The 72,089-nt window shown below is 36.5% G+C and overlaps 2 protein-coding genes across 2 annotated transcripts; one reads left to right on the top strand and one right to left on the bottom strand.

The window, feature by feature from the left end:
* The first annotated feature begins 20,915 nt into the window (after window positions 1-20,915).
* Window positions 20,916-42,802, top strand: LOC140808306 (uncharacterized). Its single transcript, XM_073165396.1, has 12 exons — window positions 20,916-21,407; window positions 21,600-21,763; window positions 32,608-32,830; window positions 32,904-33,073; window positions 33,160-33,371; window positions 33,977-34,111; window positions 39,740-39,868; window positions 40,453-40,871; window positions 41,386-41,602; window positions 41,709-41,902; window positions 42,069-42,323; window positions 42,652-42,802. The coding sequence occupies exons 1-11, from the start codon at window positions 20,920-20,922 to the stop codon at window positions 42,289-42,291; spliced, it is 2,574 nt and encodes an 857-aa protein (XP_073021497.1). The 5' UTR covers window positions 20,916-20,919; the 3' UTR covers window positions 42,292-42,323; window positions 42,652-42,802.
* LOC140808305 (cytochrome P450 CYP749A22-like) lies at window positions 42,681-45,250 on the bottom strand. The gene is made up of 5 exons (XM_073165395.1): window positions 44,886-45,250; window positions 44,550-44,773; window positions 44,029-44,261; window positions 43,559-43,937; window positions 42,681-43,206 (listed from the first exon to the last, which is right to left on the bottom strand). Exons 1-5 carry the CDS (start codon window positions 45,229-45,231, stop codon window positions 42,778-42,780), a joined length of 1,611 nt encoding a protein of 536 aa, XP_073021496.1. The 5' UTR covers window positions 45,232-45,250; the 3' UTR covers window positions 42,681-42,777.
* Between the last annotated feature and the right edge of the window lie 26,839 nt (window positions 45,251-72,089).

Raw genomic sequence — 72,089 nt, 5'->3', positions numbered from 1 at the left:
CAAAAGTTTTAAAATTTTTAATTTAACATTCACATAATGTCTTCCAATACACGTATGATTAAAACAAATTAAAGCATTCATATGGTGTTTATGAATATACATTTAGTGAATTAATCACTTGGCACCAACTATTCCGAGATTGACGAAAATAGTTCTTGTAATATTCACCACGAACAATTTTCTTGAAATCTTCTTTCTTCAATTAAGTTCACGACTGAAATATTTGTTCCTCCTCTAAATTGTACTAAAAAATTTAGAAGAATTTTTATCGTTTGAGATCAAAAACCAAAAGGCTGCTCAAGCACTAAAGTTTCTTGAGGTGGCCGAAATTTTGGAGAGAAATTGGAGGAGATAATTTCGAATTTCGCATGAATAGAGGCTAGGTTTTGTTGTCTCATTTCTTAATATTAAATCATTAACCTAATTTCACTAATTATAGGTTTAGGATTCCTTAATTAACATTAATGTGCTTAGTTAACTAATTTGACTAGTCCAACTAGTGTAATTAAGTAATAATTCAAATTCCATGAAGAACTTTAATTAATTAGTATGTTGGATTTGTATTCATACAAGCCCATTATACATACTTTGTATTACATTTAATTTAATCTTTAATAAACTCAATATTTGAGTTTAATATTTTAAACTCTCAATTTTCATAAATTCAACTCCTTAAATTTATTCTCTCTATATTTTAATTATCATAAATTCAACTCATTGAATTTACTATCTCATAATTTTATGTAAATTCAATTGTTTGAATTTATTGTCTCAAGAGAACAAAATATCAAGTGCTTGTTTGATCCTCAATGGTTTAGGAATACAGCTAGAGTTCACAACTCTTTGTGATTCAGGACATTGTTCTTCTATTCAGGCTTACCCTTATTTGCTCAATTCTATGTACCAACATTTTATCATGAGAATGTCAGAAATCATTTTTTGATTAAACCCATCGAATCATGGTAAGAGCGTCTATAGTAGTATCAATCCATGATTCCCTAGGTATCACTGATAGTATCTGCAAGAACCAATCGGTTATGATTAACGTACAATACGGTCCCTTCATCTCATATATCCCGATCGAATTTGCAACCATTGCTTCATCGAGAGTTGCATATTATATCGATAACTGTGTGATATATTCATGAAATATTCATAGTGTCATCGCATGCACAACTAGAGAACCCTCGTCCTTAATGTACATCTTACACTTTGACCAGAGATTTTATGCACTACTATTTTGTTAGATCACATAGGATATTCAAACCCGTAGGTGAGCAGTGAATTCTTGATTACAATGCACTGGCTCCTACATATATAGCAATTGCACCCAACATCGCCACCTTGTGACCCTCACGGAGTCGGTAAATGAGTCAAAATAAAATCCTAGTATGTAGAGTCTCAGTATTGTCTCGGGTCATAAGGACTAATGATGTACAATCATAACCATAGACTTTTCCTCTCGATGAATGATAACCACTTGGAAAGTCCAATTGAGGGTTGTTCGGTACAATTATCATATGATTATTCATTTTCATGATTGGATATCTCTATGTCCTTACCATAAAACACATTACACAACATCACGGATGCTAGTCTCAAGCTCAAGCAGCCTTTATCCTTGTTTTTAGGCGGCTGAATCGACCAGGAACGAATTTAGAATATATAGTGTTTACAAATAAGTTTTAAGATCGAATTACGATTCATTTATATTAAAGTATAATTAAGATCTTTATCTATATTGATTGCATGAGTATACAAATAAAGTTGTAGTGACCCGTTCCAGAATCACCAACTAATCAAAAACTAAGCATGCAATTAACCTAATTAATTATAATCAGAGATAACAGCGGAAATATGGCCAACAACAATAGTTATACAACCCAATCGAAATCGAAGTCTAGACTAACTCAAAATGAAATATACAGTACAACCATATCGAATCAAATGGAAAACACTGAAAACTAAACCAACCAGCTACTCAACGTCCTCCTCCTGCTCCTCCTGAGCCATCCAACCTGAGGCCTGCCCCGTGGGAATGGGGTGTCCAAGAATAAACAAAACCGAGGACGTGAGCGATAAGAACGCCCAGTACTAAAGTATGAGTATACAAACCTATATGAAATGCACATGCTATGATATGATACCAGGGTAGTCAAGAAACAGGAATCACAAAGGATCTCAAAATGCTCAGTCTAGAGGCGCCAAGTGGATAGTGCCGCGCGGTCCAACCTCTGGGTCACTGCATCCACTACAAGACAGACGTGGACCTAAAATGTCCCGGACCACCGAAGCCCTCCCGACCCGTCGGCCACTGTGTACTCTCGGTGTCCATGCGTCCACAAGACAGGGCTGAGCGGCCCCAAGATATAGCTTATCTCGAAAGAGATACAGCTCAACAGTAAAGGCTATCTCGAAGGAGATACGGCTCAACATGATATGCAATATGCATCATAACTCGTGACATAATAGCATGCATCATATGACATATAACAATGCAGCAAATACTCATGCAACACATATATGAATGTATACTCAACCAGGATATCTCGGATAGTACTTTCGTACCTCTATCACAGCAAGCCTAGCCTTACGCAACACCGCTAATCAGGTCTAGCACAAGCCTACGCATCAAAAGCATACTCAATCAATACTACCATGCTCGACTAGCAAAACCAGTACTCCCTAGTACTACCAAAGGTTTAGGGTTTACCTTCGTCCGTCGACAGCCCTTTGATGTCGATTGCCTTGAAACTCAGGCGCCGCTACGCTACTACTCCTGGCAGCTCTTGGCTATCGCTCGACCAACAACTAACCCTAGAAACCTTCCAAATCCTCTCAACTATGAGGCAAAATCATGAATTGGCAAGTCACAAATGAGAAATCCGAGCACTATTTATAGGCCATGTTCGGATCCTCCGAACAACACTTCGGAACGTCCGAACGCTACGTGTCCATTGGCTCTTGACAGCTCATGATCGGATCCTCCGATCATACACTTCGGACCGTCCGAACATGCATGGAAAATGACGTGTCGATCAACACTTGACACCTATGATCGGATTCACCGAACTACACTTCGGATCGTCCGAACTCTTCGGTGCTTCCGAACCCTCTTCGGTCCGTCCGATCATGACCATAGCCAAAATTACACCTTAAACCTTCTTAATCACCATTACTCCGTTAATTACCCAATTTGGAATTCGGGCTACTACAAAAGTAAAACGAAACTATGAAATATAAATTATATTAAAATAAAGGCTGTTTATTATAACTGAATCAATAAATTTCTTAGCCAACCGTTGGCTTACAAGGCATCTATTCTAACATTAACATCTTGTAAATGGCCAAAATATCATTTTGCAGAACTAGGAACTGGAGAGAAATGAATCTTATCTAGCCTTTTGTAAGGCATATTCGGATTCGATTTCGGTTTCGGGCTTGGTAACACTAAAATAGAATTCTCGTCAGTTGATATCAATAGCAGTTAGTAATACACATAATGAAGTTCACTATCACTATCACTATCACTATCACTATTTGAATACAATATATGACTCAAGTATGAAAGAGTTGGGCTATGAAATGAAAGCTAAAAGCAATGTGATTGAAATGTAAGTTGCACAGGTTTGTTTGTGGATGTCCAGATACTTGAACAACTTTGACATCACCCTATTCCTCACGGAAAGATTTCACTAACATACTTAGAAATTACAACATTTTGCAACTGCTCACCTCATCATGACTTATCACTGTCGAACTGAAACTCTTTGTATCTCACACTTAACATGAAATGATCTCTAAGATTTTTTATTGTCAATCACAAGGATTTCTCAATGAAATTTTTAAGCACAAATTGATCCTCAATGATCAAAATAAAGAAATAAGAGTGTGCTTGCTTTTATCGGTTGGGCTCTCGAAAATCTTGACCTCGAAAAATTACCTAGATAGTTTAGAATGTTAAAGAGTCGTTGATATGAGCCTCCTTAGAAACTGCTTGACTGATCTATTTATAGGCATCGTCGGTCGTATTTTTAAATCTGATATCCATTTTCTAATATAGACATCGTTGTGCCAAATCATCATCCTTTCTGTCAAATCGTACATTTTGGGTATTGTGCATGGACTCTTGACATCCAATGGACTGAAAAAACTGTTGCGATCTATCTAGCAATCAGCTAGGCTATGTTCTTCAAAGAATGTTCAACAGTTGTTCATAGAATCTTTGATGATTGACGTGGGTGATTTACTGAGGCAGACTGCACTATTAGTTGTCCATTGATCAGCTTGGCTTATGTCAGTGACTTTTTGAGATCGAATAGACTTCTATCAGTTACGCTTAGATGTAAATTTTGTTCTGATTATATACGCGTAAATGATAAGTTTCCCTCCTGAAATCAATTCGGCTAGGCTTTGTATTAATCTATTAGATCAATGGCCTAGTTAATTCAACAAAATGTAATTGCTCTAACAATGTGTATAATGCGATATTAACACTTCCAATAAAAAAAGACTAAAATTACAAAAAAATAATAATAATTGAAATATAGGGCTAAGACTGGTTTTTTATAACACAAATTATCAAAATCGTAAAAAAAAGCAAATATATAAAACTAAAATTGCAATTTCCCTCATATTATTAACGTTCTAACTTATACTTACGCTTGTCTTTATGTACAAATAATTTCAATCAGTCGGGCATTTGTGGGTTATAAAGCACAAGATTCGAATGCATGCATAATGTTTTATTGGCAATTTAAATACTTATTTAATTTTTTTATATATTTTGTAATACTCAAAACGTGCACTTTTCAATAACTTGAGATCCAGTCTTTGGTGAGAGGGAAGGAGCGACATTCGCATATTAGTTTGAATAAAAAAAATCAACTTTTTAAGCTCTTTTTTTTAACAAAATATTTAAGGGCTTGTTAGCAAAATATTATATTCTTAGAGAAATGATAAAATTTATAGATTGTAGTAGGGAAAAAAAATCAAAAGTTTTGAGTGATTGAAAATAAAAGTGAGAAATTGAAAATATTTTAAGCTAATTAGGTAGAACATTTGGTTAAATAAATTATTATAATACTAGATTTTTAATAAATACAAAAAAAAACCTTATTGGAATGTTTGCAAAAACATAAATATTGTGAATATGAAGGTGAATGGTAATTTTGGACTAGATAAAAATAGTGAAAATACAAGTGTCGAGAATTTTTTTATTTATTTACAAAAATATCACATTCACTTTTGAAGAATCAGAATCAGCATGAAACCACTATTCAAGATAAATTAAATCAATTTAGCTTTTGGGGTGGTCCCAATATCATGTATGGGTGACCAGGAATCACTACATGTTTTGTGAAGGTTCGTTGAAATATAAAAATATAAGGGTTTTGTGTACTTGTTGCGTGTCTCTGGATTTTAAGCTTTGTGTGTGTTTTTTTCTTGCTAACTATTTACTACCTTTTCCCCCTATTTTCTTCTCCAAAGAGTGTTGGCTTCCTTCTCCTTTGCTATAAATTGAAGTTTTAAAGTGACATATAATTTAAGGTTGCTTTAATTTCAGTACAAATCTTGTTATGGATGTGTCTACATTTGTAGCTGCAGTTTGTGTTACTCTCTCATTAATTCTTGCACAATCTGCTTCTGATATAGAACATCAGCAGATATCTGATAATCTTCAACTAAGTAATATAATATATCGACTTTATTTCGTACAATAATACTTCAGTATAACGTATGTACATTGCATATTATCATCATTATGTCGATTAATAATATGACCGAAAAATGTCGCATACACGCGTGCTTACGCACCCACACATGCATACATATATGTTGGTCCCACGTGCGGAATTTGAGATAATAAAACCCGAAAATAAAGAATAAAATGGACACCGAGATTTACGTGGAAAACCCCTAAAAATTATTAGGGTAAAAACCACGGGCAAGATGAAAAGAATTTCCACTATAATATTTTGTGGTGTACAACTCACTCACTGTGTTTCCAAAGAGAACACAACTCTCTTAATACAGGAGAACAAAACACCTCATAAATATTATAATACTCATATGAGAGAAGAAAGAACTCAAGATGCTACTTGAGATTGGGATGCTCCAACTGATGAAGGAATGCATCTATTTATAGATGCAATTCCTCGTCTGAACAAAAAGGTTACGTTTCAAACTTATCAAATTTGGTCACACAACGTGTGCCAATTATTCCCCAACCACTACGTTTGAAATTCAATGAATTCAGCCAATTCCAACATGCAATAAATGCTCTGCCGACATTTCTCCCACTTGGAGATTTGATTGATAATCAAACACATCTCCACACATCCTTTCAATCTTGCCATTCCCTACTGCTTACGTTTCTGTTAGGCCACTTGAGAATCTACACCACTCAAACTTATCAATGTTCACTGGCTTGGTCAGAAAATCAGCTATGTTTTCCTTCGTATGGATCTTCTGCATATCTACGCTTCCTTCTTCTACTACTTCCCGCACAAAATGAAATTGTACTCCAATGTGTTTTGTCCTGGAATGAAAGGCTGGATTCCTTGCGATGTGCAAGGCACTCTGACTGTCACAAAACAAAGGAACATTCTCTTGTTTGTGTCTGATCTCCTCCAATAACCTTTTAATCCATATTGCCTCCTTGCAAGCTTGAGTAGCTGCCATGTATTCTGCCTCTGTTGTAGATAACGCCACAACTGTCTGCAGTTTTGAAACCCAGCTTACTGCTCCCCTCGCAAGTGTAAACACATAACCAGTAGTAGATTTACTCTTATCAGGATCACCTGCATAATCTGAATCGACATAGCCCCTGAGTGTAAAATCCGATCCTCCATAACATAATGCAGCATTCGAGGTACCCTTAATGTATCTAAGGATCCTCTTAACAGTGCTCCAATGCTCTCGTCCAGGATTCGCCATATACCGACTAACTGCTCCCACTGCTTGAGCAATGTCCGGTCTTGTACAGATCATAGCGAACATCAAACTTCCCACTGCTGATGCATACGGTACTCGAGACATCTCCATCCTCTCTGCTTCACTGCTAGGACACATCTCGGAGGATAACTTGAAGTTAACAGGAAGAGGGGTCGAGATTGGCTTACTATCTTGCATGTTGAAGCGTTGCAAGACTTTCTTCAAATAATTTTTCTGTTACTTCTGTCTCGGTGAACTTGCATCCCTAGAATCTTGTTTGCTGGTCCCAAGTCCTTCATATCAAATTCCCTAGCCAACTGTGCCTTCAATCCTTGGACCTGATCTTTGTTGGGGCCTGCTACCAACATGTCGTCCACATACAACAGCAAAATGATATAATCATCACCAGACCTCTTGAAATACGTACAAGGGTCTGCACTCAATCTGTTGTATCCAAGGCTCATGATATAGGAATCAAATCTCTTGTACCAACACCTCGGCGCCTGTTTGAGACCGTACAGAGATTTCTTCAACCTGCAAACCAAGTTCTCTTTGCCTTTTTCCGCAAAACCTTCTAGCTGGAGCATATAGATTTCTTCTTCAAGATCTCCATGAAGAAATGCCGTTTTCACATCTAGCTGTTCTAGATGTAGGTCAAACACCGCACACAATGCCAGCACCACTCTGACTGTTGTAAGCCGAATCACAGGAGAAAATATCTCATTGAAGTCAATGTCTTCTTTCTGAGCATACCCTTTTACCACCAATCTAGCACGATATCGCTCCACTTGGTTATTGCCATCACGCTTGATCTTATAGACCCATCTGTTTCCAATGGCTTTCCTCCCTCGTGGTAATGTAACAAGATCCCAAGTTTTATTCTTGTCTAATGCCTCCAACTCTTCTTGCATTGCTATCATCCAAAAAGATACATCCGAGCTCTGAGTAGCCTCGTGGAAACTCGATGGCTCACCATCTTCTGATAATAGACAATATGCAATGTTGCTTTCAGTGACATAATCTGAAAGCCAACCTGATGGTATTCTGTCTCGAGTTGACTGCCTCACATTGGAAACCTTAGACTCAACATGTTCTTGTTCTTCGTGCTCTGGTAGTGCTTCACAAGAAACTTGACCTTCGTCTGTCTTATTCTCCACCTGAAATATAGTAGTTTCTGAATTCAGTGTGCATTTGTCTCCCTTTACTTTATCTTCCTCGAAGATAACATCCCTGCTGATGACAAGCTTGTGAACAATAGGATCCCACAAGCGAAACCCCTTTACTCCATCAGCATAACCCAAGAAGATACATTTTCTGGATTTCGAATCCAACTTCGATCTTTCTTGCTCATTGTACAGAACGTATACCGGACTTCCAAATGTATGCAAATGAGAATAATCTGTCGGCTTCCCGGTCCACATCTCCATCGGAGTCTTCAGATCAATCGCCACTGAAGGAGAACGATTGATAATATAACAAGCGGTTTTGACTGCTTCTGCCCAAAATGACTTTTCTAGACCTGCAGTCCTCAACATAGCTCTTGTTCTGTCCAACAAGGTCCTGTTCATCCGCTCCGCCACTCCATTCTGTTGAGGTGTGTAAGCCGTCGTGAACTGTCTCTTGATGCCCTCATGTTGACAAAATGCATCAAACTCGTCACTGGTATATTCTCCTCCATTGTCAGTCCTCAGACACTTGATTTTCTTTTCTGAATCAAGTTCAACCCGCGCTTTGAAATCTTTGAAGACCTGGAAAACATCTGATTTCTTCTTGATTGGATACACCCAACATCTCCTAGAGAAATCATCAATGAACGAGACAAAGTATCTCGCTCCTCCTAGGGATACAACCGGTGCTTGCCAAACATCCGAATGAATCAGCTCCAATATGCTTTTGCTCCTGGCAGTAGAAGTGCCAAACTTTAATCTGTGTTGTTTACTGGTAACACAGTGCTCACAAAAGGGTAGTGACACTTTTGTAAGTCCCTGGCAGCAGCTTCCGTTCTGAGAGAATTTTCAACCCCCGTTCTGACATATGCCCGAGCTTTCTATGCCATAACACTGTTAATTCTTCTCCTGAACCAATTGATGCAACAGCTAGTTCTGCCTCTTTGTGTGTTTCTCCCAAAAGTACATACAGATTTGCAGCAACCTTTTCCGCCTTCATAACCACAAGCGCCCCCTTCACAATTTTCATGATCCCGTTCTCGATCCGAGTTTTGCACCCGATGTCATCCAATTGTCCCAAGGACAAAAGATTTTTCGTCAGTCCTTTCACATGTCGTACCTCTTGTATGGTGCGAATGGTGCCATCAAACATTTTAATTTTGATAGTACCGACCCCAGCGATTTCCAAGGCATGATCATTTCCCATGAATACAGATCCTCCTGAGATTGGTTCATAATGATCAAACCATTCTCTCCAAGACGTCATGTGCCACGTCGCTCCTGAATCCATAATCCACGTGTCACAAAATTTGTGTCTGCCTTCTGCAACAGTTGCCGCTTCGCTGAATAATATTTCACCACTTCCTGAAGTACTGGCCACATTTCCTTGAGAACTTTTATCGATACTCGTACACTCTTTCTTGAAGTGCCCTTTACCGCCACATTTAAAGCAGTAAATATTTTTCTTCTTACTTCTCGACTTTGATCTACCTCGCCTTTGGCTCCCACTGGAGTCACGGTCCATAAATCTTCCTCTTATCATCGGCAAAGCCTCTGCCTGCTTTGAGGTTACCAACCTATCTTCCTTATTCTTGCGCCGGCTTTCTTCTCCGAGAACCGCAGTTAAGACATCGTCGAATCTTAGAAAGCCCATAAGAATATTGTTGGTAATGTTGATGATAAGTTGATCGTATGAATCTGGTAGACTTTGAAGTAGAAGCTCCGCACGTTCATTTTCCCCTATTTTATGTCCCATGGAAGTGAGTTGGGCAAATAGAGTATTTAGTGTATTGATATGGTCGGTCATCGATGAAGATTCTGCCATCCGAAGAGTATAAAGCCTTCTCTTTAGGAAAATCATATTGTGTAGCGACTTGACCTCGTACATCTTTGTCAGAGTATCCCAGATAACTTTGGCTGCTTTTATCTCAGAGATACTTGACAAAACTTCGTCAGCTATAGCCAAGTGTAAATTGGCAACAGCGTTATCATTCATCTCATTCCACTTTCCATCATCCGCAATCTCCACCGGTCTATCTCCAATAGCCGCCAAGCAATTCTCCTTTCTTAAATTTGCTTGTATCTTTATTTTCCACAGCATAAAATTGCTTCCGTTGAACTTTGCTATCTCGTACCTTCCCGCCATTATGTCTACAACAATTTTAGTAGACCGGACAAAATAATCACGCCTTAAATAAAAAATCTCGAAAAATCTTTTCTGATGTGGAAGATCAGTCTAAGCTGCAACCACAGAGCATACTCAGAATTTTAGGAAATTTTAAACCAAGGCTCTGATACCACTTGTTGGTCCCACGTGCGGAATTTGAGATAATAAAACCCGAAAATAAAGAATAAAATGGACACCGAGATTTACGTGGAAAACCCCTAAAAATTATTAGGGTAAAAACCACGGGCAAGATGAAAAGAATTTCAACTATAATATTTTGTGGTGTACAACTCACTCACTGTGTTTCCAAAGAGAACACAACTCTCTTAATACAGGAGAACAAAACACCTCATAAATATTATAATACTCATATGAGAGAAGAAAGAACTCAAGATGCTACTTGAGATTGGGATGCTCCAACTGATGAAGGAATGCATCTATTTATAGATGCAATTCCTCGTCTGAACAAAAAGGTTACGTTTCAAACTTATCAAATTTGGTCACACAACGTGTGCCAATTATTCCCCAACCACTACGTTTGAAATTCAATGAATTCAGCCAATTCCAACATGCAATAAATGCTCTGCCGACAATATATACATACATATATATTTGTATTTACGTTGATAGAAATGAAGTTTGTTTATGCAGTTGATCATCACTTCAAGTGTGGGTATTCAGTACCAAGAAAACTCAAATCGGAAGAACCAATGGTTGTATGATTTTTTTAGAAACACAGTTGATTTTATTAGCATTAAATCAAGTATATATTTATGCATAAGTAGTTATATATGCATTGTCATTTAATTTTTTTCCTAATTTTGTTGTACATTTTTTACAGTTCAATATATTAATTTATAATTTTGATTACTCTATGTTAATATATTAATGTTCATATTAATTAATTTCTGATATCAATAGTTATATATATGTATGTAACATGCCTACATATATATTTCATGTGACAGATCAACAAATAAACAAAGTAGATGAAATCATGAAAAGCAACAAGAAAATGTGATGATGCATGCGAGAAAAGGTACATGGAGAGAATGGGTTGAAGACCCCAACAAATCGGTTTTTTATTAAAAATAATTTAAATTTTAATTTGTTTTTTTCAAAAATAATTTTAAAAAAAAATTATTTCAAAACTACTTCAATCCGCACTTGTCAAGCGCAGACGCTCCTACGTGGAGCAGGGTCCGCGCTTGACAAGCGCGGACGCTGCTCCACGTAGGAGCGCGGAAAGCGCGGACCCTGCTCCACGTAGGCAGCGTCCGCGCTTCCCATGAGCGGATTGAAGTAGTTTTGAAATAATTTTGAAGGGAAATATAATTTCCATAGTAAATTGATTTCCCTAATATTATCTTTTTTTTGTAGATTTGATTGAATATAATATTTAATTATGGTTTTGCCTTTCTAGATAGTTAAGATTTTATTGTGCTATAATATCTTCCTTGAATTTAATTTCCTATTGATAAGATTATGTGGAATATTGAGTTTTATCTTTCTAGATATTATCTTTGTGATAAATATCTTCTAGATATAATATTTCTGATAATGATTTACATGATATGGTATTATTGATTTGTTTCTAATAGAATTCTTGTTTGCCATATCTTATAGATTTCTTTATGGAAGGAAAACTCTAGGGGAGATAAAAGCTCTACATAAGAGTCTATCAACGTGAGAGGAAAGTGGGTGAATAGAGAGAAGATTGTAGAGAGAGAGACTAAGAGAAATTCATAGAGTTTTAGTGGAGGAGTTTTTCGTGGAAAGTTTTCGTGAAGAGTTTTCACGTGAGAAGATTTTCGTGGGAGTTCTTCGTGGTGGTCTTTTCTCTCGGTCAAATATTCACTCACATGTGCACGCTCAGAATTTCAGAGAAAACTTTATTCAAGAGACGTTGCTGTGCTGGTTTACGTGTTGCCCTGAATGTTGCCAACATCTACAGACAACATCCGTAACGATGTTGGTTGAAGATCGTGTTTAGCTGCTTGTGTTTTTAGGGATCTCGTTTTTGCTTTCTTATTCATGTTTTAATATTGTTGGTTGTTTTTAGAAAGCTTTATTTTCTTAACTTGTTGAGAAAATTGATTTTTGGTACAATCACTAGTGATAGGTTTTTGTGTAAACATTGTGGTTTTCTAGTGATTAATTTTTGCCATAAGGCACCGCACAAGTATTTATACTTGTGCATATTTAATCTTGTCCATCGATTTATTTTAAAGCGAATTTGTGTTATAAAAGTTAAGTTTCCGCTGCATGTAGATGTTGTCCGAGATGTTGTAACATCTGGCACAACATTCAATTCTGACAAAACATAAATTTACTATTTTTAATCATATTCTGATATTTTGATTAATTCGATAATCTGTCGGACGAAATAATCCTTACAATTTTTTTTTTAAAATTATTTTTGAAAAAAAAATTAAAATTTAAATTATTTTTAATAAAAACCCCAACAAATCTGAATATTTTAGCATAGATTATCATTGGGTGAGAAGGCGACGCCCAATGCATAACAAGCAAATTACATTCGTCCCATAAAACAAGGGTTCTTGTTTTATTTGAATATTTTTTAAAGATAGTTTGTAGTAAGTAATTTTGTTTGATTATTTAATAATTAAGGAGAGCAAAATTTGGAATTTTGTCTGCCTTTTTAGCTAATTGTGACCGACAAGACCCTAATTTGTGTAATGAGGTAAGTTTTCACTCAGTTTCATGGCCATATTTATTTATAAATCTAAAATAGTTTTTATTTCACCTGATTACTTGTGAATCTATATTAATATATTATTGTATCGTTCCAACGATAAGTATGTAAACGTATTGTGGTGTATGTCAATACTCTTAATAAATTTTTTTGAATAAAATATAGTTAATATATTTGCTCAAATTTAAAAATAAGATAAAATTAAGGGATGCAATAAACAATTTACAAATGTAAATATAATCCAAATATTATTAAGGATCTTGTTTCAACTTATTTTGATAATATTATAATTGTCACGCCTCGAACTCATTGTGTGACTGCATAATAGATCTCTATAGCAACTGCTTTGTATCCATCTTCGCTTTACGAAAATGGCTAACTCAAGTTGCTATAAAAGTTTATTGTAGCTCATTATAAACTAATTTTAAATATTTAATTTTTCCATATGGGACAAGATGTGTCACAATCACCTCACTTTCAAAACGTGACGTCTTTGTGGCGGTATGATCCCTCGATTCACTAGCGTCTGAAATCTAGATGTAACTTCTACATGTTCAAGAGGTGGCTCCTGTTATGTAGCACTTTGCCTCGCAGGTTCAAGAGGTAGCTCTCATACACGTAGTACTTTGCACTGCATAACACTTATTTCCCTGTGACCCTTGCTGATGATTGTCTCTGATACCATTTTGCCACGCTCGAACCCGGGCCTGTGCATGCATGACTACACAACTCACTTTACGAAAATGATTAACACAAGTTGCTATAGAAACTAATTGTTCAGCTAAGCAGGCGTGGACATGAGACCAGGGCGTGACAATAATCATATATAAAAATATAACACAAAAAATTAGGGTGTTATCCACCAAATTATATCTATGTCCAATCCAATCCGATATCCATACACTGCCGTTGATTAGATACACTAGAGTTCGGAGTTGGAATGGGAGGAAACGACTAATGCTAATCACTAAAATTTGTACAGAAGAATTTTAGTTCAATAATCAAAATATATTAAACTATTACTTCTTAAATAAAATATTCACGGGCCGGTTTTGTTTTGTTAATTAAATAATTATAATTTAAGTGCCAAAATGTTTTGAGTTGATTTATTGTTTTAGTTAATGATACGAAAATGAGATGGTAATATCCCAATGTAGATCAAATAATCATCATCGACTCAAACACATGAAAGTAATATAATTATCGTCATTTGGGATCCCATCGATTCCACTAATGTTGTAAAATTGCACTGTACAGGGACGGATTTAGTGTAGGGCGAACGGAGGCCACGGCCCCCACAAAAAAATTTAAAAAAATTTTTTAGCGACGGTTGTGACGGAAACCGTCGCAAAATGCGCGACGGTTTTATCAACAACCGTCGCTATATGGCGGCCACGGCCCCCCAAATATTTTAAAAAAAATTTTTAGCGACGGTTATATAGAAACTGTCGCGGTATAGCGACGGTTTTACAAAAACCGTCGCAAATTCCGCGACAGTTTATTGTAACCGTCGCCATATTGCGACGGTTTTAGAGAAAACCGTCGCAAAGGTGGCCCCCCCCAATGCCAAAATCCTAGATCCGCCCCTGGCACTGTAGATGTATATTATCGTACAATAGGCTCATTAATGTAATCCATTAGGGTTCTAACACGGACTCCACCATGCTTGGCCAAGCATGGGGCGTCAGATACTTGGATTTTATGTGAGGGTGATGTCTAGGATCGAAATTTGTCCTTTTTATGATTGTGATGCAATGTGATGCGTTAAGGTGCAAATGTGAGAGATATACTGTATGGGTGACTTTCTCGGAAATTTTTCTCGTGCGTCATGTTGCTGACGTACCGTTGTTTGGCTTGATTGGCTAAGTGGGCTATCAAAGTGAGACACTATATCTTAATGGATAAGACTGTATTTGCTAGGGACAATATTAACAGCATGGTAAGTGTAAGACTGATATCGAAGGACTGAGACAACACCATCAACGAGGCAAGAGCCGAAAGTTCTTATCGAATTCACGGGTCTAACAGCCCAACCCATTGTCAGCCACATCGGTGCAGCCCTTTATGTCCATCTGTCGCTTGGGATGAGGCTTTGTGCTAACACAAATATAAATAAAGTTGTGTCTTGATTAACAGATATAACTTTTAGTCTAGTGGTAAAAATTTGATCCTAATCACCTCAATTGTAGCACCGAACAATTTCTTTTTACCAAAAGTTATAGTTAGTGATAATTGATAATAGTGTAACTCAAATATTTTAAACTGTACAATAATTAAAGTACAAAATTTTGATTATTCTAAGAATAAAGACGATTATTACAATCCTAACACAATGGATTATGAAATGTGACAACCATATAAATTTGTAACTTATATCTTAAGTTAGTTGTGTAACATGCAGGTTTGCATTAATAGGGTTTTATTAAATTTTTATTTAAAATGCTGAAATTTTTATTTCATGTAAATATTTAAATTTGAGTTTTCATTTTGTAAGTAGAATTATGTTTTGAATTTTGGTTTTTTTTTTAAATGTTGATATGACATCAAAAATTGTTGACATTATTTTGAAAAGACTGAGATGACAATGAGAAATACTAACATATTCGACATAAATAAATGAAGTATTGAAAGTTAAAACACTAGTGTACACTACAGTAGACATGCTTATTGGTTTTGGTTCTAGTCCGGTTGACCGGGTCCTGATCGGGTGGTGCGGGAACCGGTCACCACCCGATCCAGAACCGGTTCAAAACCCGTTCAGCACCGGTTCTGGTTCCAAGGTAAACCAATCCGACCCTCGGAGGTTCTCTGATTTATACACTGGTTCCGACCCAGATCGAACCGGTTCTGGGTCTGACTTTTATTATTTTTAATATAAAATTACTTTAATTAATGTTAGCATGCTAAGTGTTTATGGCTTTAAATTAGTTATTTTTCACAAAAGATTTTTCAACATATTGAAAATGCTGATTCGGAAGCAACACTTGAACTTTGAATGAGTATGACACCTCTTGCAATTTCCACTAACACTGGATAAAGTTGAGAATTTACTTTCCACCAATCAAAAACATCGAAATTCTCTGTATTCCCAATATATTATTGTCTTAGATAAATTTGGATCTCATTGTAATTTGTTATTGTCACCGATTTTCCTTTGAACTTTAGTCGTTTCGAAATTTGAAAGAAGTTTCCACTTTTGCTTTCATCTATCGGCCTCTCCTTCGGGCCTTCGGCTGTGCATTTGGTTCACATTGTTCATTAGCATACAAATAAAACAATAATGGAGATAATGCATGATTGACTTCTGTTGATTGTCAACATTCTTCCGATGAAATTTATATAATATTCAGAAAATACGTCTAACTCATATTGACTTTGACTAGGATCAAGTAATGTTATTAAACAATGCACAACTGTGATATTCTTCCAATATTTTAAAATTTTTCTTTCATATTTGAAACAAAATCACGAATAAAAAAAGCATCATGATATTCAATAAATTATAAAACATAATGAAAAGCAAAGGAAGAAACATGGTTGAAGTAGGGTAGTTGATGCTAGAAACTTTCTCGGTTACTTCTTTAAAAATTTCTGACAAAAAAGAAATATTTACTCAAAATATTACAATCGTCGTCACTCAACATTAAAGACTCTACCACAATATTAATGTAATATTGGTAACTAAATCTTGAAAACATAAAAAAAATGTATGAAGCAAGTGATATAAATAATTCTATCTAATTTTAACAGGAAGAGGAAATTTTTAAAAATTAATCCTATTTGATTTGACTATTGTTTTCTAATCACGTCCATGTCTTATATCACGTAATAATTTCCCATATATTTTGAATTTTTCTATTACAATAGTCATATGCTCATTACAAGCACATTTAATACATAATTTAATAATATGACATGCACATCTAACTTGAAATAAATTACCATAAAAAATCAGTTTTAGTGAATCTTTAAAATAGTTAATCACAAGAATATTGGTACTCCCATTATTTAATGTGATCGAAATTATTTTATTTTGTATGACATAAATCTTAATAACATTTAAAACATATCTAGCTATAATGTATGTGTGGGGACTCGAACTTAATTCAATTCTTAATTACTTGCTGGGAATAATTAATCAATTAAAATAAACAGGGTCTAATTTTTTTTTTAAAACACGAGAGTACGCAGCATATGAAATAAGTCTTATCTCATTTACAAGATCACTAATCAGATCTAAGTACAAGTCCTGTACAACAAGAAATCATAATAACTACTGTTTCTTCACTACATCTCATGTGATATAACCGATATATTTCTAAGTCCGGATCTCCACGCTAACTGTCTTCTCTCATCCTCTTCTTGACCCTGATCCAGCCCCACCTGTTGTCATGCACACATACAAAACAAGACAATAGCCGGATAACTCCGGTGAGAATTACATCCCAGTATAAACAATGTAAACATGCAATCATATAAAAGTCTATACAAAAACATATAAGAAATATACATAACATGTATCAAATCAGAAACATAAATCAATATCAAGCAATGAATCACACTCAGACTCGACTCAAACAACACGTCGTCTCAGACTCGACTCGACTCTAACCTAGGGATCCCGATGTCTGGATAATGATAAATATACCGAATTTAAGCCGATAGGAATGAATCAATCCCTAAACGGCATCGATATAATTTCATATATCCAGTGTCTGGGCGAAACAGCCGCAGAATTAACGAATCAGTCAAGAATTAAGCGAATCAGCCAATAACTAGACGAATCAGCCAGTAATTAAGCGAATCAGCCAAAGTTTAGACGAATCAGTCGATAATTAGACGAATCAGTCAATAACCAGACGAATCAGCCGGTAACTAGGCGAATCAGCCAATGACTAAATGAATCAGTAGTCAATACATGCAGTGGCTATAAATCAATAGACTACAAACATCAATCTCATTAATTACAAATATCAATGCAATAAACTAAGTATGTGATTTTGGGAAACTCGAGTCAAACCTCACTCGAGTTGTGCAATCCCAACACAACATTAATTTATACCTTTCTTTCTGATACTCTGACTCGGTTGAAGTCTCGAACTCCAATCCTGTCAATACTCAATGTCCAGCTGTAGCCTACGTCGATAGGAACTCAATACCGAAGTCGGATTCAAAATCAAACGGGCGGATTTCTCACAAAAGGCGTAAGGATTTTTCGTAACTTTCCTCGGCCCTTTCTCGATTTTATTTCCTGAATTTCTGAAGAATTCGTGCATATATATATATATATATATATATATATATATATATATATATATACATACGTAACATGCAATAAGCCAAGTGGCAATTTTTCCTTCTGCATGACTGGCGCATATGCGCGCCCGAGATCCGTGCATATGCACCGGAAGTACTGTCCGACTACTGGACTACTCGCGCATATGCGCGCCCTGACATCGCGCATATGCGCGAGACCTACTGTCTCCACATACATCAACTCGCGCATATGCACGCCTTCTGTCGCGCATGTGCGCCAACCTTTCTGCCCTGCTCGCGCATATACGCCGTTCACGTCGCGCATATGCGCCGAGCACTCCACTAGGTTACTGGACACCTCGCGCATATGCGCGTCCTCATGCCGCGCATATGCGCGGGGTCTTCTGCCCACTCCGGTCATGATTCGCGCATCTCGTCGTGCATGTGCGCAAGCACACCTCCTTGCACATATATTTATATCTTTTCTCCCTTATTCTTCCGGTCTAATCCGTTCTGTTTATAATCATCTCAATTAATCAAGAAATCATTCCAGATTAATCTCAGATTAGGGTAAATATACCCAAATCAATTCAGATTACGGTAATCGAATTCTCGGGCCTTACAGTATGTATTGTGTGATGATTCTTAAAGATCTAACGCCAAAATTCTTTTTTTGCATATATAGTCCAAATTTCATCAATCCAGTTACATATAATAATAAGAAAATATTCATATTTCAAATTAATCTAAATATCAATTGTCAAATTAACTTTACAATAAATATTTGAAAGATTCGATTTAATGTTTCTTTTTATTTTTTTATACATATTAAAACAATATTTCTTAAGTATGTACATAAAAATATTATGAAAGACAGGTTAAATAGAACTAGTAAATTTAACAAACCTTATAGTTCAACTTTTATAAAAGATTGAAAACATTTGATAACAAATTTTACGATGATATTTCGAGAAATATCTTTTGTAATTGTAAAATCTTTACCTCTTTAAGGATTAATTTGTTGTTGGATTGATTTCTTACCGAATGGTTGTAGTGTATCAGGATCAAGTTTATGTATTTTGACTAAATATTTTTTTCAAAATGTCGGTACCACCACCCATTTTGTAAGTATCTAGTTTTGAAAATTTTATATACGACAAAGGAGTTGTTCAAACTTTGTTGTTCAATATTGAAGTGATCTCAAACTTTACTTCGCTTTGCTTAGGCTCTCGTTCTGTTCGTTGCCATCATGTCGCTTGCTCGGGTGGACGATGACGTCCCTACATCTTTGTTAAGGAGTTCCATGGCTTCTTCCTCCTAGTGGCCAGGTTCGACTTCATCAAAGTCGGTGATATAACCAAAATGTTCACTAAAGTCGAAAATGCATTTTACCTCTCCCACCATCACAGTTTGAAGATGATGCAATTGAAATTTGAATTGTTAATATGAGTAAATTAAGAAATCGTAAGTAAATAATAATAAAGAGAGTGTATGTAAAATTATAACACAATTATTGAATATATTTTTAAAAATAATAGCAAAGAGAGAAATTGATTAATGTACATAAATGTAGAGTTGAGCTAAAGTAGACATGTGCAAATATTAAAAAAAAAATGATTTTCCATTAATAGTTGAGTTGGGTATAAAAATATGTATATTTTCAATTTGACCCCAAACTGAAAATAAATAATGTGGTATTTATCCGATGTTGCCCACGGCTACTGAGTAACACAGTAGCCACCCAAGACTCTTAATTTTTTTTTAAAAAATTTTGGGTTCTAGTCCGATTTCGGGTCGGATCCAGTAATTGGCCAGATCCAAATCCGAAATCGGTTCAGAAAATACTGAACCAATTCAATCAATTAAAAGTGAATTAAAGACGGTTTCAGGTCCATTCACCCCTAATGAACTTGATTCCGAGCTTAACAAACCGATTCCAATCCGAATCGATCAGGTTAAGCATTAAGAGTGTCAAAATCCGACACGACCCATCAACCCGACACGGTTCAACCCGAAAAAAATCAAGTTTGGGTTTGGCGTTTTCAGGTTTGGGTCAGATCGGGTTGGATCCGATAGACGATAGTTGACTCGAAAAAAATGATCGGATCGGGTTGGGTTGGGTTCGGGTCAACCCGGGTTGACCAGAAAATTTTATTTTTTAAAAAAATATAATTAATAAATACTGCATACATTTTTATATATTGCAAGTCTGAAAAAATATTTATTTTATATTTATATCATAAATTTTCATAATTTGATATTTAATTTTAATATTTTTTATTTTTTAAACAATTTTTTATTTGATTTAGTAAATATATTTATTTTTCTACAATTAAACTTTCAAATTTAAATCATATATATGAAGGAGATTTTATTATTATGTGTTTAAATTAAAATATTGATATTTTTTTTGAATTTTTTTTTTAAAAATTCAAAATTTGGTTATACATATTGATCTGGTTGCTTCAGGTTCAGGTTCGGGTTGACAGTTTTCGGATTGGCTCTGGTTCATTTTAGGTTCGTGTTGGACAATTTTTGAATAATACTATTGTTAATTTGACCCAACCTATCCGAATTGACATACTTATTAAGCATGCCTGCACTACAACATTACTTAATTTAAAAACTAAAAGTAAAATTTAATATTTATTTATTTACATACCAAAATGATTTAGGCTATGAATTCGGGATATGTGAATTTACACATATGCCACTCTGAAACTAGATTCTGCACCATTTCAAAATCGTACCGCCGCGCCACCGCCCCAGCCATGGCGGGCTTAACAGCCCGTCTTCTCCTTTCCCGGTCCTCAAATAAGAAGGTCCTTCTGCCGTTGACTTTCCTAATAAGCAACGAATTACACGCTGCATACTTCTCCTCCTCCTGTAGAAACAAGAACTTTGGCTTCGCTCCGCCGCCTCACCTCCCCCCGGAGGCCAAGAAGGTTCCTTTTGAGTCCACCGTCCATGGGGTCACGTTTCAAGATCCATTTCATTGGATGTCTAACACGAACGACCCTGATTTCATCAGCTACCTCGACCGAGAGAACTCATACGCGGAGGCATTCATGCGAGAAACCGAAGAATTGCAGAGGAATCTTTATTCTGAGATGGTTTCCAGACTTCCCTCCAAGATTTCTACCCCTCCTGAACGTTGGGGACCCTGGTCTGTTTTTTCAATCCATTGCCTTGCTTGAAATCGTAAATGTTTGCATTTGTGTGGTGGATTATGTGTGTTTTATCTCCTGTATAATTTTGTTTTTATCATGTAGATTCACTTTAACTCCCATTGATAGTTGATTATATGCTTCTTGAGATTCTTTAAATTTAGTTTTTTATGTTTCGTGTGCTTGAATAGGCTGTACTACCAATGCATTCCAGAGGGGAAAGAGTATCCTGTTTTGTGTAGGAAATTTTCTGGTGAAAAGAAAGGTTGGTTGAATACTTTAATCAGTTCTTCTGAAGGAGGATTTGGGAGGGAGCAAGTTTTGCTCGACTGGAATGAGATTGCAGAAAAGCATGGCAAGTTCCTTTTGCTAGTAATTTCCCGTTCATTTTCTTGTATCCCAAATTATTTCATCTTCTGAAAAATACTCCGTACATATGCAGTTGGCTATTAGTTTACTTTAAGGTACACATATCGGATGGAATTACTAGCTTTTTGGCTCAATTATAATTTGAGGATATTCCACATTGAAGTTGTCTGTGGAATGACCAGGAATCTTATGTGCTTGGCCATATTTCTTTAAATTAAATACAATATAGTTTACTTATTTTGTATGAAACTAGCACATTGTCTCATATCTGATTAACTTGTATGATTTACCTAAGATATTTATATGAATAATTAAGCATTAAGTTCAACTTTTTTTCTCAATTGCGAGTCTTGTTATGACTAATTTAGACTGTCTTATACTACTTATGTTTGTGTATAGAAGTTCATGTCTTCTGATACAATCTCTAAAGTTGACCTTTCCATTCAGTAGTGTTAAAATGGTTGGAGGCCTGCAAATGAGAAGTGTAAATTGAGGAGAAAGATTATTTTATTCTACTTTTTTTTTTTTTTACGAATGAAATCAATTAATACAATTGTGAAGGCCCGAAAAATCCTTACTTGAAAATTTGCGGAAAAATTAAAATTTTCTTTTTAAAGAACTTAAATTGCCTCATTCATAAAATCAACTGATAAATCAAGTTCAATGTTTAAAAATATAGCAGCGGAAGAAAATAAAGTTTGCCAAAAATAACAAATTAAGAATATTCTACAACTGATAAAAGTGTTTGCATATAAAAAAAATGACAAGTGCTGAAACTGAGGTCCTCGGGTGCCACTACTGCCGACCCAAGCTGGCTCACTGGTCCCCGCCCTCGGCCCCCTGCTCATCAGTACCTACAACAATCAAGTCTAGTGAGTCTAAAGACTCAACATGCATATATCGTAGGTAACGAGTAAAATATAATTTGCATGGATAAAATATCATGTCATGAGGCATACTGAAAAAAAATTGTACTGAGCAATTATAATACGTGCATAACTGAACTGAAAGTCATAGTAAAAATGTTTGCTCCTTGGAGCCCTGTACTGAAATAACTGGTAATAATTTTCTGTTGAGATTATGGTCTACGCCTGTGGCCCCTGCACTGAACTGAACTGATCGGTAACTGGCTACCGGGGTAGTATCAAACTGAACTGAACTGACCGGTCACTGGCGACCGGGTGGTACCAAACTGAACTGATCGGTCACTGGCGACCGAGTAAAATAGTGCTCCCATAATAGTGAATTGACCACAAGCAATATCGCATAAATCTCAAAAATAATCATTTTCTAATTTCATGCACGTAATATAATTAAATGGCATAATGGAAATATCCTGTATATTTTACCAACTGGATTGGATCGTTCCCAGGCTCGCTGCAACCTAAATATGTCATGAAAAATATGCAATAGCTTAAACTTGGCCAACTATGCGCTTTAAGTTCAAAAATGCGACTATGACGCCTAATGACTTCGTATTTAATCATGACTCCGAACCAACCCGAACCAACACTGAACCGACGTATAGTCATGATTAAAATACGCTTAAAATTATGAACTAATGCTCCTAAAATGATGAGGGTCAAAACCTAGGTGAAATGGATGCCAAAACAAGAAACGCTCTTTCGAAAGTCAATTTGGCACATCGCACCGTAAATTCCCGTACGACCTCGAAAATGATCTGAATCACAAACGGTCAAAAACATGACCTTCCTAACTCAATGGGGCACTGTCCAGTCCAAGGCCATAGGCTAAAAGCCGACCGAGAACTCGAACGAGCCTCCGAACCGACACAACAACTTGCTGTAAATTTCCAGCAGCTGTACAATCGCGTATCTTGTGTTGTTTTCGAGACTACCGGCCATTGGGTCGTGAACCACCGACCAGAGACTCTTACCAACATCCCAAGGAGTGATTTGAACCATGGCTAAGGGCCCTAGGCCAGCCACAATTCTCACCATTCCAGCAACCAACCGAAAATCCTTACCGAGAACTCGCGTGCATGCGTGTGTAGTGTTTTGTTTTGATTGCTGTCTCGTGTCATTCCAGTGGCCATTTGATTGACCATGGCACGACCTAGACATCTAGGGGCATGGTATGAACCGTGGCTAAGGGCCATAGGCCAACCAAGATCCACACGAAACCAACCAAAGCCGAACTCATGTGCTGTCAAAAACCGAAGGCCGAGATGGGAGGGGGCTGTTCTTGATGTTTTCTGTAAAACCGCTTAGCCATGGACCAAGCCACCAAAATGGCGACTTAGTCACGTCTTAGACATGCTAGGGGAGTGATCCAACCATGGCTATAGGCCCCTAGGGCAGCCATGATCAGATCCTTACCCTTGGACAGCAAATCTGAATTTTCGAAACTCATAAGAGACACAAATGGAGTTGCTGCCGTTTTCTTGGTCTCGGCTGTCATGGGGCTCAAACCACTGGACAAATGTGTTCCTAACATGCCCTAGTACATGCCTAGGATTAGCTTTGGGAGCCTGGAACCGATTCAATACCTGAAACTCACAAACCAAAAGAAACCGTGAAGCTTGCCAAGGAAATTCGAAAATTCTGCATGAGTTGATTCAAAATGTTTTGCTATGCATTTCGGCTTTAGCTGGATAAAACATGATCATGTACTGAAAATAATTGATAATATGACTTGATTGAGGTTTGAATGAAATCCAGACATGCCTGGTTTCGTTTCGAAAGAAAACGAACGAAACGACGACGACGCGGCACGGAGGAGTGGAATGCTTCTTTCCTTTCTTTCTTGCTCTCGGTTTCTTCCCACTTTTAGCTATGAGTCCCACGGTTTTTAACACTGAAAATGGCTCTCACTTTCGGTCATGGGGGAGGGGAATAAGTGGTTAGGGGAGTGAGGGTGATGGGTGCAAAATATAAGGGAGAAATCAAGACCAAGTCTCCCTCATTTGAATTTTGAATTGTAGTTTATCAAGTGAGTTGATGGATGTATCTAGAAGGTGGTGATCGAATTTTTGCATGCTAGTCTAGGTTAGAATGAGGTTGATTAATAATTTAATGGTGCTCCCAAAAAAAAGAATTATCCTCCTAATTAACTACCAAGAAGGGGTCAAAGGTGATGAGTTGGCAATTGAATCTTCTAGTAACTAAGGGGGCCGAAATTCTCACAATTTAATGGAGGGGAATTCTTTTCTAACTAGTAAATTTATAATCCTTAAAAGCCTCACTAATCCTTAATTAATTTAGTGAATTAATCCTTTAATTATTGAAACTTAAATGAACTTATTCCCTACTCACCTCAAGTAATTAAAATAAATCCTCAAACCTTCTTACTAATTTAAATGAACTTACTTGCTAGCTAAATTAACTTCTGAAAATATTTATCGAATCTTAAATTCTATCTCAAAGCTCCAACTCCAGTCCGGCCTCACTGAAATAACTGAAAAATCAAACTACTGCATGAAATAATAAAATAATTAACTTCAAAGAAATGCATTGAAATAATCATGCAATGAAGTCAATTTAATTCAAAATACTAGAATTATGCATGGCTTATACGTAGACTGATTTACGGGTTCTACAACAATGTTGTATAAATAATTAACTATTGCAATCAAAATCTCAAGGATCAAGGGATAAAAACGGATCTATATCTTCATAGAAAGGAAACAAATTAATAGTTAACCCCAAATGTCTGTGTAAACTCTTTGGCCACCAACCGTGCTTTGTCTCTCTCTCTCTACAGAGCCATAAACTTTATATTTCACTGTGAAAATCTGTTTACACTCCCACATTTCGTTTACCTTGTGGTAATTTCACCAAGTTCCATGTTTTGTTCTTCTTGAGAGCACTCATTTTTCCCAAGACAGCAGTTTTCCATTCAGGAACCATCAATCCCTCTTCAATAGACCTGGGAATAAACACACTTGATAGATTTGAGGTGAAAGCATGAAATGTAGGGGATAAACTTGAGTAAGAAACAAATTGAGATATGGGATGTTGAGTGCAAGATCTAACACCCATTCTGAAGGCAATTTCCATGTCTAGATCGAGATTTGGATTCGAATTACCTGATTCCTTGGATGGATCTACTGTCGGTTTATTCTATTGACAGTGAATGGGATTCATGATGTCCTTACCAGCTTGAGGCTTCTCGTGTATACCTGTAATTGTTGCTGTCCAGGAACATGTTCTGCTGTTTCCAGCCTATAATCAGAACTATTTTATTCACTTGAAGGGCTGGGAGATTCGGGCAGAAAGGTTGTGTTTGGTTTATCAATGAGCAAAGGAAGATCTACATCGTCCCAGGCACAAGATTCTACCTGTTTCTCCCCCTGGATCGAAGTGGATGGGAAATAAGATGTATCCTAAAAAAAATAGCATCACAAGGGACATGTTTTTCCTGTTTGGGGACAATAACAATTAACACCTGTACCCTTTTTGTGTGGGAGAATACCCAACAAAACAGTTTTGCCGCGGATTTGGATAGCAGCGGATAGTGTGACATGAGAATAGAATAGACAAAGGAGTTTTAAGTTTAGAGTCTGACTTGATAAGCAATTTATTAGGTAGGCTGAAGTTAGGATGGCACCCCACCACAAATACTTTGGAATATTGATTGTGAACATGAGGGCCCATGATACTTCTAACAAAGTGCCTATTCTTTCTTTCCGATACCCCGTTTTGTTGAGGAGTATTAACATATGAACTATGACTCTTGTGATCATCGATAAATGTGAGGAATCACCTTTTACCATGAGATGTACCACCCTCAAAGTTCGCCATAAGTCGTGAATTATAGAGAATGGTGTTGATGGTGGGTATGGTTTAGGAGTGAATGGATTGCGAGTTTGTTTTGCAAATTGACACATTTCACAATCAAAGGAAGTAATATGAAACGACCCTTACTTTTTACTTTGAAATTCTACTAATTTTTTTTATTACCCATTAATTCGAAAACCACAATTAAAATAACTTAACATTTCCATAAATCAAAATAATTTAACAATTTAAACCTGAAATGTATAAAATCCATAAAATCGTTAATTACCAAAATTCGACTTCTACCTTTAACAAGATCAAAATTAAATTCAAAATAAAGTATAAAATCTCTAATAAAATCCTTAACAAAATCTTTTAAATTTTGCCTATCAATCTAACGCGGATAAATGTCCCTCGGGAGTGTACTGACGTACTCGATCCACTCAAGCGTCAGCGCCTCCCTCAATATCATCATCACCTGCAGTATTCAAATATAATGAGTCTAATGACTCACCACGTTCTAATCATGAATAACAAATAATACATATACAAGCACATGCATTAAAATCATATTTTTATTTAAATAACTTTTAAGCATAAATAAATCATATATCGTAAAATCATAAAATCGTAAAGCTTTGCATCCTTTATCATTTTGGGTGAAATTTGATCCTTGAAAGTGACTAGCCTTTTTTTCCTCTGGTCGATTGGTCAGTCTTAGCTCCCATTGCGCAAGGGGACGGACACTAGGCACCGCCATGAAAATACGATCTTCAAGCTCCCTCTGGGGCCTTGTCCCGTAAATCCCTCACGACATTCCCATAAAATTGTAAGTTCACCGTTCTTTATTAAAACGGATCCCCCACATATCCTCTATCCGTTTGTCGCAGTCAATTCACATCCTTCAAAACATTTTTCAATTTTATTTTCCCTTTTTAAAGCATGAAATATCATGACTTTCCAAAAATAGAATTTTAACAATAAAAATTGCACAGTTATACTATAAATCATAAAATATCATATTTTCATCAAAATCATCATTTTATATCATTTATCATGCACTATGATTCTTCGGGACGCTGCCAACTCTTTTCGTACAACCCAGGTGTAAAATGACCGTTTTGCCCTAAACGTAAAATTTCTCGATTTTGACTTTTTCGTACTTTTAATGACGTGGGCTTATCCCAAATAATTATTTAAGCTTAAATCTAATTTTTAATAATTTTATTTATCTTAAATTCACGTGTTTCAATTTAATTTCCTATTTAATTATTCGTAAAGCGTTTTAATCCCGAATTAATTCAAACTTGAATATTTTAATCCCAAACTCTAGACATAAACTTTTTACTTCCTAAACTACCCTTGTGAGTCATGAGCCACCCCCGTGGACCCATGGTTCAAGCCCCTAACCATTAACTTAATTTTTCGAACCCTAGCATACTACCTCGAGCCATCTCACGATTTTCTCGAACCATGCCCGAGCCACCTCGATCCAAACCTTGACCAGACTCCTTATGGACCCTGCTGACCAGCCCCGACCCATTGAACCAGCCCTCAAGCCAAGCAGCTAGAGCGCCCTGCGTGCAACCTCTACCCGTGGCCGCGTTATTTAAATTGGTTGGAGTCCTACCCGAGCTAGAACTCTCCTAGCTATTTGACCACCGATCACCAGCCCTCCTAGACATCACTAGACCAGCCTAAGACTCGACCCAAACCAGCCTTGAGCCCCTAAACCACGCTGCAACTCTGCACGAGAACAAGAGCTGCGCGTATCCCTCCATATGCGCCTATGAGTTTCCTACTCGAATAGGGCCCTTTGCTCGAGCCACCCTCGAGCTTGAACCCTTCTAAGCCTCTCTGTACCACCCTGAGACCCCGCCTAGACCACCCTAGCCAAGCCTCTACCGAGCCGCAAGCCCTCCTAGCCGCAGCCTCTATGTGCGTGCATGGGGGAGTCCTAACTCACAAAGACTCTTCCCCAGCCGCTGATCTCGAGTCCTAGCCCTGCTAGGACTCTTCCCAACCCTTAACCACGTCCAGCACGACCACCTAGCCCAGCCCTGATCGAGCCATGCATGGTTCCAAGCCACCTAGCCGACCATCTTCCCATCGGCTATACTAGAAAACCTTAGGTGTATTTTCCCTTGCCATCTTCGATTCCAGCCCTCGACTCTACCTTAAATTGTCCATTTTCTACCCATAAATCGTCCCAAGTTGGCGGCCTAACCCTTAGAAATCATAACATTTAACCAACGAGCGTACAATCGTCAAAACTTTGGATATAATCGTTCTATCGTAAAAGTAATTGAACACAAGTATTCTTCATGCAAAAATAATAAAAACAAGCATATTATGGTTCGAATGATGCGTCAAAAAGATTTAGTAGCATGCCTTTGCGTTTAAAACGCTTGAATACGTGACTGTCGGCGTGGGGTGCGAAGAAGGATGAACGGCGACGAAGAACCCTAGCTTTCTCTACCTCCTTATTTTTCGAAATTTTGGTGTGTGTGTTGTGTGCGTGGAGCGGCTGATTATGAAGTTTAGAAGCTATGTTTTCATTTTTATAGATTTTATTTTTGCATGATACTGAGCTTGGGTTTTGGGCTTTCAAGTATAGGAGCAATTGGGCCTACTCAATTTAGTTAAATTGAGCACAATAACACTTATTTAATTGAAAAATAAAAGTTTATAAAAATTAATTTTCAAAAATAACGCCTTTGATATTTTAAAGTTTCTCGTTTGCCTAAAACCGGCTACCCGGATAAAATCGAGCTCGTCTCATAAAATAATTCGAACTCTTACATTTTTAGAAAAATTTAATCATATTAAGAAGTCTTGAAAATATTTATTTTATCTCCGTCGTCCCCAATCTCTTTTCCCTGGCCTATTATCGAATATTCGGATAAAATTTACAATTTCATTAAATCATGTCATATAATTATTTAATCATGCAATCATACATTTAATCATATAATATGCATCAAGTAAGCATCAAAATCAATTAAATAAAACAATTATATATTTAAATTCATTTGCATGCATGCGGTTTACGTGGACTGATTTTTCTGGCGTTACATAATATTTTTATTCTCAAACAAGGATGGAAACAAACGTCTTAAATAAGAAAAATTCGGTGGCCAAGCCTACGATGCAATGACATTTTTTCCCTAGGACTAGAGACAGACAAGGATGTATTACTTGAGCTGGAATTTTGACTTCTCTTGGGCGGATCACCTTCAAAATAGTGAAGGCCATCATAAACCTTAGCAGTTCCAATCATCTTACACGTTAGTGGATCCTGAAATTGACAGAAAGAAGATTTGAAGTTAGCAACACGATTATTATCTCGAGTTATCTTACTAACTGAAATCAGGTTGCATTTCAATGCTGGAACATGGAACGCAGCTATAATGCTATGTTGCCAATTCCAGCAACTTGTTCTATAGAACCATTGGCTACACTGACAGAAGTAGGCTTTGCGCATGTAACATATGCATTAAAAATATTTGAACAACCTGTCATATGATCGGAGGCCCCGGAATCAATGATCCAAGGTTCCTTTAGAAAAAAATGAGATTTTTTGGCTGATTAGGTTTTACCAGCTCGTGTCATTGAACAAGATCCAATATTGGGTTTGGGACTGGACAGTAGGCTGGCCGTGGGTTGATTGAGCAGCTTACAGATTTGTTCAATCTGTTCTTTGGTTAAGGAAATTGAAGAGGATCCATATTTTCCCTCTGGAGTTTGACTGTTATATTCCCTGCCATCTTTTTTCTTCTTCGCCAGTTTTCTGGTTTACCATGGAGCTCCCAACATTTTTCTTGGGTGTGTCCAGGATAGTGACAATACTCACACAACAGGCTGGTATTTGGCTTTTGATCTGAATTATTTTTCCAGTGGGGTGCTGGTTTGTGCGAAACCAAGGCTGATCCTTCTGGTTTGGTTGAAAAAACTGGTCTGTCATCAATTAACATCATCTTGCGTTACACTGCCTCACATCGCACGTCGGCGAAGCATCTTCAGTCGATGGGAAGGGTTCTTGGGCCACCACACGTCCTCGGACTTCATCCAATTACCGAGCGAGTCCAGCAAGAAAATCAAATACTCTTTCTTTTTCAAGATTTTTCCTCTGTTTCACGCTACATGCAGCGCAGGAGGATTCTTCTCCAAAGAAGATGTCAAGTTCTTGCCAGAGTTCTTGGAGATCAGAAAAAATATTGAGTTACAATCTTTGATCCTTGCTTCATGTCTTTCAGCTTTGATCGAATCTCAAAAATTTGAGAGGCATTTCCAAGGTCGGAGTACATGCGTCGGGCTGTGTCTCACCTCTTTGGCCGTATTAAACCACAAATAACAGCGACTTAAAGAACAATGGAATTCTCTACTACCCGTGTCTTGTATGATGGGCCAGTTGTTTCTGGCTTAGGAAACTCGTCAGTGATGTAAACTAGTTTTCCTTAGCTACATATTAGAATTTTTACGGACTGTGTCCGCTGGAGATAATTCTTTCCATCCAGTTTATGGTTGTGATGGGGAGAGATGAATGATCGGCACTCGGAAAGGGAGTGATTGGAGTAGTCTCAATTGAGGAGCTTTTGACATTGTTTTTGGCTATCCTAGGGTTTTGAACCTTAGGCTCTGGTACCATGCGGTGTTCTAAATGGCGGTCAAGGTGGCCGCTGGCCGCCTAGGCAGTAGGCGACCCTCGACCACACCGCCTATGCATGAGGCGGGTGTTTTAGGCGGTCCAAGCTATACGACGTTGGGGAGGCGGGTCGAGGCAAGTTGAGGCGGCGGGCTAGGCGGGCGAGGCGGACAGTCAAGATCTTTAAGTTGTAGTCAACAATTTTTAAAATTTATTCAACAATTTTAAAAACTTAGTCAACAATTTTAAAAATCTAGTTAAAGTCAACTAATTAATTGTACATTATCTAAATGATATTATATTGTATGAAGCTTCTTAGTGCTTAAACATTATTTAATGCACATTTTGCATAAAAAAATGATAACTATTTGTGATTATATTACATGATTATCTATAAAAAATAACTTAAAAAAATTCAACCGCCTATGCACCGCCTGGGAGGCCGAGGCAGCCGAGATAGTAGGCGGTCACCGACCGCTTCCCGTCTTTTATAACCTTGGTACCATGTATATTGAGAAGAAATATTAATTATTGTATTTTTTTTACGTATGAATAGAGTTACAAACGAATCGAGCTATTCACGAGTAGCTCAAGCTCGTAATCGAGTCGAGCTCGAGTAGTTAGTGACTTTTGCAAGCTACTCGACAATATATATATATATATTTATTAAATATATATTTATTTTTATATATATATTAATATATTTATTTAAAAAATTAAAAAAATTGAAATCAAGTTTTTTGAGCTCGAGTAACTCGATACGTTATCGAGTCTAGCTTGAGCTCGAAAATTAATATTTGAATCGAGTCGAGCTCGAGCTTGAGTTCGAGTATTTCAAATTTTTTTTGAGGGAGCTCGAATGGTGTGATACTCGGGCTCGACTCGATTGCACCCCTACATATAAATACAATGTTGTATAAATAATTTACAACTACAATCAAAATCCCAAGGATTAAGGGATAATGACTGATCAATATCTTCTTAGAAAGAAAACAAATTAATAAAAAAATATCAATGATTTTATCACCTAAAAATAAAAGATTTTATTTATAATATCTAACTAACATGGTACAGATACCAGACTCACCGTTATATGTCATACCGTCTTTATGAACCACCCGTGAATGTCTTATAAATTTCACGTTACAATTGTTCAATCTTGGGCCTGAAGATGATGTATAAGATGTCCCATATCGGGTGAATTAAGTTATTGAGAGTTGTATATATAAATTTGGAGAATCCTTCCTCCTTAAGCTAGCTTTTGGGGTGAAGTTAGTAAGAAGGAAGGAAATGTATTATGCCTGACGTGAATCAAGTGTAGTCTGTTCTCTTGAATATTTATTATGTGCTTCTCCTACATAGAACACAAGTTTTTAAGAGAATGTGTGCAAATATTTTCAATTATGCACGTATATGCATTAATAGTTTTTATCATCTATGTTATAGGATATGTCCACGTGGGTACCTGCAGAGTATCACCATGTCACAATTTCCTTGCTTACACACTTGACACAACAGGGGAAGAACAATTCCAGCTTCAAATTAAGGATCTCAGAACTAATGCTATCCTCCCACATTTCAGAGTTGAGGGTGTTATGAGTTTGGCTTGGGGACAGGATGGCTGTACATTGTTCTATACATTACATGACCAGAACCAACGACCTTACAGGTAAATTCTATAGTTTTATGTGCAGTTCATTTGGGTATCCCCTATTTTATTTGTCATGATATATAATTTTCAGGGTCATGTGCGCCAAACTGGGATCGGACTTTGTATATGATAATGTAATATATACAGAAAATGATTCCCAGTTCTGTGTGGATCTTGCAAACACCAAGAATGGCAAGTTTATAACATTGAACTCTAATTCAAGGAATTCATCAGAGGAAGGAACTTATCCATTTCAATTCTGTTCTTTTCTTTTCTTTTCTTTTTGTTTTTATCAAATTACATCATATATTTCTCTACATCATACTTTACTGAAGTCTAAGCGGCAGTGCAGGTTTATGTCATAAATTCTACCAATCTACAAGCGGGGTTGCAAAGGTTCTGTAAACGTGTCTCCGGAGTCCAATACTTTTTGGAACATCATTGTGGCTTTTTTTACATCCTTACAAATGCTCCAACAGGGGAGGGTAAGAAGTTTTTAGGGAGTGGTTATTATCTAGCCCGATGTCGAGATGATGATGTGCAATCAGTTAACTTGCAGGTAATATCTTGTTTTTTACTTGGATTTTTATCTGTGAAAGATCATAGATGTCCTTCATACGTAATGATTTTGGGATCAGCTTCTTCAGCTTGAACAGTGTAGTGACTGGAATTAATTTCCAACCTTCCAGGAACATCCAAATGCTGCATTTGAGGATAATTCAAGATCTTAAATAAGAACGTGCAGCTTTGGTGCTTTGACAAATTATTTTGTAACCTCGTTGTGAACGTTCCATTAAAATATTTTGTATGACGAGTTTAAAAATATTTTAAGTCTTTTCGGGAAAATTGGTTGATGATTGGATTTAATGATTTTTTCAAATTTTTGTATTTTTACAACTTTTAGCTGATGGGCGATAAATATAATTCCTTAAGCTGTGTGTCTTGACAAAACATGCTCTAAGCAAAGAAGTTGACGATATGTTCATGCTTCATTGGTTTGATATTTTTTATGAACATCCTTGTCGATAAATAGTATACATTCTCTTGCTTTTATTGGGTGCTACTTTGAACATAACCTGATCCACATTTCTTTTTGTTTTATATCTTGTACTTAGCTTATGAATACCAGATACTCAAATTAATTTATTTTCACCTTCTCTGTAGGATGCCATCATGCCCGGTGAAGATGTTTGCCTGGAAGATATGGACATGTTTAACGAACATCTGGTCATCTTTCTTAACAAAAACGGTTGCCGTTCAATATGTTCAATCCCCATGCCGTTTGATGTTGATCGTCAGGTGTTCGTTTCATATTTTCTGTTCAAGGAAGGACCTGATTTTAGTAATGTTGCATTTGACTTCTGTTTTTTATCCATCACCGAGGTTCTTTGGTGTCACTACAATTTTCACTTTGTAAATTATGTGAAAACAATCTTGGATTTTGTGGAAAAATAATTCAGGAATAATTTCTTCCTTACTTCAATTGGTGAGTAAAAGGTTACATAAATAGGGATTTACAGAATACTCTAGAATAACAGAAAAGGAAACTAACTAATTCCTAAAAATCAGCATATTGACTAACTGTACATTGACCTAACCGAATCCCTTAATTAAGGGAATTGATTCTAATCCCTTAATTAAGGGAATTGATTCTACCCTAATTTACATCACATTTCGACACTCCCCCTCAAGCTGAGGAATAGATGTCTTCCATTCCCAGCTTGGATATGAGCCCATGAAAACTTGAACTGCTTAGTCCCTTGGTCAGAACATCAGCCAACTGGCACCCGGTTGGAACATAAGACATACACACTAGTTTTCTCTCCAATTTCTCTTTGATGAAGTGTCTGTCAATCTCAATATGCTTTGTCCTATCGTGTTGTATAGGATTATGTGCAATGTTGATTGTGGACTTGTTGTCACTGTAGAGTTTCATGGGACCTTCTACCTTGACCCGTAGATCATCCAAAATAATCTTTAGCCATAGTATTTCGCATAGCCCTTGAGCAATCGCCCTGAATTCTGCTTCGGCCGAGGACCTGGCCACTACATTCTGCTTCTTACTCCTCCATGTTACTAGGTTGCCACCTAGAAACGTACAATACCCGACGTAGACCTTCTATCTACGAGGGATCCTGCATAGTCAGCGTCAGTGTAGGCTTCTACAGTAAGCCTCTCGTTCCTTTTGAGCAGAATCCCTTTCCCTAGGTTCCCTTTCCAATAATGAAGTACCCTATTTGCAGCTTGAAGATGTGACTCTCTTGGATCATGCATGAATTGGCTGATCACACTGACTGAGTAGGCTATATCTGGCCGAGTATGAGCGAGGTATATGAGTCTACCAACTAACCTCTGGTACATCCTTTTATCAACTGCTGGTTCCTCTTTATTTTCTCCCAATTTGTGATTCGGATCCATTGGGGTAGAGGCCGGTTTACACGCAGCCTTTCCTGTCTCGGTAAGTAGGTCTGTAATGTATTTTGTTGAGAGATGAAAATCCCGTGTGTAGAATAAGCCACCTCAATACCGAGAAAGTACTTCAACTTGCCCAGTTCTTTTATCTCAAACTCCTTTCCCATTCTTCTCTTTAATTCTAGCTTTTCTTCTTCATCATTCCCAGTTACTATGATGTCCTCGACATAGACTAGAAGAGCCGTTACTCCCCCTGCAGAGGAGTGTTTAATGAAGAGGGTGTGATCACCTTGGCTTTGTTTGTATCCAGATTCCTTCATAAAGTTTGCAAACCTCCCGAACCATGCCCTTGGAGATTGTTTTAACCCGTAAAGAGCCTTCTTTAATTTGCACACCTTATTGCTTGATTCTCCATCAAAACCCGGTGGGATGTGCATGTAGATTTCTTCATCTAAGTCACCATGGAGGAAAGCATTCTTAACATCATACTGCAGAAGTTGCCAGCTATAGTGAGCAGCTAAAGACAAAAGAATTCTCACAGTATTCATTTTTGCAACCGGGGCAAAAGTTTCCAGATAATCAACTCCATACGTCTGAGTATACCCTTTGGCTACCAACCTTGCCTTGTATCTCTCAAGGGATCCATCAGCCTTGTATTTTAGTGAGAAGATCCATTTACAGTCAACAATGTTCTTTCCCTCTGGTTTATTCACAACCTCCCAGGTTTTATTCTTTTCCAATGCTTTCATTTCTTCTTTCATAGCATCTCTCCATTCCCTTTTTGACAATGCCTCAAAGAAAGTAGTGGGGATTGCAATGGTGTTTAAACTGACGATGAATTTTTTGTGGGCTGGCGATAGGTTTTTAAGGGAAACATAGTGAGACAATGGGTATAGTGGTCGTTTAGTGCATTCCCGGGTATTTTTTCTGATGGCAATAGGAAGGTCTAGGTCATTTGTCGGGCCAATGGTTGGTGTTTCAGTCTGTTGAATATGAGAAGGGTGTTCGGGACTTACCGCGATCTCATCTCCGGAGTCAGGATTGGAAGCTTGGACTTGAGTCTGTTCCGGGGCAGTCTTCCTCCTTGAGTACACCTGAGAGAACCTAGGAAACTTGTGGGAAGATGACACATTTGTGGGGTTAGAAAGCTCGGACTCAGTAGGAGTAGGATAAGGCTCGGTTGGTATAGGAGGGAGATCAAGAGTGTGGATCGGTTCAAAGGATTCCCAAGGGCTATCTTCTAGTGGACTCTCCCCCTGAAGAGAGGACTTGGAGAAGAACGGTTTATTTTCACTGAAGGTAACATCGATAGAGATGTACGATTTTCTAGAAGAAGGATTATAGCACTTATACCCCTTTTTAGTGGCTGAGTAACCGAGGAACAGACATTTGATGGCTCGGGGATCCAATTTATCTCTTTGGGTGTTATGGACATGAACAAAGGCAGTGCACCCAAATACCCTAGGGGTGAGGCCGGTTGAGGTTCTAAAGTGAGGATAGAAGCTGTTAAGGCATTCTACTGGACTCTTGTTGTCGAGCACTCGTGAAGGAAGTCTATTAATCATGTGCGTGGCTGTAAGAACAGCTTCCCCCCAATAGGTCTTAGGAACGTTTCCATGAAGAAGTAGGGCTCGGGTAGTGTTTAGCAAGTGTCCATTTTTTCTTTCAGCCACCCCATTTTGTTGAGGTGTTTGAACACACGATGAGTCATGGATAATACCATGTGACAGGAAATAAGGTGATAGGATTTGGTTGAAGTAATCTGTGGCATTGTCTGTCCTAAACCTTTTTATTTTTACTCCAAATTGATTTTGAATCATCGCATGGAAATTTGGTATAACAGTGCTAACTTCAGATTTATGTTGAAGGAGAAATATCCATGTGATGCGAGTGCAATCATCAATCAATGAGACAAACCAACGGGCCCCGGAAATGTTAGGTATCCTAGAGGGACCCCATACATCACTGTGAATTAAATGGAAAGGAGAAGAACTTCTTTGATTACTGATAGGAAAAGACACTCGAGTATGTTTTGCTAATTCACATGTGTCACAATGAAATTCCGAAATATCTAATCCTTGAAATAAATAAGGAAACATAACTTTTAGAGTCCTAAAGGAAGGATGACCAAGGCGCAAATGGTGTAGCCAAATGGTATCTTTATTGGATGAACTAAACAAGGACAAATTGCTCCTGGCTTGTGGTGAAGACTCAAGGTAGTAAAGGCCCCCCCTTTCCTTAGCAAGTCCAATCTTCCTCCCCGAAGCTAGGTCCTGAAAAATACCATAGGAAGAGAAAAACGTAACATGGCATTTAAGATCACGAGTGAGTTTATGGATGGAGACAAGGCTGCTGGACAGTTTTGGTACATGAAGTACATTTTTTAGGCTAAGCATAGGGGAGATATGTATGTCTCCGAAGCCTGCCATTGTAGCCACAGAGCCATTTGCCACTACAACTTTCCTGTTACTTGGGCATGGTGTATAAGAGTGAAAAATCTGAGATATGGGTGTCATATGGTCAGTAGCACCAGAGTCTATTATCCAAGAGTTGGCATTTAGGGTTCCTGAGGCATCTACAGAAAAAGAGAATGAGCCATTACCTGAGAGGGCTAGAGAACATGTACCAGAGGGCTTCTCTAGGGACCCCAGCAAATTTTTTAGCTTCTCAATCTCCTCTCGGTTAAGCCCCTCTACTGCTGAGTTTTCATCCCTGGTTTGATCCTCAGCCAGGTGCGCTTGAGGTCTCGGCTTCCCTACTCGGGCTCCCCATTCTTCGCTTGGTGGTTTGCCATGTAGCTTCCAACAATTTTCCCTTGTGTGTCTTGGTTTCTTACAATGAGTGCACCATAGGTTGTCTTTGTTCCCCTTCCACTGATTTTCTCTGCTTGGATATTGTCTTTGTATATCAGCCGCCTTATTCGTCTCTAGATCCTTTCCTTTTGTTGCAAGTGCTGATCCATACATGTGCTGTGGCTCAAGCAGCATGATACCCCTGCGACTTTCTTCTGAGCGAATCAGCGAGATCGTCTCTTCTAGGGACGGTGTGTCCTCTCGGCCAATGACCTGAATTCTTACTTGATCAAATTCAGGGTTTAATCCGGCCAAAAAATCATATATTCGGTCTCTCTCAATAAAGTTCTTCAATAGTACAGCATCTTCCGGGCATTTCATCTCAAAGACTCGGTAATAGTCAAGTTCCTGCCATAGATTTTGCAGCAGAGAAGCATACTCAATGACAGATCTGGTACCTTGTTTAAGGGCTGCAGTTTTAGTCTTTATCTCATACACCTGAGCAGCATCCTTGGCTTTTGAGTAGGTGCGGCGGATATAGTCCCAAGTTTCCTTCGCTGTGGAGAAGAACATACATGTGTCACTGATCATGGGATCCATGGAGTCCCATAACCAGGACATGATCATAGAGTCCTCTTCATCCCAAGCGTCAAACTTTGGATCCTCCCTTGGTGGTCCCGTTCCAATAAGATGGCCGATTCTTCCTTTGCCTTTGAGATACGTGCGAATGAATTGGGACCACTTGAGATAATTTTTCCCGTTGAGTCGATTGGAGGCCCGAATATTCTGCAGGTCACCGGTCTTCTGGACAACAGTGGTATCATCAGGGAGAGACGAGCTGCTAGAAATGGTAGTTTCAGAGATTGACATGGTGAAGGATAGGGAAGTAGAACAGAAAAAACAGCAATGAAGGCTTGAAAAAAAAACTGGACAGCAATGAAGGCTGGAATGTGCGGAATGAACCCAGACTAATGTCCTAGGGCTCTGATACCACGTTGAAAAATAATTCAGGAATAATTTCTTCCTTACTTCAATTGGTGAGTAAAAGGTTACATAAATAGGGATTTACAGAATGCTCTAGAATAACAGAAAAGGAAACTAACTAATTCCTAAAAATCAGCATATTGACTAACTGTACATTAACCTAACCGAATCCCTTAATTAAGGGAATTGATTCTAATCCCTTAATTAAGGGAATTGATTCTACCCTAATTTACATCACATTTCGACAGATTTCTGTTACAATGATACTTCTTATGAGTAAATTCTAAATTTTCTTTGATGTTATACACATGCATCTGTTGTTTCAGTTGGTAAAGTCTTCAAGTTTTCTCTTATGAACCTTATTTTCATTTTTGACATGTACTGGGAAGATTTTTGCTATGTTTGAGTAACAGAGAAATGTGCAATTGTAATATCTAACATTTAGACTATGCTGATAATTTTTTTCCAGTTGTCTTTGTTTGCACAATTTGAAGATCTTTATAAATGATAATGAAGACTGTAGTTTACTACATTGTAATGATTAGCACAATCATCACCTTAATCATTTTTGGTTTCTTGTATAAATGTTGTCATTACAATGATATACTTTATATTTGTTTTGCTCATATGACCATCCCCACCTTCTCAAATTTCATCAATCTAGCTATTATTGTTGTTGTGATCATGTTCTTAGCTGCAGCTTTCATCTTCTTCTCATCTGTATTGATTTGTGTTGCAGAAACAAATGGAGATTAGTGATCTTAATCCTTGGTTTTTTCCAATGCCTTCAAACATGTGTACCATCACACCCGGTTCAAATCACGACTTCAAGAATTCAGTCTACCGTGTTGTCCTTTCTTCACCTGTGGTATAGTTTCAGATTAGCTACTGATTAATTTTTAAAATTGTCTATTAGCACTTTTTTATTTAATTAGCGTACAAGGATTAATTTACTTAGCTTGTTACTTGCCTTATTTCGTATTTTGGACCCCGTTTTTGAATTTTTGATGTACAAGTTATCTTGCGTTCACTGTTTGCTTTATATAAAAACTCTATGGACGTTTTGGGAGTGACATAATCATACATGACTTAAAGAGTAAAGCAAAAATTGTATATTAATTCCTGGTTTTCTGGATTATTGATTGTTGTTTTATTGGTGTAATGAAACTGCTATGTTTTAGTTTATAAATTAAACCTTTTATTTTCTTAATATGTTGGATAAAAAACTGTTTTTGGCTGGAAAGCTATTAGGTGATTCCTAATACTGAGTTCTTAATAAGTGCCTCATATGAAGCAATAAACATTTTATATTGAAGCCAAAATCCTTTTTTGATCAATGAAATCCGTATTGTTTGAATGGCACTTAAATCGTATGTCTCTTGAAACCCTGGTTTTAACTTCATGTTTAAAAAGTTTTACTTACCTGGCTCTCTCTCTTCACTAATGTGACAGATGCCTGATCTTATCGTTGACTATGACATGGCTAGGAAAACTTTTGTCATTGTTCAACAGGAAGATGTGACAAATATTTCGATGGATGTAGTCGACAATAACTCACCATTTAGTGCCCCTGACACTGTTAAATCTCTTGAATTCTCATACAAGAAAGGAAAAGGTACTAAGGATAATGGATTTCACAGATGGGAAGGTTTCTCTCAGAAATACACTTGTGAGGAGAAAGAGGTTTTTTCTCATGATGGTGTCAAAGTCCCGTTAACTATCCTGTTTTCACGCACTGCATTTCAGAAAGGGCAGTCTCCTGGACTTCTACATGTGTATGGTGCATATGGCGAGGGTCTTGATAAAAGCTGGTGTCCAGACCGTTTAAGCTTAATTGATCAGGGTTGGGTGTTTGCATTCGCAGATGTGAGGTATTGGAAGCCGAGTCATAATTTTCTAACTATATGTTATCTTCAAATTTTAATGAATGATTTTTTTGTGGAATCAATTATCTTATGCTCTTGTATGTATTTTCATATTGTTTTGTTCCTAGTCAAAGAAACTTGTCTTATGGTTCCCCTTTTAATGTGTATACCAAACGGCCAATATTGTTGAAAATGCCATAAGTTATTATTTAAATACTGTCTGTAGTGTACTTTAGCGATTTCTGTGAAACTGTTCAAAAGGTTGTCTTATAGTTTGTCAATGTTGCATTTTGCAAACAAATTTTTACCTTAAAAACTTGTGAATAGAGCAAAGAACTCTTAATCATGAAGAACTGCGAGTTTGTTTTGGAATTGTGTACAACATGCAGTATTTATCTATTCCTTTATTCTGCTAGAACTATTGTCAAGTAATTCATTCCACTGATTGAGGATTATCAAATGCTGTTGGTAGAATACCACACATTATTTTTTTTTGCATATGATCTTTTCCTTGGTGCAGGGGTGGTGCTGGTGCAGATCCTTCTTGGCATCAATCTGGCCGTTTATCGAACAAGTTGAACTCCATCTATGATTTTGTCGCATGTGGCAACCATTTGATCAACGAGGGTCTAGTCCATAGAAATCAGCTTGGTGCAGTGGGTATCAGTGCTGGATGTCTTCTTGTGGGAGCAGCTGTAAATATGCATCCTGAATTATTTCGTGCTGCCATTTTGAAGGTAAGCAGAGAATACCCATTTTATTAACTTTTAAATGTAATTTAAATTCACTGTTCCTTTGTCTTGGATCTCAAAATTTTTAATGCTTTTGCATTTTCCATGATAGGTTCCCTTTCTCGATGTACTTAACACTCTATTAGATCCCCATTTACCTCTTACTACTTTGGATTATGAAGAATTTGGAAATCCTCAAACGAAGTCTTGCTTTGACTATATTCTTAAGTACTCTCCTTATGATAATATACCTCAAGGTGTTTGCTGCCCTTCAATGCTCATCTCGTCGTCATTCAATGATTCCCGGTAATCAAACTTTTTTAGATTATCATTTCAACATATATTTTGCTATGTTGTCAGCTCGTTTATTTGTTCTCGTAGACCTACTCATAATTTAGGTAAACTCCGCCATATTATGAAATATATTCTGCTGTTATTTTAATTATGTACTTCTGATTCTTCCATTCGTAAGGGTTGGTGTTTGGGAAGCGGCAAAATGGGTGGCGAAGATACGAGATACAACATGCTCAAGTTGTTCTTCTTCAGTAATTCTGCAGACGAATATGAATGGGGGACATTTCCGTGATTGTGGTCGTTTTGCTCATTGTTCGGAGACAGCTTATGAGTATGCTTTTCTACTCAAAGTTATGGGAGTCTTGAATCAAATATCAGGACACGAGAAAGGAGCTGCATAAGTACAACTCATTGTTCTGGAACTAAATTTCAGGTTGTTGTCAATCCTTTATCTGAATCTGCATGCAGATGAATATTAATAATTTCCAATATCCTCTACGGAGGCTACATATTTTTTTGGAGTTTCGTTCTAATATTTTCTGCAATTCTTAGTGGGTTTTTTTAACCGTTCATTCATGGTATATTCTGGGAGATGTGAATTCGTGGCTTCATGGTCTTTTGGTTTCCTAGAATTTGTAACTTTTTTCTCGATCAGGAGGGATAAGATCCAGTAATCAAACCAAAACTTTTTGATTTTTATTTATATATTTTTTTAAATACTCGGTTTGACTCCTGAAACTGCCTGTCTCGTGCTTTTGCAGGGAATCACCCACATGTTAATCACTCTCAATGACCAAGCAAAATGAATCTTTATATTAGTATGACTCCTGACAATAGCAGTAGTTCTTTTTTCAATATTAATGAGAACTGATGATGCAAGCTTCTGCTTACAGCTGCTGCAGCAAGATTTTTACTCCATGTTGAGGCTGCGTGGTGAGAACTATATGTGGTGAGTGAATGTAGTTTGGTGATATAGTGAACTTGTACCGTTGAAGGATCGTTGATAGCGCAATCTTAGCTTCATTATGCGTAAAGTTCATTCCAACACACATTCGAGGTCCAGAACCAAAGGGCAGGAACGCCAAGGAATTGCCATTTGTTGATTTCGCCAATCCTTCGGAAAATCTTTCTGGTTTAAACACATGGGCATCATGTCCCCATGTTTCAGGATTTCGATGCAATGCTTGAGGAGGAATCAACAGGTTGACGTTTGCTGGTAACTGATATTTCCCTGATCTAGTTTTTCTTTCTATTCTTCTTGTAATAGTAGTCACAGGACTGTATAGCCTCATAGTTTCATAGATGATCATGGTTACCTAAATTTCAAGAAAGCAATCATGCGTGTTATGCACAAGAAATAACAGTGGAATCCGTTATTTAGTCGAGTGGTCGTGTTAGTGTATTTTCAGGTTTGGAGACGGTTGAACTCATGCTTTTAGTAAATTTAGACTTGTGATTAAAAAAATTCAGTTGATATCAAGTTCATACATGAGAAGTTGAACTTGATTCCAACTTTCATTTAAAAGAGATCTGAAGTGCCTTAATAAAATTTGAAGTTGATCTTGAATATGTAAATTTAATTCGTATTCAGGTTAAATTTGACCAGGTTTGGCTAGATTAGCCTATATAAAGATCCAAAAATTTGAATCTCTAATAAACATTACTTACATTCTTCAATTTAGCGATGCCTTCTGAGTTGGGATTTTCTTGGCCGAACAGATCAATCACTTCTTTTCTTGCTTTTTCTTGCCAATCCGTGTGAATCCCAAGTAGGAGAATGCTCCAACATAGTAAGCTGTAAGTAGTTTCTTGTCCAGCGAAATAGAAGATCTTGCATTCATCGATGATTTCATCGACCGACACTTGGTTTTTTGGATCCTTGTCATGGTGAACTTTCAGGAGTGATCCCAAAAAATCATTTCCAAAACCATTAACTTGCCCTTTACTAACTTCGGCTTCTCGTTTCTTTACAATTTCCAGGATAGAATCATGGAGCTGTTTCTCGATTCGGTCAGCTTCAATGTCATCTTCAGTCTGAATAAGCTTTCTGCAGAATTAACCTCTTAAGCATTGAGTAATCTGTAACTGAGGGTCTCTTATTATAGAATATACATTCGTAATTAATATCAACCACATACTTAGAGCCGTAAAATCTTATCTTAAACGCGTTTCTGGAGATCAAGTTACACAACTTTGTGAGGGTTTTGAATATCATTATCCCTTCCAAGTAACTGCTTCCGAAAGCTGTCCTGGAGATCACTTCTGAGGTTAGAAGCCTGAATTGCTCGCACACTTCGATCTCTTTTCCTTCGTAATTCCTCCACCTATCCATCATGTTTCTAGCACTAGAGATCATTGCTGGAACCATATCCTGAACCGCGGTGAACCCATAATCTCTTGTTATGATTTCAGGCATGATAAACAATACATGTATGTCTACAGGAGGGAAATTTCATGTTACCTTAGGATACTACACCTAGTATGTATTTAAGGTATACTACTGGGGTCGACTGAACAATCAATGGACCCACATGTATCGATAAATGTCCTCCTTAGAAGCACTATTTGGGTAATATCCTAAAGGTGACATGCTATTATATGTTGTTCATAGGGTTCTTGAACAGTAATTGGATCAAACCAACTAATGAGAGATTTTCACCTTCAAGCACTCTCCATGAAAAGCGTGATTAGCCAATCTCCTAAGCTTTGACCATTTTTCACCTTCTGCCACAACAATCCCCCCTCCCAATAGTTTCTGCAAGTACCCTTCAATCTTAAGTTTCGAATACTTGCCTTCTTTATTACTTAGTATTTCTTTAACCATGTGCTGTTCCGTAACCACAACAAAAGGTTTAGTTCCCATCCAGAAATAGAAAACATCACCTGATTCAATAACATTCCCCGACATGAATCATTCATGAAATTGCAAAGTATGCATAGAACCCAAATGACATAATCGAAAGATACTGAAACAAATGGAAATATAATCTTTTACCGTAAATCTTGGACCAGCAATACAAGTGAGGCTGCAATCTTGGAAATACGTCGTGTGACAAATCCATGGGTGTGCTACTTGTTTGCTTCTTCATTTGGATGATTTCTTTCGTGTTTCCATATATGAACTTGTATGATGGACCTTTGATTCCTTGGGATTCAAGTTCTTGTTGAATACGAAACGGGATCCACCATAACTTGTATATGATAACTAAAAGGATTGTCGGTAAAAGGGATGATAGAAAGATCGACAAAAGGGTAATCATGGCTTCAATCCGGAAATTCAATTTGTTTGAAAGAAGGGAAGTGACTTGATGCTGTTCTTCTTCAAGAACAGAAATATACATACATACATGTATATATATATATACACCTTGACTTTTTATTTGTTTTTTTTACAATAATTCATTATAATGACGTAATCAATGACTACATTTGAGTTTTCCAATAAAATTCATTAATTTTCGGAGACTTGCTTTCGAAGGATGAATTCTGAAATATGATATGATTGATTGATTATGTTTTCGAATGGAAAAACTTTTTCATTGTCGATTAAATATTAATTCTAATTATTATGTGATTATTTTTAAAATATAAAAATAAGATAATATAATATTATCACAGAATCATTTTTTTTAAAGTTAGTCACAAGTTGATTATAGAATTTTTAACATATATCGGAATCTGAAAGCCAGGTAGAAACGTTTTCGAAAATAATTTTAAAATTATGATGTGTCTATATTTGTTTGTTTTGTTGGGAAAAATATTTCCAAAAAATATATATGTTTATTCGTGCACAAACGTATAATATGATCTAAATTTTTTATGTTTAAATTATATGTTTTAGTAGAATTTAATACTTAAATGTTTCTTGTGCATAATATGCTTCCAACATATGTGTAGTCGTTTATAGATATCATTTTAGCACTATGACGAAATATGATTAAATACAAAAAAAAAAAACCACGACTTATGGGACCATGACTGAATTTTGAATGTTTAAAAAGGATTAAAACTCAATATAGATCAACCTAGCGATGGATTTGACATCTTACATGAAATTTATGTATATTTTATATTAAAAAAAACAAAAACTTGTGTGACAAGGTCTCATGGGTCGTATTTGTGAGACAGATCTCTTATTTGGGTAATCAATGAAAAATTATTACTTTTTATGCTAAAAGTATTACTTTTTATTATGAACATCCGTAGGGTTGACCCGTCTCACAGATTAAAATCCGTGAGACGCTCACAGATTAAAATCCGTGAGACGGTCTGACATGAGACACACTCTTAAAAAAATACTACTTTACAACATATGAAGCAACAAAAACAAGATAAAGTGATAACTTGTTTCTTTTGCAAAAGACAAGTGAAGAAAGATGGTCTCATATGCGTTAATTGGCGTGTAAAGAAAATGTTGCTTAAAAAACGGTTGTCAACTGATGATGAAATATACATTCATATGGAAAATGACAATCAGACTGTTGCTGTTTTAAAAGCTTATTAGTAACTATTTTTTTTACTTTCTAGTGTTTGGATTTGGAAACACACACTTTTCAAATAAAGCAAAGTTCGATTAACTCATTCATGATAGTGTAGCCATCATAGGAATATTGAAATAAAAATCGAACATTTGCTCCATTTACTCGACACCGAAAATTCATTGTTCTAAAACAAGTCGAACAACTATAATATGACTTGCGTTTTGGAAAGAAACACCCTATTTTTCAAAGAAAGCAAATTTCGAGTAATCCATTCAATACAGTGTAGCTACAATGGAAAGATTGAAATAACAATCAAACTTTGCTCCATTTACTCGAAACAAAAATTGATCCAAAACAAGGAAAAAAAAGTTGAATATGACTTGTGTTTGAGCAATAATCGTCATATTTCTCAAATAAAGCAAAGTTCGGGTCATACATTTATTATAGTGTAGCCAACATCTATGGGAATATTGAAATAAAAATCGAAAATTTGCTTCATTTACTCGAAACCAAAGAGTCCTTGATTCTAAACACTTTTACAATACCATATTTTGTATGAAATTTGATTTTTTAGTTTAATGTTTGAACAAATAAAGTTTTTCTTTTATTCATTTGGTAATTAAACTTTTAATTTTTTTCTTCCGAAATTCAAATGTGATTGATATTTGTTCTGTCACGTCCCGAAACCCAGGGTTTACACTGACGTTGTTCATCAATCACACAATTGAAAAAACAACTAGTATCGTAGCACATTATATACCGAAACCAGTTATTTCATAAATTCTAAAGAAATAGCATTGTCTTTACAACTGAAAAATAAAAAATTCGGAAACGTTTTACGAAGAACATGAAAATTGAAAAAACATGACTACTACTGATCTCGTGAATTACCAGTCCCAAAATTGTTCTGACTCCTCTTCCTCAACTTGTTCTTCGGATTTATCTGGTGAGGAAAGAGCAAGGGTGAGTGATATGGTTGTCACTCAGCAAGTGGGGTCGTTCGAGCACAACATAACAAAAATGAATAAAGATTTCGAAACACATACCATGAACAACATGACTCATACCATATGCATACCCTTGACCAGGCACTGAGATTCCTCTATTTTCTATGGTTTACTGATATCAGTCTCTAATTTTTAATCCTCTATGGGGGAGAGGCCATATAGCGGTTACAACCCACCACGTAAGTGTCATATCATATATTTGGGATTCTCTCCCATATCAAGTTGAATCCTCACAGTGTCAACACATACATCATTCGACAATCGTAACCAGAAGGTGGTAGAAGAAAAATTTGCATTTGATCGAATTTTCGAAAACAAAAAAATGCGCATAACCAAAGTTCAACATTTAAAACAAGCCCACTTATCTTGGATCTTCATGAAAGAAAAAAACGTGAAAAGAGGTGTCCTGCATTGGAAATTTTGAACTCTTGCTCCGTGTCTGGACTGCAGCAGCGCTTCGACACTCGGTACACTAGGAGAGCAAGCTCTTGAAATTCCTAGGGAGACTAGAGAGAAAAACTCAAAAATGGGAGGTGTGATTTCCGAGTTCAATGGTCCTCATATATATAGGGGTTGGCTGCTATCTTGATCACGTATTATCCTCGCGTTTGAATTTTCGAATCAAACTTAAATCTAGGATAATTATCATTCTTTTATCCGTGATTTTAAATAATATTTCGAAATCTATATATATCCTTAATTTCGAAATTTAGGGGGTTGTATTTGATCTTTATCCAGGTATATCAATTTCATTTCAAATCTTAGATCTTTATCTGATAAAAATCTTTCCAACTTTGAATTTATATCTTAAACTTTAACTAGTCATATCCAATTATTCCTTATTAAATTTCTTAGATCATGAACTATTTATTTATCCAAAGTTCAAAATATGTACACACTATTATCTTAGATTTCGAGCTCCAAAAAATATTTTACACGATATAATTATCTACACAACTTTAGAAAATCTTGCGAATATTACGTCTGGAATAATAAGATAGATACCCAAAGATTTCATTATCCTAATACAATTGAATTAAAAAAATATTATCCCATTTATACAAAAATCTTGGGTTTTACATGTTCTTTGATTGAAAAACTTTCTAAATTGAACATCAGTGTTTTAAATGACATCTAAAAGTATTGGTGCATGGAATTATGAAATTAAATGCAAACTAATTTTGAGATGTCACCATATATTAAACTTGTAGTTTATATCCCAATTCATGTGGATAATTTGTTGAAAATATGGCATGCTAAATTTATATAGTTTGTTGACTTTAGTGTGAGTGGGTAAATTAAAAAGTCAACTTTGAGGAAAAATATATTGATGCTTCATTTTCATACATGTTAATATAAATTTGATCAGGTGGTCATCTCATTCGGATTTAGATATAACACCGTTGATCATTGCACATACTTAATATTCATTGAGGTTGTCATGCATACATGAGTTTTATACATTTGGATATTGTGTACATCATTGAAATGTTGGGCATATTTTAAAAGAATATGGTATGGATTATTAATCGGGTTATGAAATATATAAAGTGAACTAATGATTTTATGATCACATATTGGATATCTGACATTTAGAATCGTTGGATATTTGGACTCCAAATAAAGTTGCAGAGTTTTATCACATAGAATGATCATTGGTCTAGAAAACCATTGCTGATTAGTTTTGATAATAAAGTATGAGTTGTATTTAAAAGAGCAACTGAAGCTTGTCAACGTCATGACATATTGACATAAAGTTTCTTGTTGTGAAAAAAATAATTCACAGTAGTTGTGTGTCAACTGAGCATATTATTTCAAACTCTATAATTGCATATGCGATTTTCATGGGTTGACCGCCCAAGATGTTTATGTGCATGCGACACATATTAATGTAGTCCATATAAATGACATGCCTATATAATAGTAGTTTGTATTCGGTTTGAGCATTGATTTATTTGACATGATTTAAGTTTCTGTACAGACTAAATTTTATTTGAATATCTGAAATAAAGTGATGAATTTCATTGCGGTTTATCATTTGGTTGAAAATTTGTTATTGAATTTTTTGAGTCATTAGGAGAATAAGTTGAAAATACATTTTTATTATTGAATCACATTTATGTATTTTAATTTTACACATCCATACTTGATCTATATTTTTTGTTATGCTGATATTGTGATCATTGATGAGAGTCTAGTGATTTTTAAATATGGTGATGACCTATCTAATTCAATATTGTTATAACTAATAGACTGTTGTGAAAAAGTAAAAATTTATGGTAAAAAGTAAAAATCTCAAACTTTCAAAATTTACCAAACTACACATTTTATAATATTTTTCTCTCTACTCAATTGTGATTTTCTTCACAAATGAGAGATCTATTTATAGAGTTTCATTACACATAATCCAAAAATAAAATACATCATTACCTACATCATCACACACAAATTTCTAATTTTACAACTCTTATTTTCAACATTCAAATATTCAACTATTACTTTTCAATATTCAAATCATTTATTTTCAACACTCCCCCTTGTGATGATGATCATGATACGATGATGTCTTCATTACGTGTTTTGTATTGCCTCGTTAAAAAACTTACTTGGAAAAACCCATTGGGATAAAAACCATAGTAAGGGAAAAAAAGTGCAGTCACGTAAACTCCCCCTGATGTTGACATGAACAATTCTTCACAAATTTCGTAGATTGCGCATCCCAATATTATATATGTGCTTTCTGGATATTGACGTAGGAAGTGCCTTTGTGAAGAGATCTGATGAGTTTTCACTTGATTGAATGTGACGAACATCAATACATTTATTCTTCTCAAGCTCCTTGGTGAATGCGAAGAACTTAGGAAGAATATGTTTAGTTCTGTCGTTTTTTATGTATCCCTCTTTCATTTGAGCAACACGTGCAGCATTATCTTCATATAGTATCACAGGCTTCTCGTCGAATGATAATCCGCATGAGATTTGGATATGTTGGGTCATTGATTTTAACCACACACATTCACGGCTTACTTCATGTAGTGCAATAATCTCGGCATGATTTGATGAAGTTGTTACGAGCGTTTGTTTCTGTGAACGCCAAGAAATTGCAGTGCCTCCACGAGTAAAAACATATCCAGTTTGGGAACGTGCCTTGTGTGGATCAGATAAGTATCCAGCATCGGCATAACCAATTATACTTGGATTAGCATCTTTTGAATACAAAAGTCCCAAGTCTATCGTTCCTGTAGATAACGGAATATATGTTTAATTCCGTTCCAATGTCTCTTTGTTGGATATGTGCTAAATCTTGCCAACAAATTTACGGCAAAAGATATATCAGGCCTTGTACAATTTGTAAGATACATAAGGGCACCGATAGCACTTAGATATGGTACTTCTGGACCAAGAATATCTTCATCTTCTTCACATGGTCGGAATGGATCCTTTTCTATGTTTAATGATCTAACAACCATTGGAGTACTTAAAGGATTTGATTTATCCATATTAAAACGTTTAAGGATCTTTTCTGTATAATTTGTCTGGTGAACAAACATTCCACATTCTTTTTGTTCAATTTGTAAACCCAGACAATACTTGGTTTTTTCAAGATCCTTCATTTCAAATTCTTCCTTCAAGTATGACACAACTTCTTGAATTTCCTTATTCGTTCCAATGATGTTTAAATCATCAAAATATACAGCAATAATTACGCATCCGGATGTTGATTTCTTAATGAAAACACAAGGGCATATTGAATTATTTACATATCCCTTTTTCATCAAGTGATCACTTAGTCGATTATACCACATTCGACCAGATTGCTTTAACCCATATAATGATCTTTGTAATTTCACAGAATAACATTCTCTGGGTTTTGAACTTTGTGCTTCAGGCATCTTAAATCATTCAGGGATTTTCATATATATTACTATCAAGTGATCCATATAAGTAAGCTGTAACAACATCCATAAGACGCATTTCTAAATTTTCAGATACAGCCAAGCTAATCAAATACCGAAACGTAATTGCATCCATCACGGGAGAATACGTTTCTTCATAATCAATTCCAGGCCTTTGAGAAAAACCTTATGCAACAAGTCGAGCTTTATATCTTACTATTTTATTTTTCTCATTTCGCTTTCGAATAAAAACCCATTTGTATCCAATAGGTTTTACACCTTCAGGTGTAAGGACTATAGGTCCAAAAACATTACGTTTATTTAGCGAATCCAATTCAACCTGGATGGCTTCTTTCCATTTTATCCAATCCTGCCGATTTTTTCATTCACCAAAAGATTTTGGTTCATGATCTTCATTATCATTTATGATGTCGATTGCCACATTATAAGAAAATATATCATCAATTTCTTCTATATCTTTTCGGTTCCATATTTTTCCAGTATTAATGTAATTGATAGAGATTTCATGATTCTTGTCAGTTTGTGGTTCAGACAGAATATTTTCGTCATCATGTGTTTCTTCAAGAACACCATTCTCTATTTTGTGATCATCATGTGTTTCTTCAGGAACATCATTCTTTATTTTGTGATCATCGTGTTTCTCTATAAATTTTCTTTTTCGAGGATTTTTATCCTTGGAACCGACTGGCCTTCCACGTTTCAGGCGTTTAATGACATCATGAGTATCTTCAATTTGTTTCTTTGAAATTTCAATTCGAGCAGGGGCATTTGCAGCATGTATATATGATTTAGTTACCCCTTTTGTGTCAGCAAATGCATCTGGTATTTGATTGGCTATTCTTTGCAGTATACAATTTGCTGTACATCTTTTTCACATTGTTTTGTTCTTGGATCCAGATGTAACAATGATGATACATACCATGTAATTTCTTTTTCGGTATATTTCTGTTCTCCCCCTAACATTGGGAAGATTTTCTCATTAAAATGACAATCAGCAAAACGTGATGTGAACACATCGCCTGTCTGAGGTTCAAGATATCGAATGATTGATGAACTATCATAACCGATATAAATTCCAACCTTTCTTCGAGGTCCCATTTTCTTTCGTTGTGGTGGTGCAATAGGCACATACACCATACATCCAAAAATTCTCAGATGAGAAATGTATGGTTCTTTACCAAATGCAAGCTGTAATGGGGAGTATTTATGATATGCACTTGGTCTGATGCGAATTAATGAAGCAGCATGTAAAATTGCATGTCCCCATATAGAAATAGGGAGCTTTGTTTTCATAATCATTGGTCTAGCAATCATTTGCAGACGTTTAATCAATGATTCAGCCAATCCATTCTGTGTATGTACATGAGCAACATGATGCTCAACAATGATTCCCATAGACATACAATAATCATTGAAAGTCTGGGAAGTAAATTCACCAGCATTATCAAGTCTAATTTTCTTGATTGTATAATCGGTAAACTGATTCCTCAATTTTATTATTTGAGCAAGTAATCTTGCAAATGCAACATTTCGAGTTGACAATAAACATACATGTGACCATCTGCTGGAGGCATCAATCAATACAATAAAGTATCTGAATGGTCCACATGGTGGATGGATTGGTCCACAAATATCACCCTGAATACGTTCAAGAAACATTGGTGATTCAGTTTGGATTTTTGACTGGTGATGGTCTTATAATAAGTTTTCCAAGAGAACATGCTTTACATTGAAACTTATTATTCTGAAAGATCTTCTGGTCTTTCAGTGGATGACCATGTGTATTTTCTATAATTCTTCGCATCATTGTTGAACCAGGATGTCCCAATCGATCATGCCAATTGGTTAATATCGAAGAATTATCAACTACCATGTTTGATTCAATGAGACTTATATGTGTATAATGCAATCCAATAGGGAGCATTGGTAGTTTTTCAATCACATATTTCTTTCCTGATTTATATGTGATAAGACACATGTATTTCTCATTCCCTTCATTCATTGTTTGATCATCATACCCATGGGAATATATATCATTAAAACTCAACAAATTTCTTTTCGATTGTGGTGAATATAAAGCATCATTGATCAAAAATTTTTTACCATTAGGTAACAAAAATTGTGCTTTACCGCATCCTTTAATCAAGTCTACAGGACCTGATATTGTATTCACCGTTGTTTTTGTTGGTTTTAGTTCCAAGAAATATCTTTTGTCTCGGAGGATAATGTGCGTTGTACCACTATCGGGTATGCAAACTTCAGCTTTGCTCATAGCATTTTCCATATTTGAACTTCAAAATAATATGCAATGAAATAAATTACTGTCAATATATATTTAAATATAACACATATCATAATTATACAATAAAACATTATTCTATGAATACATGAAAAATAAATTATTGTACATTTATATTCTACCATTATATTGTTCATTTTCAGAGAAATCGTTGAGAAAATCTGCAGCATCAATATTGTTCATTTCTATCCCACCAACATATTGATCATTTCCAGAGAAATCATTCATAAAATCACCAGCATCAAAATGAGTTGAATAACTCAAACAGTCACTGCGTTCAGTGAAGTTGGTCTCCTTTTCTTTCCCCTTTAATGATTCTTTATAAAGTTTACAAATGTGCTCAGGTGCTCGACAAACTTTGGACCAATGTCCTGGAGTACCACATCTGTAACAAGAACTTTCATATCTTTTTGAGTGATTCTCATTAACACTTGTATTCTCATGATGCCTTTTCAGTGGATGGTTTGGGACGCTCTTTTGAGATGAGTTATAAAAATAACTATCTCTATTATTTTCAAAACCACGACCGCGTCCACGACCACGACCAATTCCACGTCCACGTCCACATCCACGTCTACGACCTCGACCTCGACCTCGACCAAAACCTTGTCTTTGAAATTGATTTTGGTTTCCAGGTTTAAATTCATTTTTACTTACAACATTTACTTCTGGAAATGCTGTTGATCCAGTGGGTCAGGACTGATGATTTCTCATTAATAGCTCGTTGTTTTTTTCCGCCACAAGAAGACAGGCGATGAGTTCAGAATATCTCACGAATCCACGTACTCTATATTGTTGTTGTAGAGTAATATTTGATGCATGAAACGTGGAAAATGTTTTTTCAAGCATCTCAGATTCTGTGACCTCATGTCCACAAAATTTTAATTGCGAGATTATTCTATACATCGCAGAATTGTAATCACTGACTTTTTTAAAGTCTTGGAATCTCAATGAAACTTGTTATAAATCCTGGGAGGATGTTAAGACGACATCCCACACTCCCGGTAAGGGACACGACAAGTTTATGAAATATTTATTTTTATTATTTCTAATAATAACATTATATTGTATATTAAATAAATTCACAATAAATAAATAACAGTAAAATAAATATAATTACTTTTGTTACCTTTTTCTTCTGTTTGGAGCTTGGAAAAGTATGTAGGACTTTTAGAGCTTCGTGCTGATAACGTGTTGTGAAAAAGTAAAAAATTTATGGTAAAAAGTAAAAATCTCAAACTCTCAAAATTTACCAAACTACACACTTTATAATATTTTTCTCTCTACTCGATTGTGATTTTCTTCACAAATGAGAGATCTATTTATAGAGTTTCATTACACATAATCCAAAAAATAAAATACATCATTACCTATATCATCACACACAAATTTCTAATTTTACAACTCTTATTTTCAACATTCAAATATTCAACTATTACTTTTCAATATTCAAATCATTTATTTTCAACATAGACCAAATTGTTAAGAATATTTTGATTTTGATAGTAAGAGCTCAATACAAGTTTTTCATGTACAATATATGAATAACTTCTGAGCTCAATATTTTGTGGGTTTCACATAATTTATTAATTGTATTAAACATGCTATCTAATAAAGGACCCAATAAGGTGAAATAATTAATTACGAGTTTCCAAAGTATTAAATAAATTGATAAGATCCACCTTATGTGTAGAAACCCAACCCAATTAAGTCTTCCATGATGAGTCGAATGCTGCTAAGATTATATAAGGTTATGGTCACCATAACACAACGAATAACACATAATATATACCATACAAATATTCTAGATGTATCTCCTAAGCTTATCTAAAACAATAATAAAGTGGTCGATTCTATGCCGTATTGGAAGATCCATAATTTCAACGCTGAATCAATCAATGAATTTTGATGTATTTACTGCTATTTATAGTTTTTTTTGATAATTAATATGAATACGTGGCCTTTTGTGATATTTGGTTGAATCACAAGATTTGTTGCTTTTATTAAAATCTCCAACAGAAAATCAACAAATTGATATTTTTTGGCAATTTATGTTACCTTCGTTTGGTTTTTCTCTATGTTTTGCTTGTAACAGAAGTCACATGACTATACAACCTAGTGTTTGGATTGCATTTGAACTTATGCATTTGAAAATAAAGATTTCAAATATATAACATCAAATCCATTGATATGTTTCGGTAATTTATTTGACATTGAATTGTAAACTATCAACTAGTTATTTTTTGAATCAAACAATTATCTCGAATTATTATCATTTTAAATTCTTCATGCAAATGCTTTCGCAACTATAAACTCTTCCATCCAAATGCAATTTCACACACACACACACACCCATATACTACCAAACGATGCAAAAGAAATGCTTGTGTAAAATAATGATTATTATGAATCTAAATCATAATCACAATCATTAATAGATCAAATTGTTTAAAAAAATTTTGTTATAGTTTTTAATTACTATTTAGATCATGATAATACATTATATTAAATATGTAATTTGAAGAGATAATATGTGAATTTTTTTATTTTTAAAGTATATTATATATTGTAGTTATGAATAAATTATATGAAACATATTGTTAAGGAATTACTATTACCTAAGAGTGTTGGTGATCGAAAAAATCAAAACAACAATTAACTGTTTCAAGAAACAGCTGCAATTTTCTATGTATAACAGGAACCAGTTCAACCATCTGATCTTACAACCGCCTAGTCTTCAACCGCTTGAATTTCATATCGCCTACTATTCAACCGTTTGAAGCAGAAAAAGTTCAAACTTATTAAAGAACTTCCCAACTGGTTGTTCGAAGACTTTAAATCGAGTTATTAAAGAGCTATTTATTGTTCATTTAATGAAAGAAGTTCTCTGACCGATTCAGGACGTTCAATTGTTTTGCACCGCTACAAGTAAACCATGTCTTGCACCAGTCCCGATATTGATCTGCATTTATGTCACTATCCTAGAAAAGAAATATTGCTTAAATCCTACAAGTTCTGATGGTAAAAACAGTTGCCATAAAAGAACACTCAGCAGTAACTCTTCAAAGAACGAGATTCAAAGCTAAGCTAGCAAAGAGAACATTAAATAATTTGCTGAAGAACATTTAATGTATTTGCAGCTGATAGTGACACATCATTCCAACGTTACATGTAAACGTTACTCATCTCTTTCCGACCGTTGGAATGAAAACTTATATAAGAAGATGTGGAAGTATGCAAGAGACATAAAATCGTCAAGCTTTCAACAATGCGATTACTTCAAGCCTGCATACTAAAAGAATCTGAGCGCAAACAGAGATCACATACCTCATTGCTCATTAAGTACGCACTCAACAGAAAGATATACGATCATTCAAAGATCATATTCGTGCTACTAAAACAGATTGTTTTACTTACATCATTAACCGTTGGTTATTTGATTAATAGTGGTGTCTGGTGAATCGAGGGTTCTTAAAATCCAGAAGTGTAAAGTGATCACTAAGAGTTACAAAACAGACAGTGTGACAAGTCTTGATTGGGGTGTGCTATTGTAAAGTGGGATCACCAGGGAGTAACTACCTTGGTATGACCACCCAAAATTTGCATTTATAGCCCTTATTTTTTGCTTATTTGCAATTGTTTATTTCATTCAAAATATAAGAATTAATTATTATTGTTATTTTTTCAAATTTTCCAGCATTGTTATTATTAAAATTATTACCATCCTTATAAAAAACTGAAAAATTATTAGCATTAGTATTAGTAAGTTTGATTTTCGCCATGATTTGTACAACACACGTCATTGCTCAAGCAATGAGAGTAGTTGGTTGGTACATGACGAATCCTGGACGAGAGCATTGGATTGTTAAGAGGATTCTTAGATAAATTAAAGGTGCTTCAAATGATGCGCTATGTTGTGGTGGATTAGATTTTACATTCTGGAGCTATGTCTATTCAGATTATGCAGATGATCCTGATAAGAGAAAATCTACTACTGATTATATGTTTACACTTGCATGGGGAGTAGTGAGAAGGGTTTCAAAGCTGCAAACAATTGTGACATTATCTGCAATGGAGGTAGAGTATATGTCAGCTACTCAGGCTTGCAAGGAGGTAATATGGATTAAAATGTTGTTGGAGGAGATCATGCACAAAGAAAAAGTTAATTTGTTTTGTGACAGTTAGAGAGCCTTGCAGATCTCAAAGAATTCAGCCTTTCATTCTAGAACTAAATATATTTGAGTTCAATTTCACTTTATACGATAAGTAGTAAAAGAAAGAAGTGAGAATATGCATAAGATCCATACAAAGGATATCATAGATGATTTTTTGACAAAAGCAGTAAACACTGATAAGTTTGAGTGGTATAGATCCTCAAGTGGCGTAGTAGAACCATAAGTTGCAAGGAATGAAAATATAGAAATGATGTGTGAAGATGTGTTTGATTCTCAATCAAATCTCAAAGTAGGAGAAATGTCGACGACGATAAATGACGTTTGAAGTTAGATTGGAGTGTTGATGATGGTTGGTGGTAAATGTGAAGGAAATTCAAATGCAACGTAATGCATCCAATATAAGGAATTGCCTATAAATAGGTGATCCCTCCGAACGTTTTATTCATCTAATTCTCAACTCTTCTTCTCCCATAGAATTTAAGTGTTTATTTATATAATATTTGTGAGTTGTCTTTTCACCTGTATTAGGCCATATCTATTCTCTTTGGAAACACAATGAGTGGTTGTAACCAAAAATAATATGGTGGAATTCTTTTCATCTTTCATGTAAATCTTGGTGTCTAATTTTATTCTTTATTTTTATATGTGTATCTCAAGATACCGTACCTAGACCAACACTGAAAGTTATGAGAGTCTCTGTTGTATCAGATAGCACAAACGCAATTGTGAATCAATACTAATCACCGAAGCAATAGAAAATAATGCAACCAAGAATTATAGTGGTTGCGCGCCTATGTCTATCTCGGGAATTCTTCCTGCGCGCATATGCGCGCACCAATCCGGCGCATATGCGCGGTGGCCTCTGGTCTCAACTCTCGTCCCTCGCGCATATGCGAGCCTTGAGTGGCGCATGTGCGCCGACCTCTCTGTAATTTTCGCGCATGTGCGCGGGGATAAGTCGCGCATGTGCGCGGGGCACACTGTCCTTGGCTCACATTTCTTCTATTAACGCCTTTTTAGTTCGTTTTCACGCCCATGTCGTAGCCATACCTAAACTCCTGCAATCACACCAAAACAAAACAAAACGCGTAATTCCGCTCAAAAAGACTAACAGTCTGTATGATTTATAAAGACAATTTAAGTGCATAAAATGCACTTATCAGTGGTTCAGACTATAATTGAGTCCTACGTCCACTTGATCAAGGATCAAATCACTATGAAAATCAAGATGAGAAGTTTTACAAGAATCACAGTAATGGGTCTCTAAAGAACAAAGAAAATCACACCCACAGGAATGTCAGCTAACTCATGCAAATACTTTCCGTTAGTTCTAATAAGGAAGATGATCTCCTCTTGCTTTCGGCCCATCAATTCTTGGCCCATAACAAAAATTGGGCTGCTGGACCATTTGGGCTTCAGGTGTAAAATATAAACCACACCATCACAAATCTCCACCTTGGTTTAGCTTTAATTTCCCTGATCAGTTCATCTGTTTCCTCAACTCCTCGGTACACTTCCAACATTGATCATTTTTAAACAATGTCGGAACTTAGTACTTGAAAGATGTTTTATTAACATGTCTGCTGGATTCTCATTTGTGGATACTTTCTTCATTTCAATCTTTCTTTCTTCAACTAGATTTCTGTAAAATTTGATCTTACGTTGATGTGCTTTGATCGTTCATGATGCATCGGATTTCTGTTTGAGTGCAAAGCAATTTGGCTGTCACTGAACAGAGCTACCTCCACCTTATCACTGAGCAACTCTCCAATCAATCCTTTCAACCACAGAGCTTCTTTTACAGCTTTAGTGATAGCAGTGTACTCAGCCTCTGTAGTGGACAAAGCAACAATGGGTTGAAGAGTTGCTTTCCAGCTTATCGGATTTCCATACAAAATGAATGTATAACCAGAAATCGATCTCCTCTTGTCAAGATCCCCTGCATAGTCAGCATCTACGGATCCACCAAATCATTTCTAATGGTGGTTTGTTCTTCACCATACACCAAGCCTTGATCAACTGACCCTTTAAGATATCTCAGCACCCATTTCACAGCTCCCAATGCATCTTTCCAGGTTTTGACATAAATCTGCTAACAATGCTTGAAGCATGAGCAAGATCAGGTCTTGTGCAGACCATTGCCTACATGAGACTCCCTGCAGCGTTAGAATATGGAATTCACATCATATGTTCTTGTTCATCTGGTGTTTTTGGGCATTGATCACTAGACAACCTGAAGTGAGTTGCAAAAAGAGTTGTGACTCCCTTTGACTTATCCATTCGAAACCTTTCAAGCACTTTCTGTATATATTCATTTTGTGATAAGTAGATCTTCTTATTGTGCCTATCCCTCTGAATTGAATGCCTAATATTTTCTTTGGAGGTCCTAAGTCCTTCATTTCGAATTCATTAGATAGTTGCTCCTTCAGTTTCAAAATTTCCTTCATATCTTTAAAAGCCATCAACATATCATCGACGTAAAGTAGTAAGAACACTTTGCATCCACTCTATGTCATCTTAAAATAAACACAACTATCATATTGGCTTCTAGCAAAAGAATTCTCAATCATGAAGTTGTCAAACCGCTTATACCATTTTCAAGGGGATTGCTTTAATCCATAGAGGGATCTCTTGAGTAAACATACCCTTTATTCTATTTCTGATATCACATGACCTTGAGGTTGTTTCATGTAGATAGTTTCTGTTGGAACATTTCATGTTCGCAATCTTAATTTTAATGATAACAAAACTTGTCATTTTGTTTCTAATGATTTACCTTAATGCACAGTTAGCTGAAACTGATCAGGCTTCGAACTGATCAGTTAAGCGAGGTAAAACTGAAGTTATCGAGACGTAAACTGAAAACACCAACTGATCGACCAAACTGAATCAGTTCAATTGACATATTAAAAAACAGTTCAACTGATTTTCCAATTGATAGGTGGTTTAGCAGAAGACCTTCAGAAGCCCGGCAAGAGTTGAACTGATGAAGAACCCAGCTGATCAGTTCAACTGAAAGAGTGAAATCAGTTCAACTGACGAATAAACTGATTTCACCAGCCCAACTGAAGATTAGTTCAGATGACCAGTTAGGAATCATTCAATTGCAGATCAAGACAAGCTTATCTTAGTGGATTCCAGCTACGCACAAAGATACAAATATCAATAAAATCAAAGGTACAACAATTGACGTTGCAGCAAAGATAAAGCCGAGAGATTCCTGGAGTCATGTTCGAAAAGTCAAGACACATATACCAAGGAACGCATTCAAAGCTGCAACGATCACATGTGATGATTCTTGAAATACGGTCTCAATGTCTCTATATATACAAGCTTAAGACCATCAGCAAGAAGAGGAGAGCACATATACTAGAGTGTGTGAAGATAAAAAGAAAGGGCACACTTATTTACTTATCAGCTTACAAGAAGCATTTTGCCCAGAGGGAATACTCGGTAATATCAGCTTAGTTTAGAAGATTATTTCCCTCAGTATGTGAGAACACTTTCGGGTAGTTTTCAGAGATCAGTTCACACACACACACACACACCACCACTCAAATACAGTCTTGCACAAAGACAATAAACTTGTGTATGTAGTCTTTCTCACATAGAAGTTAAAGAAGTGTTGACTGGAAGGTGCTGCCTTCAGTCTAGTCTAGGAGTTGAGTTAGGCAGTGGATAAGTCCTAAGCTGGGTGGGTTATTACACTTGCTATAATTAATCAAAATCTTCTAGTGAATCCTACCCGAGGTGGTCGAAGGGGTGACGTAGGAGCAGTTGAAGTCTCCGAACATCCATAAACATATCTTGTGTATTTAATTGTTTAACTATTGTTTTCAAACTGATTTAACCAGTTAGAGCATCCGTCGGTTCAGTTCTCACCATAACTGAACTAATGAATGCAAAAACTAATCTACCCTTTTCAGTTATTCAGTTACACAGGATATACAAAATATATCAGTGTTTCTTAACGAAGGATTATTTCGAGTGTTTTCCACTTGGTTCTATACCAAACTCGATCTAATTCATCGGTGTATACATTCTTAGAACATGAGCTATTTGTGGGGACCCAGACGCTAATTCATTTTCTTAACTCATTTTTGGGATTAAATGGATCAATAAAGGTCGATTTTTTTTTTTCAAAGTTGAACCTCATAAATAAATGTACAAGATATTACAACAAGTCATGCTCCATCTTATTTAATTACAAGATCAAGTTTAGTATATACAACATGATCCAATATACAAAACTTCTTCAAAATAAAATCACAACAAGCTAATGTTGATCAACTACATTTCACCTGTTGAACAATTAGTCTATGTCTAAGCCCGGATCACCACTCTAATTTCGATCTTTCATTCTCTTCTCGACCCTGATCCTATCCCACCTATTGTCATGCACATATACAAACACAACAACAGCCGGATAACTTCGGTGAGAAATATATTTCCCAGTATAAACAACGTATACATGAATTTTATACAATCGTATACAAAAGCATAAAACAATTGTCAATCAAAATGTATCCTAATCTAAGAAAACATAAATCGATACAAATCTTTAACTCAAACTCTTTAACTCTTAATCTTTGACTCGACTTTTATCTAGGGATCCCGGTTTGAATAAGAACGTAACAAGTCTCCCACCTACTCTTCCTTTCTAGATGGTGGTACGTTCTTATTCCCGGACTTCGGTACACTATATCGAGTATCTACAATAAGAGTCGATCTTCTCCTAAGCGCCTCGATATAAACCAAACGCCCAGTGACTTGGCAGCTCTAGCAAAGACTCTTTCACGATATCTATCTTCTATTCTATATTTTTCTATAAATCAATAGAACAAGCACATACATTCAAAGAGTTCAAATATATCAAAACAATAACAATTAAGCAAGTGGTTTTGGGAACTCAAGTCGTGTCTTACTCGAGTTATCTACCCCGGTTTAACATTCATTTATACCTTTCTTTTCGTAGTTTTTGGTTTGATGCAACCAATCTCAATCTTGCTTTGCTCGTTTTTTTACTGATTTCGAAATTGAATTCTCGAGTTCGTAGCCTTCAATACCAAATCTGGAATAACATATTCGAGAAGTACAATATCACATACAACTCAAAGCAAGACTTGATTGATCAATACTCAATCTAGTTAACTTTCGACGGCATAACGGTGCAATCTAGAGATATCCGGCAACTCAACAACAATAGATATAAACCACAACTCATAACCAATAACAAACACAACTACAATTCCAAAATCTGCATAACCCATTCACATAGGCTGGAAAATAATAACAATTGCATACGTTGTCCGTTCTTCAATCCGGTTTCGATTATATGATTACCACAATCTCAAGAACACATAATATCATTCAAATTATGATTTCTCCAATACCAAATTTCCGAACTATGCAGGAAAGTAATAAAACTTACATCCCTTCGAAGCTCTTGATGAGAGAAGTACGAAACTAAACTCAAATTGAAAATCGGACGGTCGGATCTTGCAAAATCAACAATTTAAGATCTAAGAAAAAAAAAACTTGAAGGTTTTCTATGGCTTTCTCGGTTCTTGCTATTCTCATTTCTGAAGTGGATGGAAGGTATTTACATGTTCAATTGCATGGCAAGACGTGTGGCTCATTTTTCATTCAGCGCGTCCGACACCGGCGTATATGCGCGAGACTCTCTGTCTTGGCACTTATGAAATTCACCAGCTCGCACATATGCGCGCCTCATCTCCGCGCATATGCGTGAGGTCTTCTGGAATAACTTCCATCTGCCCGCGCATATGCGCGCCTCTTCTCGTGCATATGCGCGAGGTCTTCTGCCTCTGCATTTGGCAGCTCGCACACATGCGCGCCTCATCACTGCGCATATGCGCGAGGTCTTCTGGCCTCACACATATTCCATGCCTTCCTCGGGGCTTATCCTTCCATGATCACATCAATTCATCAATTAATTAATTTTGGATTATCATAATAAACTCTCAGGCCTTACAATTCTCCCTTTCTGAGAAACGATTTCGTCCTCGAAATCACCGACAATCAAATCACACAAGATAATAATATATAACAGAAGCTAAATAAGAAACTCACATCAGTGAAACAACTCTGGAAATTTCTGTCTCATATCTAATTCAGTCTCCCAGGTAGCTTTATCAATTCCATGACAACTCCACTGAACTTTCACAAGCGGAATAGTCTTCGTTCTGAGCTGCTTTTCTTTACGATCAAGAATCTGAAGTGGATTTTCAAAATAACTCAGAGTTTCATCGAGTTTGGCCTCATTAGGCTGAAGAACATGAGAAGCATCATGAAGATATTTCCGTAGCATAGACACATGAAAGACGTCATGTGTTCCTGATAGAGACGGAGGAAGAGCGAGTCGATAGGCACGATTACCTATCTTCTCAAGAATCTCATACGGACCGATATAGCGTGGAGACAACTTTCCTCGCTTGCCAAATCTGACAACGCCTCTGAAAGGAGAAATCTTCAGAAATACTTTATCTCCTTGCTCAAATTCTAAAGGTCGACGTCAAATATTTGCATGTTTAGCCTGTCCATCCTGAGCTGTCTTCATTATCTGCTGAATCAGTTTTACTTTCTCAGTCATATCTCGAATCATGTCAGGCCCAAGTTCAGGTACTTCGGAGATATCATCCCAGTAAAAAAGAGATCTGCACTTCTTGCCGTACAACGCTTCAAACAGAGCCATCTCTGTACTCTTCTGATAGTTATTGTTGTATGAGAATTCAAAAAGTGGTAAGGAATCTTGTCAACTAGTGCCAAAGTCTAGCACTACAGCTCTAAACATATCCTCCAATGTCTGGATAGTTCTTTCTGATTGTCTGTCTGTCTATGAATGATATGCGGTACTCAGATGTAAGTTCGTACCTAGAGCTTGTTGCAAACTGTGCCAAAAGTGTGAAGTAAATCGAAGATCAAAATCTGATACGATGGACTTTGGCACTCCATGCAATCCACTTCTCTGACATAAATTTCTGCCATCTAATCATGTCTGTACGTCATTCGGTATTGAATGAAACACGCTAATTTGGTCAATCTGTCAATAATGACCCAAATCGCAACACAACCTCGGGAGGATCGTGGTAGCTTCGTAACAAAATCCATGTAAATGTGATTCCATTTCCGTTCTGGAATAGCTAAGCTATGCAGTAGACCTCATGGTTTCTTTCTTTCTGCTTTCACCTGTTGGCAATTTAAACATCTAGACACAAAATCTGTGATATCTGATTTCATCTGTTTCCACCAAAACTGTTTCTTCAGATCATTGTACATCTTTCTGCCACCAGGGTGAATACTAAAAAGACTACTGTGTGCTTCTATCAAAATCTGTTGTCTCAAGTCTGAAACATCGGGCACAACAAGATGATTATTCATATATAACACATTATCACGAACCTGATATTCTGATTGATTTACTGATCTGCCATCGCAATCGAATTCTGAATATTCTGATCGAATTTCTGTGTTTCTTTGATTCTTAAAATCAACTCTAGTTCAACTTGAATGGTACAAAGTTTCAGAGGTTTACAATCTGTCTCAAATACTAATCCATAAAAAAACCAATCTTTAATCAAATTCGAGACACCAATCGTCGATAGGGATAAAAAAACACACCTTTAGACTCAGTGCATCAGCTGCTGCATTTGATTTCCCTGGGTAATATTTGATTTCACAATCAAAACCTTTCAGCAAATCAAGCCATCTACGTCCTCATACTCAGTTCTGATTGTGAAAATAGATATTTCAAACTCTTATGATCAGAATAAATTTCAAACTTCTCACCATATAGATAGTGTCACCAGATTTTCAATGCAAATACGATGGCAGCCAATTCAAGATCATGAATCGGGTAGCGGGTCTCATGTGGTTTTAATTGTCTTGAGATATAAGCAATAACATGTCCTCGCTGTATCAAAACACAACCTAGTCCCCTGTGAGAAGCATCACAATAAACAACAAAATCACCAGTACCTGACAGAATAGTCAACACCGGAGCACTGGTTACTCTCTTTTTTTTTCAACTCCAGAAAACTGGATTCACACTCCTCTGACCAACCAAAAGGGGTATTCTTCAGGGTTAGCTGAGTAATCGGCTTAGCAATACTAGAGAAATCTTTGATGAATCGACGATAATAGCCTGTTAATCCCATAAAACTGCGTATCTCTGGCACTGATGTCGGTCTAGGCCAATTGATCATAGTCTCAACTTAGCTAGGATCAACAGAAATACCATCTCCAGCTATAATGTGTCCCAAAAATACAACTTGTTTCAGCCAAAATTCACATTTCGATAGCTTTGCATACAGTTTCTCAGCTCTCAGCCTATTCAATACAATTCTCAGATGCTCAGCATGATCAATCAGATTCTTCGAATAAATCAGAATATCATCAATAAAGATAATTACAAAGTCATCAAGATATTTCTGAAATATACAGTTCATCAAACCCATAAATACAGCTGGAGCATTCGTTAAACCAAACGGCATGACTATAAACTCATAGTGTCCATACCTGGTTCTAAAAATTGTTTTCGATATATCAGAATCTCTGACTCTTAACTGATGATATCCAGATCTCAGATCGATCTTGGAATAAACAGAAGAACTCTGCAACTGATCAAATAGGTCATCAATTCGAGGCAAAAGATATTTATTCTTTATCATAGCCTTGTTCAATTGCCGATAGTCAAAGCGAAGTCTCATTGAACCGTCTTTCCTTCTGACAAACAATACCGGAGCGCCCCAAGGAGAAACACTCGGTCTGATGTAACCCTTTGCTAGTATATCCTCTAGCTGATCTTTCAATTCTTTCAGTTCAACTGGTGCCATTCTGTATGGAGTTTTAGAAATAGGTACTGTACCTGGTACAGTTCAATGCTGAAGTCTATTTCTCGGACTGGAGGTAAACCCGGAATCTCATCTGGAAAGACATCAGCAAACTCACATACCATTGACAAATCTACCAATGAAGGGCTCAAATTCAGTACATCTACTGAATACACAAGGAATCCCTCTGCTCTTTTCTGTAATAATCGAGTCATAGACAAAGCAGATATCATAGAAATTCGAGATCTAGGACCCTTACCGTAAAATTTCCATTCATCAGCCATTTCAGGTCTGAATCTTACAATTTTCTGGAAACAATCTATGATATCTCTTACTTGGTCAGCACATCAATACCGATAATGCAGTCAAAGTCAGACAAACCGAGTACAATACAATCTAACTCTATCTCATTACCATCATACTGCAGCATACAGTGTCTAACAGAATTTACTGATATAAGACCTCTCCCCAAAGGTGAAGAGACAGATACTACAATAGATAAAGACTCAACAGGCAAAGCATATATCAATGCAAATCGCTCAGAGATAAAAGTATGGGATGCCCCCGTATCTATCAACACATAAGCAGGATAACCACAAAGAGAACAGTTACCTGCAACCACATCATCAGGTGCTTCCTGGGCCTGTTCCTCGGTCAATGCAAATACTCTGGCCTGCTGTCTTGGAGAATGGCCAACAGTCTGGCTTCCTCATGGCCTCGGCTGTGATTGGGCAGGTGGGGGTTGGAAACAGTGTACAGAAGATGATCGTCTATTAGCCTGAGCCACTGATCTAGATGATCCTGCTCCCTGGGATCGTTGAGAACCTCGCTGTGGATAGACTTTGGCAAAATGTCCCGGCTGTCGACAAATGTTGCAACTACCAAACACTCATTGGCATTGCTCGGTTGGATGTATTCCTCCACATGTTCTGCAATAGACCCCTGTATAATTCTGGCCAGAACCAGTCTGTCGTGAGCCACTGGAACTAGATGAGCTGCTTCCAGATTTCTTAAACTGTTTCCCTCGAGCTTTCATATTATCTTTCTTCCCACTACTGCTACTGCCACTATCAAATCTGGAAGGTGGTTGGTAGAACTGGGTTGAAGGTTGTTGATTTTCTGTGTTTGAGCAACATACAAAGTTCCTCGTTGTTTGATGAAGCCCTCTTCAGCTCCTTTTGCTCCGTTCAAGGCATCGACAAAATTATTTGGTCGCCCCGTATTTAATAGTGTAAAAATATCAGGATTCAGCCCATTGATGAACTGATCAGCCACGCCTTCATCATTATGAGCAACATGAGGAGCAAAACGTAGCAAGGTAGAGAATTTAGCCACGTATTCTTCGATGTTCAGATGACCCTGTTTCAGATTGGAAAACTCTGCACCCTTATCCTTTCTGTACGATACTGGGAAAAATCGTTGATAGAATTCAGTTTTAAAGATCTTTCAAGTAATAACCGTACCTCGATGCTCCAAAGCTCTCTTGGTTGTGAGCCACCAACTCTTCGCAACCTCATGTAACTGGTGCCCAATCAATCTGACTTTACGTTCATCTGTATAGTCAAGTGAATCAAACAACATCTCAATATCCTCAAGCCAGCTCTCGCAGTCGATAGAAGTCTCAGTGCCTTTCAAAGTCGACAGTTTGAATGACTGAAATCTCTTTAACAATTTTTCCATGGGTGTCGCTGTAACATCCATAGGATTATTTGAAGTACTACCTTGTTCTGGGGCTCTTCGACGAGGCATATCTGATTACCAAAATGGTTAGTAATCAAATCTAACAATTTGTCTCAGTACTCCTCTGATCATCATACTTCTGATCAAGAATCGGTTCTGATTCATTCTTCAATAATACACATTTCCAATCAACTCGGATAATCAGGTAAACATGTATTTTCTAAAGCAGTAAAACATGTTGTCATACTAGCATATAAAGTGTACAAATCAACATTACACCAAATCGCATCCTAGCATTATAGAAGCAAGAAAGAAAACTCCATATATCCCACTCACTCGCTTCTATTCCAGTCTAAGGAACATACAGCTCTGATACCACCTATTGTGGGACCTGGACGCTAATTCATTTTCTTAACTCATTTTTGGGATTAAATGGATCAATTAAGGTCGATTTTTTTTTTTAAAGTTGAACACCTCATAAATAAATGTACAAGATACTACAACAAGTCATGCTCCATCTTATCTATTACAAGATCAAGTATAATATCTACAACATGATCCAAGATATAAAACTTGATCAAAATAAAATCACAACAAGCTAATGTTGATCAACTACATTTTACATGTTGAACAACCGGTCTATGTCTAAGCCCAGATCACTACTCTAATCTCGATCTTTCATCCTCTTCTCGTCTCTGATCCTGTCCCACATGTTGTCATGCACACATACAAACACAACAACAGCCGGATAACTTCGGTGAGAAATATATTTCCCAGTATAAACAATGTATACATGCATTTTATACAATCATATACAAAAGCATAAAACAATTGTCAATCAAAATGTATCGTAATCTAAGAAAACATAAATTGATACAAATCTTTAACTCAAACTCTTTAACTCTTAATCTTTGACTCGACTCTTATCTAGGGATCCCAGTTTGAATAAGAACGTAACAAGTCTCCCACCTACTCTTCCCTTCTAGATGGTGGTATGTTCTTATTCCCGGACTTCGGTACACTATATCGAGTATCTACAATAGGAGTCGATCTTCTCCTAAGCGCATCGATATAAACCAAACGCCCAGTGACTTGGCACCTCTAGCAAAGACTCTTTCACGATATCTATCTTCTATTCTATATTTTTCTATAAATCAATAAAACAAGCACATACATTCAAAGAGTTCAAATATATCAAAACAATAACAATTAAGCATGTGGTTTTGGGAACTCAAGTCGTGTCTTACTCGAGTTATCTATCCCAGTTTAACATTCATTTATACCTTTCTTTTCGTAGTTTTTGGTTTGACGCAACCAATCTCAATCTTGCTTTGCTCGTTCTTTTACTGATTTCGAAGTTGAATTCTCGAGTTCGAAGCTTTCAATACAAAATCTGGAATAACATATTCGAGAAGTACAATATCACATACAACTCAAAGCAAGACTTGATTGATCAATACTCAATCTATTTAACTTTCGACGGCATAACGGTACAATCTCGAGATATCCGGCAACTCAACAACAATAGATATAAACCACAACTCATAACCAATAACAAACACAACTACAATTCCAAAATCTGCATAACCCCATTCACATAGGCTAGAAAAATAATAACAATTGCATACATTGTCCGTTCTTCAATCCGGTTTCGTTTATATGATTAACACAATCTAAAGAACATATAATATCATTCAAATTATCATTTCTCCAATACCAAATTTTCGAACTATGCAGGAAAGTAACAAAACTTACATCCCTTCGAAGCTCTTGAGGAGAGAAGTACGAAACTGAACTCGGATTGAAAATCAGACGGCCGGATCTTGCACAATCAACAATTTAAGATCTAAGAAAAAAACTTGAAGGTTTTCCATGGCTTTCTCGGTTCTTGCTGTTCTCATTTCTGAAGTGGATGGAAAGTATTTACATGTTCAATTTCATGGCAAGACATGTGGCTCATTTTTCATTCAGCACGTCTCTCGCATATGCGCGTCCAACACTGGCGCATATGCGCGAGACTCTTTGTCTCGACACTTATGAAATTCACCAGCTCGCGCATATGCGTGCCCTATCTTCGCGCATATGCGTGAGGTCTTCTGGAATAACCTCCATCTGCTCGCGCATATGCGCGCCTCTTCTCACTCATATGCACGAGGTCTTCTGCCTTTGCATTTGGCAGCTCGTGCATATGCGTGCCTCATCACCGCGCATATGCGCGAGGTCTTCTGGCCTCACACATATTTCATGCCTTCCTCGGGGCTTATCCTTCCATGATCACATCAATTCATCAATTAATCAATTTCGGATTATCATAATAAACTCTCAGGCCTTACACTATTGCAACTCTTGGAGAATATTTTTTTTGAAGCACCTCAAGGTACTCAGCAATCGATCCTTCAGTTTCATCAAGATTCCCTTGTAGGAAGGCTGTCCTCACATTCATTTGTTCCATCTCCAAGTCTTGTGAGGATACCAAGGACAATAGGATTCTTATAGAAGTGTATTTCACAACCGGAGAGAAGATTTCATTAAAATCAACTCGTTCTCTTTGTGTGAACCCCCTTTCCATCATCCTTGCTTTGAATCTTGGTTTCTCCACACATGAATTCCATCCTTTTTCTTAAAAATCCACCTATAGCTGACTAAATTTTGTCCCTTGGGCAAATCCACCAATTTCCAAGTTTTGTTTTTGTGTAGAGAAATTAGCTCTTCCACCATAGCAGATTTCCAGTTTGCCCTATCTTGACACCTTATGGATTTTTCATGGGTCTTCGGTTCATCTCCACATATATCCTTAGCTACATTCAGGGCATATGATATCAAATCAGCATAACAAAACCTTGTTGGGGGTCTTATTTCTCTCCTTTCTTGATCCCTCGACAGTACATAATCATCAATATTGTTTTCATTTTGGTTAACCTCAATTCCATGTTCAATTCGATCATCTTGGTTTGTCTGCTCAAAGCCTGATGATGATTCTGTAGTCTCCACCTTAGGATTAATATCATTTCTGTTATTCCTTGGCAGTGCAGTGAGCTCATTTTGGGAATAATCTTGTAGGAGATCTTTTAAATTGAATGTGATGTCCCTACTTATCACACACTTACCAGAAACTCCATCCTGAAGTCATACTCTATAGCCTTTTACCTCATCAGGGTAAACTAAGAAAATCACCTTCTTTGCTATTGGTTTTAACTTCCATTCACTCACATGTCTATATGCAGTGGAGCCAAAGATTTTAAGGTGTTCATAGGTGGCTGGTTTTCCAAACCAGACTTCCATGGGTGTTTTAATATCTAAGGCGATAGAGGGACACCTGTTGATTAGATAGGCTACGGTATTTACAGCTTCTCCCCAGAAACTCATTGGTAACTTGGCTCTAGACATCATGCATCTCACTCTCTCCAATAAAGTCCTATTCATGCTTCAGCCAATCCATTTTGTTGGGGAGTATACCTCACTGTAAGTTGCCTAAAAATTCAACGCTTCTTACATAATTCAATGAATTCCTTTTCCACAAACTCTAATCCATTATCGGTCCTCAGTCTTTTAATCCTCTTGCCTGTCTGATTTTCCACCAATGCTTTCCATTCAATGAACTTCTGTATTGCTTCATTCTTATGCTTCATAGTGTAGAGCCATGCTCTTCTTGAGAAGTCATCAATAAATGTGATAAAATACTTGGAACCTCCATGTGTAAGTGTTTTGGAAGGCCCCCAAACATCAGATGTATGTAATCTAAGGTAGCTTTTGTCCTATGAACAGCCTTAGAAAACTTAACTCTTGTT

The sequence above is a fragment of the Primulina eburnea genome, chromosome 12 (assembly GCF_022965805.1).
Source record: "Primulina eburnea isolate SZY01 chromosome 12, ASM2296580v1, whole genome shotgun sequence".
Taxonomy (NCBI): domain Eukaryota; kingdom Viridiplantae; phylum Streptophyta; class Magnoliopsida; order Lamiales; family Gesneriaceae; genus Primulina; species Primulina eburnea.
This window is presented reverse-complemented; position numbering and strand designations above follow the sequence as displayed.

Excerpts from the sequence above, each read along its gene's own strand:
- LOC140808305 (XM_073165395.1), bottom strand. The coding sequence starts at position 45,231 with ATGTATATTTCTGTTCTTGAAGAAGAACAGCATCAAGTCACTTCCCTT. Across the intron at positions 44,774-44,885 it reads TTGCTGGTCCAAGATTTACG|GTGATGTTTTCTATTTCTGG; the intron begins GTAAAAGATTAT and ends TTATTGAATCAG. Across the intron at positions 43,207-43,558 it reads GCATCGCTAAATTGAAGAAT|GTAACCATGATCATCTATGA; the intron begins GTAAGTAATGTT and ends CTTGAAATTTAG.
- LOC140808306 (XM_073165396.1), top strand. The coding sequence starts at position 20,920 with ATGAATTCGGGATATGTGAATTTACACATATGCCACTCTGAAACTAGA. Across the intron at positions 21,408-21,599 it reads CCTGAACGTTGGGGACCCTG|GCTGTACTACCAATGCATTC; the intron begins GTCTGTTTTTTC and ends GTGCTTGAATAG. Across the intron at positions 33,074-33,159 it reads AACTTATCCATTTCAATTCT|TGCAGGTTTATGTCATAAAT; the intron begins GTTCTTTTCTTT and ends TCTAAGCGGCAG.